The sequence below is a fragment of the Cryptomeria japonica genome, chromosome 11, assembly GCF_030272615.1.
Source record: "Cryptomeria japonica chromosome 11, Sugi_1.0, whole genome shotgun sequence".
NCBI lineage: Eukaryota > Viridiplantae > Streptophyta > Pinopsida > Cupressales > Cupressaceae > Cryptomeria > Cryptomeria japonica.
In genome coordinates this window covers 238,654,754-238,726,842 of record NC_081415.1, presented here as the reverse complement: position 1 = coordinate 238,726,842, position 72,089 = coordinate 238,654,754, and the positions used below count along the sequence as shown (strand labels likewise).

At 37.1% G+C, this 72,089-nt stretch overlaps 1 protein-coding gene across 3 annotated transcripts; it reads left to right on the top strand.

Annotated features, from left to right (window-relative positions):
• Positions 1-13,515: 13,515 nt before the first annotated feature.
• Positions 13,516-49,828, top strand: LOC131064012 (probable protein phosphatase 2C 59). 3 transcript variants are annotated; one of them, XM_057998025.2, is made up of 10 exons: positions 13,579-13,786; positions 41,270-41,396; positions 41,990-42,349; positions 42,674-42,801; positions 45,564-45,662; positions 45,760-45,918; positions 47,990-48,076; positions 48,208-48,299; positions 49,151-49,225; positions 49,337-49,828. In XM_057998025.2, exons 3-10 carry the CDS (start codon positions 42,273-42,275, stop codon positions 49,463-49,465), a joined length of 846 nt encoding a protein of 281 aa, XP_057854008.1. In that variant the 5' UTR covers positions 13,579-13,786; positions 41,270-41,396; positions 41,990-42,272; the 3' UTR covers positions 49,466-49,828. The 3 variants fall into 3 exon arrangements, with proteins under 3 accessions (XP_057854006.1, XP_057854008.1, XP_057854007.1); XM_057998023.2 differs by lacking the exon at positions 41,270-41,396 and having other exon boundaries at positions 13,516-13,786; XM_057998024.2 differs by lacking the exons at positions 13,579-13,786; positions 41,270-41,396 and adding an exon at positions 13,997-14,048.
• Positions 49,829-72,089: the final 22,261 nt, after the last annotated feature.

Sequence of the window (72,089 nt, the reverse complement as noted above, 5' to 3'; positions counted from 1 at the left end):
TCAAACAGACTCGATGTGGGGCTTTGTTTTTCGGATGCGCTGCTTTGTTTTTATTCCGTGTCGAGACCTACAGGAAAAGATTAGTAAAGATGATGCGCTAATCTAAGGACTGCACGCGCTAGGGTATAAACCCTACACGCTAAACAATGCACAGGATGTGCTATAATGTTAGCAAGATGCACTAAGGTATGTTCCCCACGTGTCGATTCTTGTTTCCCGCGTACCTGCAAAAGTGGTTATTTTTGAAAACCGATTTGATTAATGGGGTTGAGCCCCACAGTGGGTGCTAGAAATGTATGCTGGAAAAGCGGGTCAATTGAACTTAAAATGCTAAAAGTGAAGCCCAAAGAGACTTGTCCACACACCCGCAGGACTTCTTGGTGCATGCTATGGAGTCATGAAGGATGACTCAGCTTCCCAAGGTTGGTTCCATGGTTCTCTATCTCACAAGGTCCCTCAAACCAATGCCTCTGCTCTTAGATCATTGAGCAAAGTGGTTTAGGGATGACAAATGCAAGAACGAGGGATGCTTTTGATTGATTTTAACATGATAATGCAACCTATCTATGCATGATCCTACAAATACAATGAACTAGATTGTAAGATGACAAGATTAGTAGTGATACTATCTTAACATGATATACTAGTTATATGATTAAGCTATTGATGAAAGAAGTAGTCTAAAATGATTATTAGATTAATTCTTATTGCAAAGAGAGACTAGATGTGCTAAAAATTGAGCATAAGTGTAATACTAAGAGATTGCATATATGAAAATGGGGGGAATGAGAGCTCTATTTATAGCAAAAATAGGGCAATGGATGGCTAGGATTGAAAGAGCCAATCAAGGGTTGAGTTTGAAAGTTGCTCAATCCATGTTTACAATTTTCACCAATGAAATGGTGACAATTGGCTGTTGGGAAAAATGGTGTCTCAACCTTGCATTTATGCGAGGTTACTATTTATAGTAAGTTTTCATTTGAGCACGAAATGGTGTGAAACTCTCCTTGAAGCTTCTGGTTGGCTAGATAAGCATTCCGGTAAAGTTGCGTCACAAGGTCACAGCTAGTTTTGAGGATATTAATGTTTTTGTCTTGGAGGGGTGCAATAAAATATTTAAACTTAATTTTGGGGACTTTAGAGGCTCCGAAACGCCCTGAAAAGTGGCCGTAACCGGCGAAGCCGGTTACAAGGTGATAGAGCACTTCGCGAGCTTTCCGACGCTTCAAACGGTTCGTCAATCGGACACCCGGTTCTCAAGTTATGGCCTCCGGAAGTTTGTACTCTTGAAATAGGAAAAATAATTTGTATCGAATACATAAATGAGCTGTAAAAAGGGAGCGACACGTGTTGATGTGTGCTTTAACATGTCATAGGGCATCTAGAAAGAAGATAAGGTCGGCTACACCTTATTGGGTGGTTTTAGCCCATGGTTTTGTAATACCGTTTGACGGTTTCTTATATTGTATCTCCTATTTATGAGGTGTGTGAGATAGAGGTTGTGTGTAAGAGTCTTATGGCTATTGAGTTGCCTCAGAATCTCTGATTTGTGGTACTCCTGCGAAGAGCTTGCTCTGCAAGTATGTTGTAAGCTGTTTTTTATTGCTGAATAAAATATTGAGCTGCTTTTGGAGGGTGGGGTTTTTCTCCCGAAAGGGTTTTCCCCACGTAAATCACTGTGTTGTGGTATGAATGCTATTATATCTATTTCTATTTTCTGTAACTGTTGTAACGATCTGAAAAAGTTTTGCATTACCCTCCTCTCAAGGTTAGTGTAGGAAGTTGTTTCCGCTACTTTACTTCCTTACAAGTGGTATCAGAGCTTGATCACCTTTGGTTTCAATTGTGGGCAGTTGGGTTTTTTTGAACTAATCCAGATTTGAGTGGGAGCTTGTGCAGAAGACACTTTTTGATCTTGTTGCAGGAATATTCAGATGGCGAGTTCGTCAGGGAGAATAGAGGTGGAGAAATTTAATGGAAGTAATTTTGAGATGTGGAAGCTGAAGATGGAAGATCTGCTAATAGATCGAGATCTTTGGGATGCTGTTGATGTGAATGTCCAAAGGCCTTCAGATCCTACTGCGGCAGCTCAGTATGATGTTATGGACCGAAAAGCCAAGGGTCTAATCAGACTGTGCCTGGCAGACTCTGTTCTAATCAATGTCCATGAAGAGAACTCTGCAAAGAAGCTATGGACTAAGCTTGGTGAGATGTATCAAGTGAAATCTTTATTAAATCAAATTTTCTTAAGAAATAAATTGTATTCCTTGAAGATGGAAGAGGGTGGATGAATTGCAGACCACCTGGAAGCATTCAATATGTTGGTGGCTCAATTAGTATCCGTCGGTGTTAAGATGGACGAGGAGGAGAAATGTCAGATCTTGCTTTGTTCTTTGCCTGATTCGTGGGATTCTCTTGTTATGGCTATCGGTAGTACTTCTGTTGTTTTGAAATCTGAAGATGTGGTGGGTGCCCTACTCGGTGAAGAGATGCGAAGGAAGGTATCCATCAGTTCAAAGGAAGCCCTAACCATTCGTGGAAGACCTAAGGAGAAAGGCAAGAAGAATGAGAAGTGTGACAAGTCCAAATCCAAAGGGAGATCGAAATCTCCTGGAAAGTCCAAAGTCATTTGCTGGAACTGCGGTAAACCGGGTCACATCCGTAAGGACTGCAAAGAAGAAAAGAAGAAGAAGAAAAAGAAAAGGTTCGATTCTGATTCTGAGTCCGACAAGGAAGATGGCGATGCATTTATTGCGGCTTTGGCGACTCGTACAGGTAATGATGCCTGGCTAATTGACTCAGGTGCATCTTTTCATATGACTTCCAATAGAGATTAGTTTTCTGAATATGAAGGATTTAATGGAGGTAAGGTGTACTTGGGTGATGATTCACCTCTAGACATTGTTGGTCGAGGTAAAGTTAGAATCAGGTTTTCTGATGGTAGAATAAAAGGGATTAATGGTGTGCTGCATATCCCTGGATTAAAACGAAACCTGTTATCTGTGAGCAAACTGATAGATGCAGGTGTGCAGGTAGTCTTTTCTGAAGCAGGATGTAAGATGATTAAGGGTGCTATGGTAGTTGCTAGAGGTGTCAAGTTTGGCACTTTGTATAAGCTTGAAGCATACACTGTTGAGTGTAATAGCACTTCTATAAAAATTAAATCTGCGGATACTTCACTAGAAGATTTGAAGGTTTCACCTTCAGCAGATGGAAATGGTTTTTGGGTACCTAAGGGTGCTCTTTCGTCTGAAGCAAAGTTACCTGCAGAGAAGACTATGTTATGGCACCAGAGACTTGGTCACATTGGAGAAAATCGTCTAAGGACCTTGAAAAATAAAAACCTTGTTGAAGGTTTGAATGACTGTAATCTTGACTTTGATTTCTGTGAGCATTGCATTTATGGAAAACAAAACCGCGTTCAGTTTTACTCGAGTTCTCATAAAACTTGTGGTGTTTTGGATCTTATCCATTCTGATGTGTTTGGTCCAGTAGATGTCTCTTCGATTGGAAAATCCACATATTATGTTTCATTTATTGATGATTTTAGTAGAAGGACATGGGTATATTTTCTAAAGAGTAAATCTGAAGTTTTTTGTCATTTTAAATAATTTAAAGCAATGGTTGAGTTGCAGACTGGAAAGAAAATAAAATGTTTGAGAACTGATAATGGCGGTGAGTTTTGCTCTAATGATTTTGATAGATTCTGTAAAGACTGTGGAATTAACAGGCAGAAGACAACTCCGTATTCTCCACAGCAGAATGGAGTTGTAGAAAGAATGAATAGGACACTGATGGAGAAGGCTAGGAGTATGTTGAGTGGTGCTGGTCTCGAACAAAAGTTTTGGGCTGAAGCTGTTGCCACTGCTTGCTACCTGATTAACAGGTCTCCTACATCATCTCTTGTTGATAAAATGCCTATGGAAGCATGGTCAGGTCACAAGCCTTCATTGAGACATCTTAGAGTTTTTGGTTGCGAGGCATATGCACATGTGCCAAAGGAGAAGCGAACAAAGTTGGAGAACAAGGCTGTGAAATGTATCTTCATCGGGTATAGTTATGGTGTGAAAGGATACAAGCTTTGGGACCCTGTTGCACAAAAGGTAATTCACAGTAGAAGTGTTATTTTTAGAGAAATTAAATCTCCTTCTGTTACATTGCAGCCAGAACAGACTAAAAAAGAAGATGTGATTCAACTTCCTTCTACACCTGAAAGAGTTGAATCGAGACCCCTAGATAGGCAAGAAGTTGAGGAGAGCTCATCTAGCTCTGAATCTTTAGAAGAGGAGGAAGAACCTCCAACTCAGCTTGTTCGAAGGTCTACAAGACATAGACAACCACCTGAAAGGTATTCACCTGATGATTGGAGATGTATTTTTGCTCTGAATACTAGTGTGGATGAACCAAAATCTGTAGAAGAGGCATTAGGTATGAATGATGCAGAATCCTGGAAGATTGCTATGGAGGAAGAAATGGCAGCTTTGAAAAAGAATGATACATGGGATCTTGTACCATTGCCTGAAGGACGAAAACCTGTTGGTTGTAAATGGGTGTTCAAGAAAAAGATTGGTTAAGATGGAAGCATTGAAAAGTATAAAGCAAGGTTAGTTGCAAAAGGTTACTCTCAGGTTGAGGGTGTTGATTACGGTGAGATATTTTCTCCTGTTGCAAAAAGGACGTCCATTAGATTTTTGCTTTCTATTGCTACTGCTTATGATTTAGAGGTTGAGCAAATGGATGTGAAAACTACTTTCCTTCATGATGATTTGGAGGAAGATATTTATATGACACAGCCAGAGCACTATGTGGTGAAAGGCAAAAGTAATTTGGTCTGTAAATTGAAGAAATCTTTGTATGGCCTCAAACAAAGTCCTAGGATGTGGTACCAGAAATTTGATACATATGTGTTGAGTTTGGGATTTGAACGTTCTAAATCAGATCACTGTGTTTATTATAAATTTTATGGTGATCATTTCTTATTCATTGCATTGTATGTTGATGATATGTTATTCATTGGCAAAGGGAAAGGTATGATTTCAGAACTGAAGTCTCAGCTCGCTGCTAAATTTGAAATGAAAGATCTTGGTGTAGCAAAGCACATTCTTGGGATGGAAATTAGAAGAGATAGGATGAACAGAAAGCCATGGCTAGGCCAGAGTAAGTATGTGAATTCAGTGTTACAGAGGTTCAACATGCAGAATTGTAGACCATTGAGTGTTCCTTTTATAGTTGGAATGAAACTATCTATTTCAAATTGTCCTACATCCCCATTGGAGATGGAAGACATGAGCAGAGTGCCTTACCAGAGTGCAGTTGGAAGCTTGATGTATGCTATGGTCTGTACTAGACCAGACATTGCCCAAGCAGTGGGAGTACTTTCTAGATATATGTCTAATCCTGGTAGAGTTCATTGGGATGCAGTCAAAAGAGTCTTCAGATATTTGAAGGGTACTTCAGAGTATTCTTTGTGTTATCATGGTAATTCAGTTGGAGACATGACTTCCCTTGATATCCATGGTTATGTGGATTCAGATTGGGCAGGTGATATTGATAGCAGAAGATCCACCAGTGCTTATGTGTTTACTTTGTTTGGTGGTGCAATTAGTTGGATGAGTAAGCGACAGGCTGTGGTTGCTTTATCCACTACTGAAGCAGAGTATATGGCAGCTACTCATGCTTGTAAAGAGGCCATTTGGCTTAAGATACTGTGTTCGGATATTGGAATAAAACAAGGTACAGTGACAGTTTACTGTGATAGTCAGAGTGCAATTAGCCTAGCTAAGAACCCGACATTTCATGCCCGGACCAAACATATTGATGTTCAGTATCATTTTGTTAGAGATATGGTCGAAGATGGTAGGGTGAAGCTGGTTAAGGTGGAAACTTTGATGAATGTTGCAGATGCTTTAACTAAGGCTGTGAGCACAGAGAAGTTCAGATGGTGTTCAGAGTCTATGGGCCTTATGGCCCCTAGCAATTGATTCATTGTGTTGACATTCCCTTCCGCTCATGCAAGGTGTTCGACAAGTGGGAGATTTGTTGGGAAAAATGGTGTCTCGACCTTGCATTTATGCGAGGTTACTATTTATAGTAAGTTTTCATTTGAGCATGAAATGGTGCGAAACTCTCCCTGAAGCTTCTGGTTGGCTAGATAAGCATTCTGGTAAAGTTGCGTCGCAAGGTCACATCTAGTTTTGAGGATATTAATGTTTTCATCTTGGAGGGGTGCAATAAAATATTTAAACTTAATTTTGGGGACTTTAGAGGCTCCAAAATGCCCTGAAAAGTGGCCGTAACCGGCAAAGCCGGTTACAAGGTGATAGAGCACTTCGCGAGCTTTCCGACGCTTCAAACGGTTCGTCAATCGGACACCCGGTTCTCAAGTTATGGCCTCCGGAAGTTTGTACTCTTGAAATAGGAAAAATAATTTGTATCGAATACATAAATGAGCTGTAAAAAGGGAGCGACACGTGTTGATGTGTGCTTTAACATGTCATAGGGCATCTAGAAAGAAGATAAGGTCGGCTACACCTTATTGGGTGGTTTTAGCCCATGGTTTTATAATACCGTTTGACGGTTTCTTATATTGTATCTCTTATTTATGAGGTGTGTGAGATAGAGGTTGTGTGTAAGAGTCTTATGGCTATTGAGTTGCCTCGGAATCTCTGATTAGTGGTACTCCTGCGAAGAGCTTGCTCTGCAAGTATGTTGTAAGCTGTTTTTGATTGCTGAATAAAATATTGAGCTGCTTTTGGAGGGTGGGGTTTTTCTCCTGAAAGGGTTTTCCCCACGTAAATCACTGTGTTGTGGTATGAATGCTATTATATCTATTTCTATTTTCTGTAACTGTTGTAACGATCTGAAAAAGTTTTGTATTACCCTCCTCTCAAGGTTAGTGTAGGAAGTTGTTTCCGCTACTTTACTTCCTTACATTGGCAATATAAGGTTGGTTGAGAGGAGATATAAGAAGCATTAAATGCTTGAGAAGACCCCATGGTTACCTTAGGGGGTAAGGGTTAAGGTTAGGTTAAGGTTATCCATTGGATAAAGCTTTTACCCAAAGGATAAACTCTTGTGCAAAGATTAAAGGGATAACCATGGTCAAAGCAATAAATGTTTGATGAGACCCTTGGGTTAGGAGGTTAAGTTAGGCAAAAAGTCTCTAATCATGTCACTAAGGGTTAGTTAACCATTAATGGTTTGAAGACTTTGGGGACAAATTTGTAAGAGTCCTTCCAAATTTGGGGGCATTCTAAACGTTTTAATGCATTTGGAAGACTTTCCTCCAAAATTGAGAAGTGACCTCCTCAATTTTAGGAAAAAGGGATAATGGATGGGTTTAGGTTGATTGATTAGGTTTAGAAGAATCTAGAAGAATTTAGGAAGGGGATTAGGATGCAAGTGGGAGATGTAGGAAAATGCAAGTGGGTGAGGAATAATAGGATTTAATTAAAATAAAGTTAATTTATTTCAATTTGGTTGTAAAATAGGAAATTGAATAAAATAGATTTATTCAATTTGGGGGGACACTATTTAATTAAATGTAAATTTAATTAAATGGGCTAGAAGGGGAATTTTAATTAAATGTAAATTTAATTAAATGGCTTAGATAGAAGAAGGGTATATTAATTAAATCTTAATTTAATTAATTAGAAGAATTTAAGAGTAATTAAAATTAATAAAAACTCACTTAATTTATTATGCAACTTTTTGGTGTCTACGAGTAGTACCTTTATAAAATACCAACTTCATCAAATACTTGTCTAATCTAGCATACCAAGCTTTAGGGGCTTGCTTCAGTTCATACAGTGCTTTCTTCAATCTGCATACCATGTCTCCTTCATCTAATAATGAAAATCCTTCTGGTTTCTCAATGTATACTTCGTTCTCAAGATCACCATTCAAAAAGGTTGACTTGACATCCATCTGATAAACCTTGAAAATCTTGTAAGCAACATATACAAGCAGTAATCTAATAGCTTCAATTCTAGCTATTGGAGCAAAAGTCTCCTCATAATCAATACCTTCCATTTGAGAGCATATTTTACATACTAATCTTACTTTCTTTCTTACCACTTCATCGACTTCATTCAGTTTATTCCAGATCACCCATTTTGTACCAATCAATTCTTGTCTTTAGGTCTCAGAACAAGCTCCCATGTGTTATTCTTCTTAATCTGATTCAACTCTTCCTCCACAACTTTATCCAATTTTCATCCTTACATGCTTCAACAACATCTTTAGGTTCAATCTTGGAAATCAGTCATACCTCTTCAACAACAATCCTCCTAGTCATCACACCTTTATTTTTTCCACCAATAATTTGATTCTCTGAATGATTCAATTTCACATACCTCAGAGTCTTCTGACTATTTTGATTCTTTGGTTCTTGAGCTTCTTCACCGTCAATAATAATATCTGGAGCAATTGTCTCTACCGGAGCATTCTGCTTCAGGACCTCAGTTTGTGCAGGCTTAGAAATAATATCTTGATCATCAATCTCATATCTGCATGCTTTGATCAGCTTCCCATGACATTCATCAATCTTCACATTTGCACTTTCCACAATCTTCTTCAACCTCTTATTGTAACACTGATAGGCCTTGCTCTTAGTAGAATATTTTTACTAAGCCTTTTCCTGTAGATACATTTGTCTATTTGAGAGACAAGTTAGGGGTCTTCACCCCTCCTAGTGAGAACTAGGTGCATTGAGATGCATCAATCCAGTGGACTTCATAGTCTTATCTTCTTATCCTAGTTGATGAGTTGGTGTTGCTACTCAGCTGGGGTAGTCAATGTGCTGTTTAATGTATGAGTTTATCCCAAGGGGGAGAGATTGTCCTTATTAGAGGGAGAGTTGAATGATTTATATTTTGTCTTTGGTATTGTTATCAAAGGGGGAGAGAAGCGTATGAAAAACTGCCTTATTTTTGGAGCTTTGTGTGCATGATCTTAGGGGGAGATTGTTGGAGTTTGCTGGTGTTGATTTATTCTTTTATATTGATTGTTTTTAACATTCATATGTTACCATCAATGCCAAAGGGGGGGATTGTTGGATATTGCTACTACTAGGATATGTTGTTGTCATTGATGTCAACATATTCTTGTGTTTTGATAGTGCAAAGAGCTGTTTGGTGATCTAGTGATTGCAGTGAGTTGGTCTGGTTGGTTTATCTATTTGCTATGCCGAATCAATTAGATATACTTCATTCTTTATTTATTTTATGATGCTATGTGATGACTTGATCGAGTTGAGGATTCCGGTATGGAGATTAGCTTTCAGTGTTCAATGTTGCAGTATTTTGATGTTTGATCCGTTGTGCTCTGATATGATTACATCTTGTGTTGCAGATTTGGGAGATTGTTTGGGATGTTTGTGTGTATCTTTATTTCAGATGGTTCATGATTTGATGCTCCACAAGTTATCTTTCTTGTCCAAGTTATTGTCGTTTAATGTTCCTGAGTGTTAGTGTGTTGATTGATGAAGATTTGATTAAGTGGTGTTGGTGCAACTATTGTAGGTAGTTCTAACATTCTTGTTGGTGTTTCCTAATCATGTCCTATTTGTTTTGGTGGTCTGCATTGGTCATTGTGTGTGTTCTTGAAGATCTTATGGGTTCGATGATATTCTTCGTGTTATGTAGTATTTTTGGTGGTGTAATGTGTTGTGGTTGATCTTGGCAAGATTTTTGGTGGTGGTGCGTGTTCGAGGAGTTGTTTTGGGTCCATGCTATGTTGTCTTTGGCATTGTATTGGTCCGATGGTTGATTTATGTATCGTGTGGTGTAATTTTGTAATTAGGTGTTGAGGGTTTGACCGACCTTGTAGTCAAGGTTGATGACGTATAAATAGGTATTATATTCATGTAATTTGGGTGTTGGTGTTGAGTTTGTTTTATTAGAGTGTGGTGTAAGTGCGAATAAGTGAATTCATCTTTTGATGTGGTGTATTGAGTAGAGAGTGTTGCAGGGCAGACAAATGAGCTTAACTGGAACTGTCATCAAGCATTAGTAGATGCTATTCTTTGCAGTTCATCTTAACCAGATTGTAGTTTGGATATATTTGTAAGGTAGTGAACCTTCCCTGAGGGTTATAGCCTTCCGGGTCATTGTATTTTTAGTAGTGAGCTCTAGGCAATATGCTTGAATGCATGTGCATTCCCCAATATAATATTTACACATACTAATGCAGAGTATTATTTCATTGTGGGTAGGTTGCCACTGAGGTTTTTTCCTTGATCGGGTTTTCCACGTCAAAAATCTTGGTGCTATGTGTGTTGTTGTTATTGTTTTTATCTTTATTCTTGTTGTAGTTTATTAGATCTGAGATTGTTCTTAAAGTGTTTTGATTTCATTGAAGATGGAAAGATTAAAGGTTCAAATAATTCCTGCCTTAATGATAATGACATATTTCCATCATATTTTGAAAGTAAGGAGTATCTCATAGAAGATAAAATATGTAAATCATGTAGTATAAAGAAGAATAGTACCATGAGATTCAAGAACAAGAAATCATTAAGCCTATATAAGTACACGAGAGTTCGACAACGTGGGAATTAAGATATGTACCATGCAAGGACCAATCCAATAATGTAAGTGATACTTTTGTAATTATTAAGAAGGCTTCTTTCATTATTGAAATCACTAATTTAGAAAGTCCATTCATAACCCTATGATATTGTTTTTAAATTTTTTATATTAAAGAATTATTTTATTTATTTTATAGGTAGTGCTTCAAGAAATAATACATAAGAAAATTTTGGACTCTTTTGTAAATAAATAATTTCATGTTGCTTTTGTATTGTAACTCACACAAGTTTGAGCATAAACAACACTTGTCATTTCTTCAACAACAAACTTATATAGACAATCTTTAGCTCCAAAAAATGCTAGTAAATGCCCTTTTTATTACTCACAACAATGATATATACAAACATAAAAACAATATTTCCTCAAATTCGTTATTTCAAATTTTAATCCATAAATCATGTTGCTTTGAGATCTTATTGTCAACCATGCATACTATTTCTCCTCCCAATAGTTAAAATGAATAGTCCATGACAAATATATTCCAAATTCAAACACATCATTAAGTCTCCTTTATGTCTTTTCATGTTAAAGTAGAGAGCAACCTCTTAAAAAGTTATAGATATGAAAAGAGCTATGCGATAATGAAATGTATGTCATGTTTTCATATACTTCCCCCACCTTTTTTTAAATCATGCAATATAAAGTAAAATACCAGGAGATTCGTGAACAAAAAATCATTAAGCCCATATAGGTACATGAGAATTTTTAAACATGAGGACCTTGCGATATGTACCATATGAGGACCAACCCAATAATGCAAGTGATGCTTTTTCAATTATTAAGGAGTCTTATTTCATTATTGAAATCACTAAAACAAAGTCCATTCATAAGACTAAGAATATTTAATACATATTTTTATATTAAATAATTATTTTATTTATGTTATATGTGGCGCTTCAAGAAAAATACATAATAAAATTGTAAGCACCTTTGTAAACAAATTATTTTATGTTACACTTATGCTATTACTTACACAATTTCAAGCATAGAGAATACTTATAATTTCTTCTACAACTAACTCATATGAACAATCTTTAGCTCCAAACAATGCTATTAATTATCTGTTTTTATTACTCATAACAATGATATACACAAACATCAAATAAAATCTTTTCACATATTCTTTATATCAAATCACGATACATAAATCATGCTGATTTGAGATCATATCATCAATCATGCATACTATTGCTCTTCCTAATAGTAAAAATGAATAGCCCATAACAAATATATTCCAAATCCAAACACAACGTTAAGTCTCCTTTATGTATTTTCATATTAAAGTAGAGAGCAACATCTTAAGAAGGTTATATATATGACGACCCATGAGATAATGAAATATATGACATGTTTTTATATACTTCCCCTTTTTAAAAAATCATGTAGTATAACTAAAAATACCACGTGATTCAATAATAAGGAATCATTGAGCCTATATAAGTACAAGTGAATTTTGCGATATGGGTATTTAGATATGTACCATATGAGGACAAATCCAATGCCATCATGACACTTTTGCATTTATTAAGGATGCCTCTTCCATTATTAAAGTCACCAAAACAAAATCCATTCATAACTTTATCAAATACCATTTTAAATTATTTTATACTAAATAATTATTTTATTTATGTTATATGTGGCGCTTCAAGAAATAATACAAAAACAAATGATTTCATGTTACCTTTGTACTATAACTCTCATAAGTTTGTTTGAGCATTAGGTAACAAATTCATAAGAACAATATTTAGCTCCAAACAATACTACTAATTGCACTTTTTATTACTCACAACAATGACAAACACAGATATCAAAGGAAATCTTTTCGCATAATCTTTATATCAAATCATAATTCATAAATCTTACTCATTTGAGATCCTATTGTCAATCATGCATACTATTGCTCCTCACAATAGACAAAATGTTTAGTCCATAACAAAGATATTCTAAATCCAAACACAAAATTAAGTCTCCTTTTTGTCTTTTCATATTAAAGTGGAGAACAACCTATTAAGAAGGTTATAGATATGACATCTTGGCTTATAAGATAATGAAATATATGATGTGTTTTCATATACTTCCTCCCTTTTGTAGTAGTTTACGATACTATACCATAACTATAATATTGAAATAAAATCTTGTGGATGAATGCTATACAATTCATTATAAGATTTAATGTTTTTATTTATTATTAATTACTATTATCCAATAAAATGTTACATACAAAATTTAAAAATTTTCAATAAAAATATATATATTACAAAATCTAGTCAATCTAAACTAATTCCACTCTCTCCTTGATTCATTTATTGCCAAGTAAATAAAACTATATCATTTTAGTGAATAGAGTCAAAGAAATCCATTGACTCCACTTTTAATTGTGTCATAGTCAAAATAAATAGAAAAATGATTTGTCAATTGTAAATAGTTGACTAGTAAAAATGTTTATAACTATTGTTCAATAGTCAAGATATTTTCTTTCACTAATTCATTTATTACCAATTAAACAAAGTAATATCATTTCAATAAATAGTATCAAATAGTGAAACAATTCAATTAATTCAAGATATAATCAGAATAGATATTTTTTTAACTGATCCATATATTAATACTTATCTCACCTTAAAAATAAATATACTTAAAAAAAACAAATATAAATAATTTTCTAACAATTTAAATTAGAAACATCACATCAATCAAAATCACACTCTTGAGCACTTTAAAAAAGAAAACCATAGGGAAGACATAAAAGATAAAATAGTAAGGCAATTTGCCGTACTATTTCGAATCATTTCACGTTAAGTGAAAAAAGGTTAATAGTAAATAGCCAAAGGCCGGAACAAATGACTTTCAATCAGCTACGTGGCTTGTTCTGAATAGCTAGGAACACAATACAACAAAAGACTTAATCGTAGCCGTCAATTAGTCGGACGGTGAGGATGCATTGCGGCGCCTGGCGATGTGTGGGTCACAGCGAAGACTGATTCCTCTTTCCCTTTCCTTTACTTTTTCCTCACTCGAATCAGATGGGATAGAGTTTTGCCGGCATATGACGGCTACCCTGACGTAACTAAGCTTTTTTCTGTCATCTAACATGTCTAGATTCGTTGTTTCAGGAGATTTTCACCTTTCAATTTCATTACCACTTACAATGTTTTAGTATCACCGGTCAAATTGATCCAGATTTTCTTCTTTTAACGGTACGTCTTAGAATTTCAAGAAAGATATTGTAAATTTTGAAGGTTTTGAGTTTCAATTCTGAAGTTTCCTTTTAAATTTTAAGTGCGGTTAAAGATTCTGCAGGGTTGATTTGTGCTGTGCTCTTCATTTGTAAATTTTTCGTTAATAATTTAAAAAAATCCGTTTAATATACGAGTTAAGTACTCTAATATTTGGTTATCAGCTAGGAATTATATTTTCTGTTACTGGATGGAGGACCTGTTATAATATCTCGGCCTTAAGGTCACATCGCACTTTCATTCCCTTAAAATTTAAAGAATCTTTACAAAGATTTCAATCTTCTGTTTTATCATGTTGAGTTTTATGACACCTCTAGCTTGATTATATCGCTGGCATATTTTAAAAAGAATCTTGTTCTCTATATGTTTTATAATTCCCTGAGCAGGTACACTAAGCAACCATAAAATATTGCAACAAATAAACAGGGGTATGAACTGAAATTTCTTTCGAGGCTTCACATTTTTGTTTCGGAAGACGTTAAGAAGCCTTACTTTGACTAGCTGAATCGCTCATTGGGGGTCCTTTGAACAAAATCAACAGGTGGATCAAACTTAAGGAAAAGCAGTTGCAGAGACTTTAACTGAGACCTCGCGTGCACATCTTCTCCTGCTTATTTAGGAATGCTTTAAATTCCTGAGGCCCCATAAACTGACTCCCCAATCTCCTCTATGAATAGTTTCCTACGTAATTGCAACGCTCTAAATTCTTGAGGTATCATAGACTCTTTTGGTCCATGGGGTTTTATTAAAAGCTCTCCATCTATCCAGTTCGACGTCACTGTGAATAAATGGTGCATCAAATTAAATTTTGTGTTTATGTCCACTATCTGGTCTTGTGGATGTTATTAAAATCATTTCATTTCATTTTGTCATTTTTCATGTGTTACTAATGATTCAAACGTAGGGCCTTACCACAACTATGCTCATCATGGAGGGGTGTTCTACCACTTGAGCTACCGATCCTTTACAGTCTGAAGAGTGAATATTTCTCCTAACACACTGCCTCAAGTTATGCTTCTGTGCTTTGGGCTTCTAGCCTGGATCTGATACCATATAATTTTCCATGGACTAGTTAGGACTCAAAACTAAGACCCTTCTATGGCTATGCTTGGCATGCTAGATGCTCTACCATGGCCCTTTACTTTCTGGAGTGTAGATTTTTGTTCAAATATATTTCAGTGCTGAGTAACTAGGGGTAGATATGGTTTGCTGTTTTTTTTTTTTTGGCTGAAAGGAAAAGCAAAAGGAATGTTTCTCCTTAGAACTATCGCATCATAAACTGCTTTTTAAATTTCAGTAATAACTTATTGTGTACTCATTGAACACGTTAGTGTGCAAGCAAGCCACGATGTCAGCCTTGATGGTCATTGAGTTTGTTGTTTAAGGTAGTTTTTAAAATATATGTGAGATGACGGTGAAAACCCTTGAGAGATGCATGGCAAACAAGCCATAGGCGGTGAGCCTTAAGATGATATGATAAGGTAAATGCTGTACCATTAGGTGAAATTTCTAATTTCTCACCTCAAATACACACTAGTCCAGGAGGAGTTCCCGCCAGTTGATTGTATTACTGTTCTAAGTCAGTGTAAACGGTGAACCCAGACTCAATAATGAGAATCTCAATCAATTTTACGTGTTCCTAATGTACTTTGAGTCTATTGGTTTTGTTTTCATCGTTTTCTTTATGTCGAGTATTTTTAAGCTCTGCTAAGACATTCATTGGGGTTTTCTTCCCAAGATGCTTAAGTTCTTATCCTTTACATGAGGAACACCTCAATTGTGCTGCCATACATCTGATAAAGCGGTAGTTTTCCTCTTTTTACATTATCTCAATGGTCCTCTTGTTGAAATGCTCACACTCATACTTGACATGAGAGGCCACAACTATAACAAGCACTAAACTATACAGAAAATAGTGAACTATCTAAAATTGTTTATTTTAGAGTTTTCAAATAAACTTAACTATTTCAGCTGAAAATGAAAATTAACCAATTAACTAACTAACTGCTTCCATCAAGTTAAGAAACTAACTAATTCAACTGAAAAGTAGTTAAACTTTTATTAGCAGTAAAAAGAAACAAACTTCGTTTGCTATTATATGAGAGAGAGAGTTCAATATGATATTTTTTTTTTCAAGGAAAAGATAAAAGTTCAGAGATTACAATCATTAAGCTTTCCATTTTATTTCCTTTGTATCAAGCCTCGACATAGTCTAGAAGAGGGAGAACATCATCAAGGGCTTTTCCACACAACCACAAACGTGGCAGTCTCCCATACAACTTCCAACTGGAAGTGACCCTACCCTTCGTGAGGGTGTAGACTAAGGATTAGACCTAGATGCCATCTTGCCATCTGAACTTGATGTTTAGAACCTACATTAATCTAGTCGGTCACACTCTATAGGTACCCCCTAACTAGTATGACCATCTGACTAGTAAGTGTATTTGGTTCTTGTGAACTGACGGTCGCTTACTTGAAGTAGCGCCACTTTAGCCAAGGTTTCATTAAACATGCACGACAATGTCCTGTCAAAATTTTACCATCCTTACTCAACTTGTACATAGTGGAGTTCAATCCAACTCATCGATTTCTCAACATTAGGTACTATTGACCCTTTGGATTACTGACAAATATTTACCCTTTAGATTCTTGTCAACTGACATTAACGGTCTCTAATGACCTTCATGGGAAAGTGACACATACAGTTCAGTCAACTGCTGTAATACTGAATCATATTGACCCAACTATCTACTAAGGTTTCATTAATTACATCTTCAATATTTAGAGCAGTGGATTCGGTTTCCTACTGATTTATAACAGAGACAGTTCAAACTACTTTAAAAATTAAACGACTTTCATATTTATACATTTCGGGTCTGTATCAACATAATGACGAGAATCCTTTATCAGGTCTTACGACCTTATTCTGAGGTTGAATAGCTACCTATTAGCTAAGCTTTACATATTGATCTATTTTGTTTTATAACAGTACTTAACGTATTGATATTAATGCAAACAAGTTGAACCGCGAAGCGATTTTTTTGCTCACTCTTGATTAAGTTCTTATAAAAAAGGAAACTTCAAATATACTACTTTGATATACCATGGATAGGGTGTGTAGGCAGCTAGTATTTCTATACTTAGATCTTTTTAAGATAAAGACAAATTTTCTCTAAGTAATGCGATATTTACGCATAAGCTTGCTTGAAATTCAAAGCATACATTTAATTAAGCTAAACAGTATCGACTTCATGATAACCATTCAATTCAAGAAGGAAAACATGCCTGGAATTACGACGATGCTGATAAAGAATTGCCCCCTCTTAATGGACAGTCCACCACTACACTTTACGTATCACCACAGTGAACAATGCAGAGTTCTTCAAGACTATATTGTGATATTAATAATATCGTGCTCAAGAACAGATAGACTAGGATTATATGTTGCAGAGAAAGTCGATGATCAAGAGCAGATTGACTACGAATATATTTGCAGAGAATGCCGATGTATCTAGCTTATGCTTACGATGCAAAGATAGGCCAGAATGAATAATGGGAGACCAAGAGCTCTTTTCTCCCAAATGAATTGCCTTTAAAGATCCTAAAGAACAAAGAAAACCGCCCACGAAGAAACGTCAACCATCTTGTTTGGTGGTTTCATGCATGGAAGCTCCAAGCGGTGGCAAGGGAGAAGTAACGTCTCCACCCCACCACTAATACAATAAATTAGAAAAGCTTCCGCTTACTAGCTAATAACATAATTCCTATAATGCTTAAGGTGTTATATATATATATATGTGGGTTATATCTCATACATACATTTATATATATATATATATACGTACATCGTTTATACTATTATGAATGTATGTATACATATATATGCTTAGAAATAATTAATGAGGTTATCCGATTAAGATAAATTATGGTTCAATTATTTCTTTATTAAAAATTATTAAGCTAAGGAAACAACACACACACAACTCCAAAAGACGATTAAGGAAAAGACCAACCGCCTATTGATTGATGTAATGCCCCCTTCTCTCCAGTGATTAGTTTTGTTGGCCGTTAGCCTAGTTTGGAGGCCTGTAGGCTAGTCGGGGGTAGAAATTAGGGTTTCCTATTTTCTAGGAGGATTCTTTGGTGTTTTCAGGGGGTATATGTGGGAGTTTGACAGTTTGGATTGTGGATTCCTTTTGGGTTTTCAGAGAGCTTCGACATGCATCTACATCGAGTGACTTTTTCTAGACTTACTATTTTTAGTAAGTGCGACGACTGCTCAGAATGTGGTTAAAATCACTTTGTAAACACTTACTATTTTTAGCAGTATGCTATTTTTAGCAGTTCTATTTTTAGTAGGACGTCAGCAGGCCTGTTCAGATGGCTATTTCTGGCAAGTTAGTTTGAGCAGTTGGTCTTCCAGCATTTTTTTGGTGCTATTCTTGGCAAGGATTTTGCAACACAGCTCAGTGGCTATTTCTGGCAGTATTATTTTGGCAAGATCCTGTATCCACTCAGATGACTATTTTTAGCAGTTTAGTTCAGAGCCCCAACTCAGTTCAGTTTTGGTGATTTCCAGCACTTCAGTCTCCGACTCAATTTGGCAATAATCAATATTTGAGGAGAAAACATTTTTAATATATTAATACCTTAGGCATGAGGTATTAATATTTGATTATTTTATGGATGGACGACTTAGGAAGGGAGAAAATATTAATTTTATCCTAAGTCTATTTGGGTGAAATTTGCATATGACTTCAAGGGGGTTGTCATGGTGTTAATAATTAAATTATAACTCAAGGCAAATGGGGCGATTTTCTAAGTATATTGCCTTAGTAATATTTTTTATTTGGAAGTCATAGTTGGGCGTCCACTTTACACTTTATTATATGACATTTATATTTATTAAAAAAGGCGATTTTGGGTGAATGTGAATTGGGAGAACTTGTGCAAGGAAATGAAATGAAATGCAATGCCAAATGTGGATGAAATGGAATGGCATTTGGTTTGGTCGTATTTGGATTGCATTTGAATTTGAATTTGGTTGGCAAAAAGTTATAAATAAGTGACTTGGGCTTTCATTTTGGTATCTCAGACAATTTACACCATTATGCTATCGGATTGACCCCAGACAATCTTCGAGGGTAAATACCTCCTAGGGCTCTTGACAGACTTCGAGTTTGAGACATCACTCCTAGCTGTGATTGGATCTTTTGAATGTGTGGTTTGATTTTAGTGTGCATTTTCAGTGTGGTGTGGATTTCAGTGTTGCTGGTTTTTGGTGTGGCTGTAGCACGTTTTAGTTCATAACTCTCTGTTTATGTGTCAGATCATTCTGGGTAGTGGCTCGTTCTCTTCCTATGCCACAGGCAATCAAGTTTGTAAGTTTGTAAAACTTAATGTTGAGTATTTAATTTTTAAATGCAAATCGTACTTCTTTCCTAGCTGTAGTATGTTGGGTTGCCTGGGAATGTGTGCATAAATTCATTTGAGGGTTTTGGGTGCAGTTTGTTGGTTGTAATCTCATCACCTGTCTTGTATCTCTCATTTGCGTCCGTTTGGGGGTCATTTCGTTGAGTGTGAGTAGAGTTACGAGCATATTTGTGAGTTTCTAGGCTGCTGGTTTGTGTGTTTCCAGCGCATGGGTTGCATATCAAAATCTGAAAAATTGTTAGTTTGGAGTGTTTCCTTGAGTGTGTGGGTTCTTTGGAGTGTGTTAAGAGATAATTGAGTGTGTGGGGAGTGATTTAGAAGTGTTTGTGAGGATTTTAATGTTGTTGGTCTGTATTTCCAGCTTGTTGTTCATTCAAATCAGATTTAGTTTTTTGGGTTGAAGTTGGTTTTTAGGTGTGTGAGTCTATGGGTGTGGTGTGAAGAGTCTTGGTAATAAGTTGTAGCTGTTAATTTGGGTTTTGGCATTTGAATATCCACGATGAATCATATTGTAATGCTTGTTAGTAGTACTAACAACAATTTATTTGAACTCTCTTAGTCCCATTGCATAAGTGGAAGAGGCTGGCCTTGCCGCCTAGTTTGGACAATGATTCTAGTAATTTTGTAATCCATGTTTGCATTGTAAAGCTGATTAGTAGTACTAACAGCTATATACTTGGATTGTTGTTCTTTGGCCCACTGCATAAGTGGAAGAGGCTGGCTTGCCGCCTTCTTATCTATTGTAATTCTGTCCTCCTGCTGAATAAGCAGTTGAGTTGATTGTAATCTCATTTTCAGTCCTCGCACTGAATAAGTGGTGTAGTTCATTGCTATTCCATTTCTAGTCCTCGCGTTGCATAAGCGGTAGAGTGATTGTTCTTCAGTTTCTTGCATCATCCTTGGCTGGACTACCGCTAAGTGATTTTTAATATTCTCCATATCCTGCTGAAAAGTGGAAGGGGCTGGCTTGCCGCCCAAGCATTGTATTGTTTCCAGTTATTTGAAGCTAATGATCCCCTCAACACCGTATGCTCTCACCTTCCCATATTGGTCACTTGGTGATCAGAAAGTGGAAGGGTTACAATTTCAGCATTATTGTAACTGGAAATAAATTGAAAAAATTGTGGGGATATTACAATTGACAAGACGAGACGACCACCCCAACAGCCAAGGTGGCAACCAATTTCTAAGCAACTTATTTCAAGACTTAGGGCTTGATGGCAAGTTTGATCTCTTCCAAAGTCTGCAATCTTCTCCTTGATGATACTTTCCCTCCCTCCTAAGGGCGTTGCTTATCCTGCATCCACTTGGTTACATGAAAATGGTTAGACTAATCTTATCTTCTTATTATCCAAATATATGAAATAAACATTGTCAAAATAATCATTCATGTCCATATACTAGTTTATTAAAGATTACCCATCCACATATGGAAGTAATAAAATGTCAATGATTAACCAAACACAATTGCATTATTCAATATAAAACCATTGTTGAAAAGAGGGATGTAACAACAACTTCTTAGATTGGGTTTTCCTCTACCAAGGTGATCAAGACTTCATACAGGCCTATATTGCTGTCATACAAGATGAATAGGTTGTTGATCTTTACATATCCAGTTTGCTTCCCTGCAAGCTTGGGCATCTTTGTGTTTTTGTAGGTGCACCTTGCCAATGGCTCGTTTGGGAGGTGTATTATTCCAAGAGAGCAAGACACTTTGGGGTAAGCAAGACCTCATTTGCACACCAACACCATTTATTTTGGCCTTGTGTCCACAACAACATAGAGCATCATATCAAGTCATGTATTTGGTTTTGCATCACCAAGCTAACCAACAAGAAACTTGGAGGGTATACACCATTGTCCTCTCTAACTAGATCTAGGAAGCTATTAGCATTGATTTCCTATCGTGTCTATTAATGACAAAGCACTAGAATGACACCTTGTTTGTCATTGTGGATCAATTCTTGGAGATGACCATCATGATTATGTGTAAGAAAAGTAATAGTGTGTCTTGTCTTGGACCATGTGTAGATATTGTTGTCACAAAAGTTTGCACCCTTGCTAAGTTGTTAGCCCAACAACTTCATGAAACGTGGAAACAACTCCGAAGTGTGGGACCTTGCGCAAGGGGGGACCAACCCAACACTTTCAAATTCTACTTCTAAACCTACTCTAATAGCTTGTAGGAGAAAAGGGAAGAAGGAAATGTAGAAAATGAAAGGAGGTGATGCACCAAGATAAGAGATGTCTCTCTCCCTCTCTCGAAATGATAGAAGGAATCAATCAAATTACCATGGAGATGCATGTATGGAGGTTAGGGTTTGCTGAATGCCAAAAGGGAAGAAGATTTCCCACAAATCACACTAAAAAACAAGTTAACACAACATATGTGTGAGAGAAAGCCACAAAATACACACCTAACATGAAGGTAAAAAGACATACACAACATGCACATTCGAAGAGAGGCAAGAATGATGACTTCAATTCATTCATTGGCCAACGACCAAACTTACAATTGTAGAATTGTAGAATAATATACAAATCCTCAAGAGAAGTGAAAGAGTAGAAAACAACTCAAGCTAGCAAGGAGAGAACCCTTTACAATGAGGCTTAACAACCTATTTCAAATTGGTCGCAGAGAAGAAACCAACGGTCAAGAAGGGGAAACCTTGACTCTAGTGTGTACAGGGGAATGTTAGTCTGAGAAGATAGGGAAGTGGCCGGATTTGACATGAGTGTGCATGCAAGAAACTTGACCATACCTTGACAAGGCAATCCCAAGAAGGAAAGTACTTCTAGAAGGTGGATTGTGTAACAATCCAATGTCAAAGCACGTAGACCTGACATGAAGGCCATCAAGCAACCATAAATAGGCATGGCCTTGGACTCTACTTTGATGGCAACATGCAAAATACATTAAATGTGCTCTTGTAGCTCCATGAATGAAAATAGGCAAGTTGCAGGAGTTGGTGTAGCATTAAGAGCCCTAAGTGTTGATCATGCCATCTGGAAGTGTTGTTAGTTATCGAAGATTGGGCATCGGGATTTCAAGAAATTGTCACTAATAATGAGGAGTTGGGAACCCTAGAGTCTGAAAGACCAAAGGGACGAGACGAAGGCGAGAGAGGGATTTCAGGTTTTGGGGTTCGGGGAAACAATTTGACACTTACCAAAGAGTAAGGGTTAGACCAGTTCCCTAAAATCCGAAATGCAACAAAGGAAGGGTTTTAGTATTTTGTGGTTCGAGGAATCAGTCTAACGCTTACCAAAAGAGTAAGGGTTAGAGTAGTTCCTTGAAATCCAAAATCTAACAAAGGAAGGGTTTTTTCGTATTTTAGAGTTTAGGGAAATGGTTTAACACTTACCAAGAGTAAGGTTAGACCAGTTCCTTGAAATCTGAAATCTGACAAAGGGTTTTCATATTTTGGGGTTTGGGGAAATGATCTAATGCTTACCAAAAGAGTAATGGTTAGACTAGTTCCTCGAAATCTGAAATTTGATGGAGGGTTTTCGTATTTCGGGGTTTAGGGAAACGATCTAATGCTTGCCAAAAGAGTAAGGGTTAGACTAGTTCCCTGAAATCGAAATCTGACAAAGGAAGGGTTTTCATATTTAGGGGTTTGGGGAAACGATCTAATACTTACCAAAAGAGTAAGGGCTAGACTTATTCCCCGAAATCCAAAATCCAACAAAGAAAGGGTTTTCGTATTTCGAGGTTCAGGGAAATGGTCTAACGCTTGCCAAAAGAGTAAGGGTTAGACCAGTTCCCCGAAATTCAAAATCCGAAATCCGACAAAGGAAGGGTTTTTGTATTTCAGGTTTTAGGGAAACGGTCTAATGCTTATCAAAAGAGTAAGGGCTAGACTAGTTCCCCGAATTTCAAAATCCAACAAAGGAATGGTTTCTGTATTTTAGGGTTTGGGGAAATGATCTAATGCTTACTAAAAGAGTAAGGGTTAGACTAGTTCCCTGAAATTCGAAATTCGACAAAGGAAGGGTTTTTGTATTTCAAGGTTCGTGGAAATGGTTTGACACTTACCAAAAGAGCAAGGGTTAGACTAGTTCCCCGAAATCTGAAATCTGACAAAGGGTTTATGTATTTTAGGGTTTGGGGAAATGATCTAACGCTTGCCAAAAGAGTAAGGGTTAGACTAGTTCCTCGTATTCCGAAACTCGACAAAGGAAGGGTTTTTGTATTTCGGGGTTCAAGGAAACGGTCTAACGCTTACCAAAAGAGTATTTCGTATTTTGGGGTTCAGGGAAACAGTCTAATGCTTACCAAAAGAGTAAGGGTTAGACCAGTTCCCCGAAATCCAAAATCTGAAATTCTTTGGGAAAAGGGAGGGAGAGTGGGTCAGTGGACTCCGAGGTATTTGTTGATGGTGTTTTTATGCACAATCAAACACAGAATAAAGTATTGAATATTCTATCCTCTCTTGAACAAAAACTTCTCAAATGTTGAAGATTAGCAAAAAGGATCACTTGAGACGACTCCAAGGTTCTCGATGTCAAGTCTTAACATGTTGGATAGCTTCAATGGTGTTATGTGTTTGCTGTACTTGCGAGGGGACACGTAATTGTTCTTTTCTTGATTCAAGCTCAATGGAGTGACATTTTTCGAATGATGTTGCAATATCGCTCTTTCTTACTACTACTGATCTTTGATAAAAAAATGGAAAAAGGAGCAAGGTTGAGGAATGCTATACTAATACTAGGAATGCAAGACAATGGACAATTTCAAGTGAGCTCAATTAAGCTTTGCTTCAACATGTCGTTAACATCTCCACAAGGCTAGTGCAATCTTCTAAGGATAGTTTGATGATTTTCAAATTACTATTATAAACATAGATATCTTCAAGGTGAATAATATCAATGATGGAATAGCAATTGAAGTTAAGCATTGGCTAAATTGAGTTCAGTTGACTACGCGGGATACTTCACCATCGATGGAGTACTAGTAGTATGAATGACAAGCTTCACTATCAATCATGCACATGCATCTTTCATTCATCTAAAATACTTAAAGCAAATTCTATTCTAATTTTTTTTTGTCTTCTCAATATTAACTTCTCTCATAAAAAGAATGAAGAAACAAGCAAATGCTTCAAAATTCAATAAGTCACCAACACTTATGATTTTATTAATTTTTGCATCAATGAGCAACAATTCTTTAAAACTCTTCTAATCGATCTTTTACAAATGAAATGAGTTGAGCTTATATAGGGCTCTCAATTACAATGAATGGCCAAGATTAAATCAAAATCAAGGGCCTAAATTTTGCCACGTAAACCCTAATTAGGGTTTGTTACAACAAAAATACCTAATTATTGCAAATTATTAAATATCAGCCAATGGGAATGTGACATCCATTTGGCACAAAAGACGAGGAAAAATCCTCCAATAGGAAAAATGACGTCACATGGGGATCATAACAAATTATCTTCTAGAATCTTGTTGCTCTTATCCTTTTCCCTTTTTGCAAATTCAACGAATTTGGATGTCATGAATTCAATCTCAGTTATTGGAACTGCTGGCAAATTCTTTAATTGTTCTTCCAAGTAACTGACTTCATCCAAGCTTGAGTGAAAAGTTGTCTCCCATCCTGGTCCAAAATCTCTAGTCTTGCTAGCAAGTACTGTGAATGAGTGTATATTGTCCAACTGCTTCTCGGAAGGCGATCCATCTGTTCCACAGAATATGATCTTCACTTGCTTAGCTAGCTGATCAGTATCAATATAGATTCCTTCATTCATCTATTTCTTAAGAATGATCTCAACTACCTCTATGATTTTGTCATGTATCAAATTTATTGTTTGATCAACTTGGGTGCATCCACGGTTGATATCCTCGAATATGACCTTTCTCATGTGAGCTGATTGCACCACTGCTTGAAATCAGGTGATTGCTAATCTTTCAACACTCCTTTGTTCACCAAAGTTTGCTTTGGCATCTTCTTCATTACATGCAATATGGGTATGGTGAAGTCTTTGGTGTAAACGAAAGTATCATATGTTGCCATGAGAACCTGAGTTCTTTCAAGAATACTTATAGCACTATCAAATATTTTCACTAGTTCCTTTATGAATGCATTCGCCCTTTTAAAGTCTTATTAATCTAAGTGTCCAGCAGTTGTGTTGAAGCCTTCATCTTTTCAAAATCGTCAATTGAGTTTGGAGGAAGCAATGGTGGTGGCGTAGCCAAAGGACCATGCTACCTCAATGGTTGCCTGAATTGCTGGAGGTGACCTCTCAATACACTAATTTCTCTTTCCAACTTCTTATTCTTCTCTATTTCCAACTTCAGCATGTCATGGATTGTCTTCACTGTGTCATTCATGTCTTCCAATGCTTGGTCAGTGGTGGGAGGACCTAAATCAATACTTGCCAAGTTGTACTCTTCTACTGTGATCTTGCCTTTGGGCTTATCTACTCTTGGAGTGGCAATCTATATTATTTGAGATCCTTCACCTTCTCTTGTCATCTTTGACATATTGGTTACTTTCTTTTTCTCAATCTCCTAAGTTCTATCGAGGAAACTATCTAAATCAATAGGATCTTCTTCTTCCACTATCACTTCCTTCGCTAAAATCTCCCTAAGCCATGCAGGGATAGCTGATTTCTCTTCTCCCACTTGTACTTCATTTAGTTGCTGATCTTCTCTGGGTGGAGATGTTACTTCTTGATCATCATCTTCAATATTCACATGTACGTTGTTGCCTACCTTATCATTGATTGGCTTAAGTGAGACTGACTTGCTTTGATCCAATGGTTGCTTGCCTTGGTTTGTCCTTGCTGTTTTGAATTGTGGATTCCACGGATTCATTCACTCCATGATCATTGCTCTCACTAGTTGGGTGATCTTCTTGGGCAGCTGCTTGATTCATTTCCATCTCATGCATGAAAGAGGCACTTGTAGATGGGTGTCTCGAACTTGACTTATGTTTCTTCTTTGGGGCTCTTCTTTGTTGGTTTCTTTCCTCTTTGATCCTTTGGAAAGAGCCGACTGGGTGGCTTTTCGACTCCGGCTTTCGCTTTCTATATCTTTATCGGAAGATTCTACCTCTCCCATCAATTCAAATGTCAGTTGGGTGTCTTGACTCTTCAATTTATGGATTTGGGCGTCTACCCAACGTCTTGTATATGTTAAGACTGGCTTTATTAAATCCTTTAAATTGGTGGTCTCCACCTCAATCCAATTGACTTTCTCTTCTTTGTCTTTCTCTTGCTCATATATTGGTAGGAGGCATCTTCCACTGTCTTGTGCTTGATCGGGAATGTTGAAGACCTTTCATGCCTTGACGATGTCAATAGGTAGCCTTGAGCACATTCTTCTTCTTCTTATGTCTAGATCATCTTGAGCATTCATGAAATGATCTTCCAATTGTAACTTATGCTTGTGTCTTCTTCCACTAGATCTTTTGATGCTGTTGTAGGGATCAAAGCTGTCTCTGGAAAAATATGGAATAAGGAGAGACTTCAATTCCTCATCCACCCTCTCCGCCGCTTGCAAGGATGGGCACACCTCCAACGATTGTCTAACTGAAATGGGAAATGGAGTTCTTGTCTTATGTTTATTCTTTTGTACTTTGTTGTATGCCATAGACTATCTCACCAACTCAAGCAATACTAGCTTGTCAGTAGAATATCTTGGTAGCATGTAGGGCGGGCAAGAGCATCCTTGTATCCTTATGTAGGTGAACTTGGGAAATTGGATAAACCAAGCACCAAACTTTTCTATTAGCTCTTTGGCTTGTGGGGATAGTCTTTGATGAATACCACCTTGCAAAGTTCTTGTGATGTGCATGGTGAAGGCATCATTTACTCTTTTGTAATGTGTCTTGCTAGGGTAGTATAGCTGTGTATGTGATTCGCATGCTCTCAATTCTCCATCTCTAGTACCAACTGGACCTCTATAGATTAACCTTGCATATTCATGAACTTTGGCAAGTGAATATATAATGTATGACTCATGTAGAATGTCTTGGTTTGCACAAGTCTCTTGAGTTGTATATCAATGTTACTGCTATAATCCTTGCCTAGTTGATCTTCTCCTTTCCAGTTGATATGATCTCCATGAAGTAAAACATCCAATTCTTGAACTGAGAGGCTTGAGGGGCTCCTACAATTCGTTTGAGCATTGTGATCAGGTCACTATATTATTTCTTGAAGTCAATCCTGTGGAGCTTGGTGGGTATCTTGGATAAGCCAGGCTCGCTCTTCAATAACCAATACTTGTTGATTATGCCGAGGAATTTGTTGGGATCATCATCATTAGAATGCTTGTGTTGTTTCCTTGCACTTGTAGATCATGTTGCTGAATTCAGGTATATGGAAGGCTTCACTGATAGCTCTCTCAAAAAGGTAGGCAAGTTCTCTACCATCAAGTGCCACTATCATCCTTCTGCTCCCATCATAGTGCTTAGCACACTCAACAATCAACTCATTGCAATGCACAGCTAGAGGGAAGCCTGCCGCTTTCACTATTCCGCTCTCGATCATCATCTTTGAATATTTAGAAGGCTTGGTGGTGTACAAAGGTCCTTGAAACTTCTTCATGTTGATTTGGCCAAGGTTAGTGTCCCCTACATTGCCCCAGAATGATGCAATCGTGGACTCCATCGCCTCTCTCGTTGAGTCCTCCTTGATGAGAGTTTGTTAGGCTCCTACCATGTTCTACTTGTGAGGGTTGTCCAAGTTAGTTTTATGATATGGTATTAATGCTGGCAAGTAGAAAGTAATCCCTTAAGTTAACAATTTCTGCTCTAAAGCCGATAATTCATCAAAATCCTTAATATTGCTAAAACCCTAGGTGCCTATGTTAAAACCCTAGCTTGCAAATCTCAACCTTACTTGAACATGATCATCTAAGCTAATGAGTAACGCATTGAGGTATACTTGGATGATTAGAATGCAATGAATAAAAAAAAATCATGATAAAAATCAATAAGCAGTAAGCTGTACCAGCACTGAATGAGGTCTTTTTTGTTACAAAATAATAATATAAACTTGCTTCAGACTTGTAAATTGATTGAGAATTGGGCTGGTAACTTTGAATAAATGGATCTTTTGGCAAAATTTCCCTCCCTTGTTGATGCCAAATGGTTGGAATTTGAAGAAGTTGAGAAATACAACTTCAGAGATCAACAGAACACCTATTAGCAAAATACCTGTCACAAGAGAAGATTGGAGGCAAAAACACAATAATGGCTCTGAAGAAGAAGATCATCATTCAGAGAGGGAATCTGAATAAAAAGTACAATGCAATCCTTATAAAAGGAGAATATGCAACCCTAAAGGTGTGCAACCCTAAAGAAACCCTAAAGGGATAAAGTGTATTTAATAATTAGAATAATGATTAAATACCTACCATATTATTAAATGCCTAGGTTTATCTTAAGCGTAGAGTATAATAGACTAATAATTAAATAAATAATTATTAGCTAATACAAGATAACTCTAACAGAATTTGTCGAATTACAGATGTAAGATCGCTGATCTCTTTCCAAATTTGCTATTGATCAAGGATAGGTTTGCTGAAGTTCAATTCACTGATGTTCAACAGTCATAATGTCGCTGTCCTTAATGATAAAAATTTCACTGTGGATGATGATTAAATTTGATGCCTTCAATGTCTTCGCCTTAGTCTCGATGAAAATCGCTGTCAACAAGGAATGAATTCGCCCTCTTAGCAATGGTAAACTTGACATTATGAAATGTCTGATATGTTTGTTTGGAATTGCTGGTTTCATAAGAGAACTTGCAATATCGATTTTTTGTTGATCAAATGGAATGATCAACACAACTTTATAGATGTTTGAAAGGGTGTGATACCTCATCACAAGGCCGACTTGTGATCACCATTAAATGATTTGCAATTAAACACAAAAGGCCGACTTGTGAATTCAAATTCAAATTTAAATAAAATGTTTTTCCTTTAATATCATGGGCCCATTCAAGGTGGTGCGAATTCAATGTTTCCTCTTTACAAAACGATATTTCCTTGAGTCGTACATTTTGGGGGTCAAAGGAAATCGCTCATCCTTAAGTCGCACATTTGGCATAGCAAAGGAAGTGATCAATCTCTGAAGTTGCACTTTCAAGGGGTAAATGGAAATCACATCATCCTTAAGTTGCACTTTTAGGGGGGCAAAGGAAATCTCTTGAAATGCTAAAGTTGCTCTTTTGAGGGGGCAATGGAAATCACTCATCTCTTAAGTCGCACATTTGAACCCTCAAAGGAAATGAAATCCAAAATGTCCAAGTCGCCCATTGGAAGCTTGATTGGAAGTAGGATTGCTTAGTTCGCTGTTTCAAATCATTAAAGGAAATGAGACATCTAAGATCACTGATTGGAGGAGGCAAAGGAAATGATCAAAAACCTTAAGTCGCTGATCTAGGCAATGAGCAATCAAAGGAAATCATCAAAATCTGAAGTTGCTGATCTAGGCAATTAAAGGAAATCATCAATCCTTCCACACTTGATATTGCTTGAACTTCCTAGCAACATACTTGACAAACAATGATCTCAATCAAAGCAATGCAATGCAAGACCTTGGTTTACTTATTCAAAGGGTCAAAGGAATGCTTGAAATGCTTAAGTCGCACATTTGAGGGGTCAATGGAAGTCCTCTAAAATGCCACCTTTCGCTGTCTTGATCTGATTCGCTTCCAGCCTCTCATGATAATTTCAACTTCAGCTCCTTTTCCCTAAGAATGTTGACCTCTAAAACCCAACTTGCCTTGGCCAAATTTACATTTCATTTCCATTAAAGCAAGCAAAAAATGTAAATCATTGTTATCTAAAAATGCCGAATGTGAGATCAACTCAAACTTCTTCATTCAAAGGATCACTCTCAGCAATGAAAACCTAAAACTGAAAGCAAAAGAGTTGGGTCCCCATTTGTGATGGGGTGATGTGTGAAATGGTCACAATGGGTATTGAAGGCAAGATGCAAGGGGAGAAGGCCCAAAGTCCAACCCATGACAAAAAAACACTTAAGCATTTTCCTGATTCCTCGACTTGACGCTTGATCAATTGGGGCAGAACTGGTCCATTTAACATATCTTTGATCGGTTCTCACTGATGGACCAAGGGTGTCATAAAATGACAACAGATGCATTTTAAACTTTAAACATTCTTTATGCTTGATTGTGACCCAAGGTGTTTGTAAGTTATTTTTGACAAGATACATGGGAGATGTTAGATACACAATGGGTCCAATCTACAACATTTTATCCCTAGAAAGGTAGGCAATAGAGTTCGTCAATCCTTCCATTGCCCATTTGTTGCGTGTGTACATTAGTGCTCACCCATGCATTTGGGACAACAATCATCCACTCATGCAATATGCCTACAACATAACTTCAAACAATTTTATGAGGTGTAATCTATTATAGACATATCTTTGTTTCTATCCCGATAATGCCACTTAACATATCCTATTTCATAGCACCTAATTCTGCAACAATAGAAGGAATTGGACAAGGCAGGGAAGTTTCTACAACATACCTAGCATGTTCGCTAGTAGATTCAACATATCTTCTTGCACTAATAGTAAAACTACAAATAGTGCCACTATAGTCATTGCACACCTCACAAGTTCAAGGTAGGTGAAAAAGTCTTGTTGCATGTCATCCCCCTGCCATGGAGACTTAGACAAACCAATTGCATCTTTAATAAATAGAATTTAAGCAATAAAACAAATATGATAGGGTTGACTCAGGCGTTAGTAAGTAATAATGTTGTGCGTTTAAAGTGATAGGGCCAACTCAAAATAAATGAAATTGCATTTAATAAAATTGCATTTAATTTAAGTGGGCCGACCCCTTGATGCTGGCTGACTTGGAAGGAATAAAATAAAACAAAATTAAATTAAATCTATTAATAAGCAAGGCCAACCTTTTGTGAAAGATTGCCTCCCTTAAAGAAGAGGTGTAATGAGATATTAAAGGAAGGTAAGACAAGGAAGTGGGGGGGAATTAAGAAAATAAATATCATGTAGATTTAGAGCAGACTTAAGGAGAAGAGCTTAAGAACTGAAAATAGCAGATTTTATGAGTTCTTTGTACATAACATGATGGATTTTATCTACTCATTGTTGATTAATAATATGCTGTAGCTTGTGACTGTTAAATATGTGACATAATATAGGATGTTCTATTCATATTCTATTTTTCAACCATGGTAGAGGTAATGAGGGATTACAAGGAGGGGAACAATGATGTTGTACTCTTCTATGTACACTACCTCATGGTAGTGACCGAATGGTCCTAGAGGCTGAGGGGGTACAATGGGTACTGCCTTTGGGCTTAGAAGGTATGGACTTCTGAGGCACCCTATTGTGAATATTCATCCCCTTGTCATGGTGAATTAATATACCAAGAAGTCCAATCATAGGAAGTGGGAAATGGATGGCAAGATGAGGGGGAACGGGTATAGGACACCTCACTAGGTACACCACCTCATACGAAGAGGGATGGTATATCCACTCTTGGGCCTAGGGTAGGGAATTTCTAGGACACTCTATTGAGTCACCTTATCCTAGCTCTCCTATGGTTGAGCTTCCTCAAACATATTTGAGATATTTTATGATTAAGTTGATATTTTTGCTATATGCTTCAATGATTTCTAATGAAAAAGATCTGCTTTATGAATTATTTTTGTAGATGGGTTCCTAACATGTTTTGCAGGGCCTCAACCAGGTGAAAGATATCTCTAACCTTGCTCTTGGTCATTTGGGAATTGTTATTTAGGGCTAAATTAGGGCTTTCACAAAAAGGGGACATTACAATGCATCTTTTGAAGGAGCAATTTATGGGTCCGCATCTAAAAATCAAGCCTCTACATCATGGTTCTTATGTCATTATACATGTAGTTAGAGATAATGGCATTGTTCTTGATCTACCACCATATTGGGCTCTTCTAATATTCAATGTGGAATTTGGTAAGCTATATTTTCCACATCTACTCAAGTTGTTAGTAATTCAACATCGTTTTGGATTTGGATTCTAAACATTTTATCCAATCTAGAGGACCAAATCATTCAAAATATGATGACACATACCCACAATGGTATACATTAGATGTTTTGAATAGTTAAGGTGAGACAATACCAATCGGGATAAATGGTATAACCTTCAATTGCCTTGTACTTAGTTTCCCTTGCTAATTGTAGATGCAATGGGAAACATTGCCTCCAAAGGATGGACAAATGAATTCCGCCAAGTCTTCTTAGGTCAAGTTCTCACCCTCACAATGCTAGACCTAGTGGATAACTCATTGCCATCCTACATTGCATAAACATAGATGTTGTGTCATCACAAGAATTCACTATCTTCACATTTCCATGCTAGAAGATTGGTGCTATCTAGTTCGATGTAGCTACATTGGACCATATAACACCTTTTGCATGGTTCACACACCATGTTAGACCTTTGTGCCATGACATATTGCATCCACTACTTACACTACATCAATACTCTTTGTCATGTAACCTCTCTGTGGGAGAACGATTGCCACATGTACAAGAAGGCAACCTAACATCCATTATTTGAACCTCAACTGTTATGTAACCATACATACATATCTATAACTGTACATCTTTCTTGAGAGTATGTCATATACAAAACACGTGAACTCATGCAATTTTTTTTTTCAATTCTATATTTTTTGCCCATCTCTCTATGATTAGTTTTGACACATTGTCAATATTGCTTAAGCTTATAACACATCTAGATTTTCATAGTTTGGGGTGTTGTTCCCACAGTCTTCTTGTGATCCAGTTCACCCTTATCATTAAGAAGAGTAGAATTGCCATATCTCTTTTTCCTTCTTGTTTCCATTCTCTTCCTGGACTCCAATCTCTAATTCTTATATTTTGCATTGATTTTCATGAAATGCAAAATTATCTTCCTATTTGATCTCATCTCCATCACAAAATGAAAGAATCCTAACTCTTGTTTTCTTTAAATGCTTTCGGTAATTCCATATTTAAGGATGATTTCCATGATTACATGTAAACCACCATAATTTGTCATGAATGCTACAGTCACTCCTATAATTCCCTCACTTCAAATTGAGGTCATGATTGGTGACTCTGCAACCTCTTTTGACAAGTGAGATATTGATTATGCCCACTTGAGCAATGATGTTCAAATCATTATCTAAGCCATGTCCTATTAACTTGCGTCACCAGATTCTTCTGAACCCATTCATGTTCTTGTATTGAAATGGCTTGGGTCTGGGAGCGGCAACGAAAGCATCCCAGGAGTGTTCTTGCCACTCTGGGTTTGCCCCACAATGAACTCATGGTGGCAAGGTTCTCCTTACTCACTCGCAAGCGCTCCTAAATGCTCCAACGCGCGAAAAATAATTAAAATGCCTAAAAAACCATTAAAAAATGAGTTCTATTAACACTAAAAAAATAAAAAAAACCTTTAGAATTACCCTAAACCCTAAATACATCCTTATGTTTGCTCTTCGACAAACACAATTCTATTTCACACAAACTCATTCTTCCTATGCCATTTTTGCATTTTGAAATGTAGCTGGTTTTTTTAAGCAGAATAATTGCAAACAACTTAATTTTGCCGCCATTAAGTGATAAAACTGTGAAAATGGTGTGTGCCATGAAGGTTTAAAAGGCCTTACTTTGGGCTTGTTGGTGGGGGCTTTCCCTCGACCCTATTGTGAGCATTTCGCCTAGAACCCAATGACCAGGGCCATTACCCTCGGATCCTTAGGAGGCGTGTTTCCCTTCAACTTCTTTAGGGTCTCCACTCCTAGCCACCACTTCTTGTTGGGATCATTTGTCACATAAGAAACTTGATTACAATAAGTGGGTTTGGGAGTGGAAACCAAAATTGACAACTTAGACAATTATCTTTATAACAATCATAATATCATTGATCAATGAAGAATTATCATACTATCAAAGATTCAAATGTCATTACTATTATAAGATATTAGTGCTCCTCAGGACACGCCCTCTGCCTCAATAACCTTGTCCCTGAAACATTTTGGGGACTCGAGGACTTGGGGACTTGGGGTTCCATTGCTTGAGACGACCCTTATACTAGTAGTGACTTAAACTTGAGCTTTGATTTTGTTACAGACCTACCAATAGCATCTGCTGATTAGGAACAACCATATATTTTCTATGTTTTTGTCATTCTATAGTTGAAACTTGGAGCCTTTGGACATTTTGTTATAATTCTTGTAAAATATGTATGCACATTGACATTGAAAGTATTTGAATTTTGTTAATTTGTGTCAATTCTCATGTGAAATCTCAATTAAGTCTAATGTTATGTATTAAGCTTCTACAACATCTATGATTATTACTTTATCAATGTTATGATATGAATATTTGAAATTTCTCCATGTTTTTAAAGTTTTCCCTATTTTTAATAGCTATCCCCTGGCGTCCCCTAAAAAATGCCCCAAAAGTACCCCTTTACTAGAAACATGGCCCACTGCCCCTAGTCATCTCTGTCTCCAAATTCAATGCTTTGTACTTATTTTCCCTTGCTAATTTTAGATGCTTCCAAAGAATGGGCAAATGAACTCTGCCAAGTCTTGTTAGGTCAAGTGCCTACCCTCGCAATGCTAGACTTGGTGGATAGCTCGTTGCCATACTACATTGCATAAACATAGATGTTGTGTCATCACAAGAATGCTCTAGCTTCACACTCCCATGCTAGAAGATTGGTGCTATCTAGTTTGATGTAGCTACACAAGACCATACAAGTTGGTGCATAACACTAACACCTTCTTCATGGTTCAGACACCATGTTAGACCTTTGTGCCATGCCTATTGTATCCACAACTTACACTACATCAGTAGTCTTTATCTTATGACCTCTATTTGGGAGAATGATTGCCACATGTACAAGAAGGCAACCTAACATCCATTATTTGAACCTCAATTGTTATGTCAACACACACGCACACACGCACTCGCACACGCACACACACACGCACACGCACACGCACATGCACACACACGCACATGCACATGCACATCCACACACACACGTGCACCCTCGCGCACACACACAATTTGAACCTCAATAGTTATCTAACCACACACACAAACAATTTGAACCTCAATAGTTATGTAACCCCACACACACACTATTTGAACCTCAATATTTATGTAACCACACACAATTTGAACCTCAATAGTTATGTAACCACACACACACTATTTGAACCTCAATAGGTATGTAACCCCCCCATACACACACACAATTTGAACCTCAATGGTTATGTAACCAGACACACACTATATTTGAACCTCAACACACACTATTTGAACCTCAATAGTTATGTAACCACACACTCAACACACACACACACTATTTGAAGCTCAATAGTTATGTAACCATACACTCTACACACACACACACACACACTATTTGAACCTCAATAGTTATGTAACCACACACTCAAAACACACACACACACACACACACTATTTGAACCTCAATAGTTATGTAACCTCTCTCTCACACACACACACACACACACACACACACACACACACACACACACACTCTATTTGAAGCTCAATAGTTATGTATAACCGCCCACCCCCACACACATAGACACACATTAAACCACCATAACTTGTCATGATATGCCATAGTCACACTCGCAACTCCCTCACTTCAGATTCAGGTCATGCTCGATGAATCTGCAACCCCTTTTGACAAGGGAGATATTGAATATGCCCACTTCAGCAGTGAGGTTCAAATCATTATCTAAGCCATGCCCTATTAATCTGTGTTGGTAGGTTCTCCCGAACCCCATCTTGTTGCTCTTTGGGCGCTCTTTGCTTGCTCTCAGACACTCCTAAACGCCCCAATGGGCAAAAATTAATTAAAATGCCTTGAAAACTATTAAAAATGAATCCTTTTAACACTAAAAAATTAAAAAAAACCTTGAAAAGCACCCTAAACTCTAAATACACTCTTATGTTTGTTCTTTGACAAACACAACACTTTCACATAATTTCATTCTTTCTATGTCATTTTTGCATTTTGAAAGGTTGCTGGTTTTTTAAAGTAGAACAATTGCAAATTACTTAATTTCACCATTAAGTGATAAAATTGTGAAAATGGTGTGTGCCATGAAGGTTTGCATGGTTTCAAAAGCCTTACTTTGGGCTTGTTGGTGGGGCCTTTGCCTCAACTCTATTGCGAGCATCTCGCCCAGACCCTCATGTCCAGGGCCATTACCTCCATATCCCCAGGAGGCATGTTGCCCTTCAACTCTTTTAGGGTCTCCACCAGTAGCCCCCACTTGTTATTGGGATCTTTTGTAACATAAGAAACTTGATTACAATAAGGGGTTCTAAGAGTGGAAACCAAAACTGACAACTTAGGCAATTATCTTTAGAATGATCATAATATCTTCGATCAATGAAGAAGTATCATACTATCAAAGATGCAAGTGTCATTATTATTATAAAATATTAGTGCTCACCGGGGACATGTCCCCTGCCTCAATAACCTTGTCCTTGAAATGTTTCGGGGACTTGGGGACTTGGGGACTTGGGATTCCATTGCTTGAAAGTTGAGACAGCCACTTATACTAGCAATGACTCAAACTCGAGCTTTGATTTTGTTACAGACCTACTAGTAGCATCTTCTGATTAGGAACAGCCATATATTTTCTATGTTTTTGTCATTTTATAGTTGAAACTTGGATTCTTTGGGCATTTTGTTATAATTCTTGTATAATATGTATGCACATTGACAATCAAAGCATTTGAATTTTGTTAATTTGTGTCAATTCTCATGTGAAATCTCAATTGAAGTCTAATGTTTTGTATCAAGCTTCTACAATGTCTATGATGATTGATTTATCAATGTTATGATATGAATATTTGAAATTTCTTTATGTTTTTAAAAATTTCCCTATTTTTTAGTAGCCATCCCCTAAAAAATGGCCCAAAAGTACCTTTGTACTAGAAACATGTGCCTCTGCCCCTAGCCATCTCTGTTCCTGAAACTTGGGGGAGCATTGCACACACACACACACACATACATGCAACACACATTTTATACAACTGTACCCAAATGTAACCATTACCTGTACCTTACCTCATACCAGAACTGACAACTTAGTTATTAACTGATAGTCTGATTCAATTTAAAAATGAAAGGAATTTTATTTTTGGCAAAAAAATTTATTTTCTATATGTTTGTCCTTAGTTATGTTCTGCAATTCTTTATCTGTAGACATCTTGAGGTTGCTTTTTGAAACTTTATATTTATACACTGTTTCTGACAGTCCCTAGTCCCTAGCTCCTCTACAGGGTGATGTATAGGCTGATACTAGATCATTATGGATATCATTGTCTAGCTTCCTTTTAGTCTTCTCAGTGAAACTAGTCTATGGTGACTCCATCAAGGTGACATTCGAGTCAAGATAATGTCTTCAGGAACCTACTTCATGGTCTGTTGCTTAAAGGGAACATAATGCTCCTATTCTTCACAAATTTCTATTCTTCTTTTATTTTGTCTCTGTGATCATTGATCAATCTTTGCAGATAGAACATTATAAGTAATAATCTGTTCATCCTTTTGTTTGGTTTAGTAGTTTCCGTACTTTTTAAATTTTATTTCTACCTTACTCTTTTGTTGTTTTTTTCAATGATTTTCCTGTATGACCTTGTTCATGTACATAATTTTTGCTTTTGCATACTGAGTTATATTCTGTTGCATTGTATTCTCCTTTATTTTTTGTAATGTCGCCTTTGGGGATATTCTTATATTTTGCCCTAAAACCACAATTTTAATTAAAAACAAGAAATGCAATACATTTAAGAATATAACTTTACCAATTTAAATGCCCTTTATAAGAGAAAACCTGGTCTAGGTCTTGTACACGATATTAGTCACTGGAAATTGACATTAATCATAAGCTATAATATCATATATCATACTAATCATTAGTAAACACCATGGTATCCATAAACATCATTCATTTTGAAATCCAAATAAGTCACTGCCTTTTCAAACTAGGTTCCTATAATAGTCTCATTAGGAATTTGTCGAAACGTTTACAAACTACAGTCTCAAGGTTGGTCGCCCTTGTACTGTGAGAGAATGGAAGATGGGCCACCCTTCCATCCCTCAGTTCACCTTGGAGGCTGGCCATCCTCCTTGATCAAGCCTTGGAGCACTAATCAGCTTCCCAGCCCATGAGGCTTAACACCTGATGGTTGGCATGCTTGATAAGAATATGAAGACTACCTCCCTCCACCAAGCTCGGGAGCACACATACGTCTCTTGGCCCACGAGGCTTAACCCACTGGGTGACATACTTGATGGCAGGTATGTTGGGTCTTCACCTCTCATGAACTCGAACGGTGATTGGCCTTCCTGTTTTGCAACCTGTTTCTCTAAATTCGGAAGAGACTATCATACGAATCTTCCATTGCATGATTATATTAGAAAGAGCATTAAGATTACTCAATTATTTCTGCAAGTATCTCTATTGCATGAACACATAGACATAGATCTATATTTCTACTTATCTATCAGCTTTATCCCTTAATTAGCACTGCTGGTAATATCGGTCCAGTTCTGATTTCAATTCTGTTTCTGCTTATTTTCATTGATCATTCCATTTTGATCCTTCATCGATGATTGTCAATTGATTCTCATACACTGGCAGGGATATGACATTTTTGCATTGAAGACCTTGGTTCAATATCCTAATTGCAGATTTACTTGCCATGTTCCTTGGGCATCTTGCTTGACAAGCCAATTGTATTTATGTCCATCACTGTGGCCCTGTTTTTGACAAGTTATGCTATTTTACAAATAATTTCAATTGGGACATTTATGGTTTCTTAGTTTATGCCCTGAATGGTTATTATTCAGCTCCCAATTTATACTTAATCCTTCCTTTCCAATGGGTCTGGTTTCCTCTACTGAGACCCTCTGCTATCCTACAAGCTAAGTCACAGGATATGGTGATTTTCATGGATGAGGTTCGAATTTAATCGAATTTCAAACTTCTATAAAAAAAATCGAATTTAATCGAATTTCCTCTATAAAGCACTGCTATCCGCCTCTAAACACAACTCAGCTGGTCGTGGGTATTCTTTGTATATGTTTTGTATCTATTGGGTCATGGGTGTCTGCGACTGCTGGGTCGCCCTCGGATTTTCTCCAACAAGGGTCGCTATTCTGATAATTTATTAGAAGTATACATATATTTAAAAATAAACAAAATTATAGAAGGCGAATTTTATCCGAAATTTTCTTTTGAATTTTTTCCTTGTCGAATTTCATCCGAATTTCATGGCTGTCGAATTCGAATTCGAATTCAAACCTTGTGACTTAGCCTACAAGCAACAGTGTCATACATTTTTTTGTCCCCAGGGGAGCTTACTTGACTGTTCTGGATATCCATTCTATTTGTGAAATCCTTAATCTATTCTTTAAATCTTAAATTGCTTTTGTACTAGTCCTATTATGGCTTATGCAACCTACCTTTCTGGTGCAATGTCAAAGTTTTTCAGCCTTTTATTCACAACTCATGAAAGTTTTCCTTGACCTTGATTTTAGATCGTTATCAAGATATCTCACTGTTTCATTTGTTCTTGGATCTATCAAAATATATTTTCTGTTTTAAATATCATTAGAAGTAAAATCAGTAATTTGTTGCTTGTTCACAGTCAATTCTCCATTTAGTCAATCCTTAATTTAAATTTCTTAATCAATATGTTAATTCCTCTTTCACTGTGAATTTCAAGTGCATGACAGTCTGCTACATGTTAAAAATATTTCATCATTTTCTTAGTTTGCCACTTGTATAATCTCTCATCCATTTTGGGATCATTCAGAAATAGTTGATTAACATTTTGGCCAATGACATGATGAAAGAAAGGAATGCATACATTGCAGTCATGAAAAAGTAAAGCATTAGATGGTGCGAGCTTTAGTATATCTCCAGCTATTGACTTACTTTATCCACATTTGTATTAAGAAGAATTTGAATTTTTGACCTTGGAGTTGGGGCAGAAATTTATGACAAAAAGAATTTATATGAGCTGTTACTCTGCTATTGGGAAGAATGCCACTTTATTTGTGTTCATATTTGACGAAGGATAAATTTTGTATCTTCTGTCAGCAATATAAACTTTTATGGGCGTATCTGCTTGGATTGTTTCTCAAGTGACGAGGACTAATATATGCAAGCAGATTTATATTGGAATACAGCTTCAATAGTTTTTTGTTTTGAATAGAAATCCTAAAGAGGATCAGAAACAAGAAGGATTTCTTTGATATGTATTAACTATGAACCTTACTGCATGCACATGTAGTTGTGTACAGATATGGATCTGGCAATTTTTGGAATCCTTCAATATGATACGACTGTGACACTATATGTACAAAATCATATAAATTATTTATATGTTGAATTCAAAAATTTCAGAACATTCAGAAAATAAAAAATGTCATTCATCAATTCATAAATTTAACAGAAAAAGAAAGGAATTCCATTTGTATTGAGATGTAGAATAATAATTGAAGAAAGAATCTTAATGGTTGAAAAGATGATTTAGAAAGCCCCCTCATCATGACAACATAAAATACTTTAAAGTATGAGAGCTCAAAGATGAGTGGTGTTTTATAAGATAGGCATTTTTTCTTTTCTTAATAAGTGTATCTTTTTTTTTAAAAAAAATTTATTATTGTCATTTATGGCTTGAATATCGTACAGGTCCATCTTATTCAATCTGTATGCCTTCCTAAAGCTGTATTGAGATGGGAATACATGCACGGGGTTTATCAGAGGACTATTTAAACTCTATTGCTTACAAATATGCATTCCATTTGGAAAAACACTCTAGGAAAGGGAGAACTATACTGCAATATACGTATGAAACAATAAAAGATATTCATAGGATTTAGACTAAGCAAAAAGAGAAATATAACTAGAAGAAACACCCAGAAGGAAAGAAACTGAGAATTTTGTCATTTACAGGAAATAATCATAGGAACATTACATATAAGCTGGAAATTTGAAGGACATGGAATCTGGATGATGAAGTTTTTAGGAAGAAAGGATAACAAACATATATCTAGTACTAGCAACAATACGAGGATTATTTGTAAGTGGTTGCAAACCTATGCATGTGACAATGCATTTGCTTGAGCATATGTTGCTTAACATGGAATTGTGGAAGTTTAGATGCCTTTAAAAGCTAATGCAAATGTGGAAGGATTAATAAACTGCATCTCCCTCTTTACAATATCCATGTTAGGCAGACAGTTCATATTCCTTCAATTGGGGGTCCCGAGACCAAAAGTCCTCAAAACAGTATTCTTATCTGTTCTACTCGTTGCTACTTTGGAAGGCATAGTTTAAATTTTAAACCATAGAATTGAATCCTCAGGCTGTTGGCAAACTGATTTTAGTTGTGATGCTTACTTAATCTGAATCCAATTTTGTCGTCATTTTGTCTCAGAGTTGGCTCCTATTTATCTTGCTCTAACAACTCGATGTTGTTTGATAGCAATTTCCTAAAAATGCAATCTTTTTGTTTGTGTTGTACTCTAGCAAAAGTTGTTTCAAATAATTTGCTTCTAATTCACCCTTTGCATCTTACAAAAGCATAGTTTTGTTCATTGAATTTAAGCTGCAATCTGGCAGTGGTATAGACTACAGAGATCGATTCTAATTTACAATTTCAATTCAATGCAGGTAAAAGACATCATGCATAGACACTGCCAGCCAGCATTGTATCAAATTTCTGGAAGTTTTAGAAAACAACAAATTGCATTTGGACTTCAGTATCACCATTAGAATTTTTCTTTTCAAGGACTAACCTTGAAACAATATTGGGCTTCAAAATTCTGGATTTGAAATATTCATATATTGGTGTTTTGAGTTACAGTGACATTATAAAGAAACAAAAATTACTTTACTTCAGTACAGTTGGAATGGTCTACAACAGACAATAAAGCTGCCATCTCATAGAAAAATCATGAGTTATCTTAATTCTATATTTGCTTCAAGAGACACACAATATGGCAGTGTCCCTGTTAGTGGGGGAGGCCTCAGGTTTTCTTCGATCTTTGAAGTCTGTTTGTCTCTTGATGCATATAAACAGTTAGCATGCATTTTATCTTCTTCAAAATGATGTCCATTTTTATATCTTAATTTCAATAGTGATTTCCTCCCTTGCAGTAGGTTTATCTGTTATGTGAAAGACTTTCTGTGAAGTCTAACTATATAAATATGAGATGATATTAATCACAGCAAAGAAATTCTTGCAGACATGTTCTATTTCGGTATTTCGTCATTCATGTATGTCAAATGAGTATGTTAGTTTGTTGAACTGTTGTTATTTATGTATATTATTTAATCTTTAATGTCATTTGGCAGTCAAAATAGGAAGTTTAGCTATGGATATGCAAGCTCACCAGGGAAAAGATCTTCAATGGAAGACTTCTACGAGACACAGATTTGCGATGTTGATGGTCAAATAGTAGGCCTCTTTGGTGTCTTTGATGGTATGTTCTTATTTGCAAATAAGATATTCTATACATACAAAAGGGCCATTTTTAGCCAGGAGAGAGATTTGGGTGGCAGTTCTCTTTTCTTTCAAATAGAGAGTTTTCATATCATCATCAGATAAAACTACTATCACTGTCAGTCTTTTAATCATTGACTATCACTGTGCATATCACTCATGTTATATGTTTTTTCTACCGTAAATTCAAGTTTACCAATTATCTGGAGAGGCATCCATTGAGTCAAAACTAGTAAAACTTGCACTGACAATATATTTGCAACATAGACATCTTTGCAAAAGATAATCTGGACACATGGCAGTGCCAATTTTTTAGACTTATGCAACTTGTTTGCTCTAGGTAAAGAGAGAATCATCCTTATAGATGCACTGCATTATTTCTATCTGGTAAATTCCCTTTGAAGTTGTCGGTTTCATATTTACCAAATGCAGTTTCTGCTCAAATAAAATCTACTGTATTCATAATCTTAGTCTCTTGATAATATTGCTACCCACCTGAACTACCACTCGAGCCTTTGGTTATTCCTTAATATGTTGGCCAACAAATCACATGGATAAAGGTTTTGGCCTTTATGCTGGCAGCATTCAATTATTTTGACAAGTAAGCTAAAGGTGGTAGATGATCAAGGAGAGGAAGACTAATCAAGTCATTTGGGTTTTCCCTATCTAGGGCACTGTTTGGGATCTTACCTTGGCTGTTTGAATATTGGACCATCGTGAAGTATAACTTTATTTGTGAAGAACTGTTCTTCTCTTCAACTTTATTACTTAAGAGTGATGCAGCTTTCACCATTAATTTATTATTAATTTATTACTGCTGTTACAAAGTTGTTGAGTTCAGATTCTGTAAGGTTCATACATTCAGTATTTAGACCAAGGGTGAGCCTCAGATTGGGGAAAGGATGAAATTTCTTGATTTCACAGAAATTTTATCAATAATTATTTTGGGTTGTATTGAGCATTTTTTGCTTCTGCACAAAGTTTTGATTCAGCCCCCTAAATATAAAATTTTGCTGACCTTGTTTTTTGGGCCAAAACTGTAAGTCTCTGGACCACTCCAAATCTTTACAGGAGCATTCTACTTTGATTCTTGATTGTTTTTGTCTTACGTGGCCAATCTCAATTTTTGTGCCAAAATTATTGAACCAAGTTTTTTTGTCCAGTTATACTATATATTGCAAGTCCCTGATTAATTTTGTCTTGTACACCAAAGGTCTATTTGGTATTTTTCTAGATGTATTGGGCCATCATCGCCTATGATATAATTCTTTTCAAGAAACGTGACGGAACTAGAATTTTTGAAAGAAATAAGCTGGATTGAAAAAGAGGAGGAAGAGGGAGCAAAACATAAGAAATTTTTTTTGAAGATCAAATTAGATTCATTCAATTTTTTTTTTATGAGCATCAAGAAGAAACTGAAAAAGTGAAAACCCGAGAAAAGGAATTTGGCAAAACACAGAGGAAATAAACAACTTGCAAAGCTTGAATGCCACCTAATCTTTAAACTTAAAACCAATACAAATTTTCTATGGATAGAGATGTACAGTCAAATGTAGTGGTTATCAATCATAATTTTGAGAAAAACCTATATTTGGTTTCATTACATGCTTCGGGACAAAGCATTTCAAAGGGAGGGAATAATGTTATGTACCAACTATGACGGTAAGGGTGTGAGCAGTATGCATAAGGTTAGGGTGAGTTATGTTTGATTATTCTGACAAGTGCGTCAAAGATAGCGGAGTGAATTGAAAATGAAAGGATCTATATTTATATGAGGACGAGGAGGTGAAAAATAATCACATCACTACAGTTCTTATCAAGGATCCCATTTGGGATGCTGCCTCGGACCATAGTTCGCAGACTTGGACTCGGAGAGTACTCAGCAAGCCCAAAATTTTTGACTCGGCAAAAATTTGGCAACTTAGAAAGTACTAAAAATTATAATTTCTTGAAGAAACATTTTTTTATGCAAAATTCAATTACAAAATTAATTAAATTAAAAACTGACATCTTGAAAGAGAAAATGCATGGTTTTATGGCAAAACGTGTAAAAAATGTATTTTAACTAGCGTTTTTCTTATGTCTATAAAAATGCAAGAGTTAAACTTGTAAAAACTTACCCAGCAAAAAAACAAAAGAGAGTACTCGGCAACTCGGAGAGTACTCGCAGCATTTGCAAACCATGCCTCAGAGTCTCAGACATTGGAGATTGGACTCTCTCAATATGGTATATTTGGGAAGTTGTGCATACCCTCGTTATTATTACGTGGAGCTGTGTTGCTTCAATATTTGTTATTGTTCTAAAGTTACTGAGTTCAGAACGAATATAGATTGTAATCACTTATTACTTGTTCTGAATCACTATTTAACTTGTTACTTAGCTGCACTCATTTTTGATTCCTTGCCAAATCCTAATTCTATAAATAACTATGTAATTTCTTTCTGATCTTTTTTAATGGTCTACTGAGTATGAATTTTACTAGATTCCGATTTTGTCAATTGTTATGTTTTTATTGGTGGGGTGTGAGATGGTTGAAGTAGTGTTTCTTTATGTTTTTATGCGACAAAAGTTTTAGTGAAGTTTTGAATCATATAGATCATCTGAATAATGAATTGGTTGCTCTGTTGGCTGTTGAAATTTATACACAAGCAAAATAATATAGTTGTGCAATTTCTTTCAATGTCACTCTTTGCTTTCTGATATTTTATCAAGTTATACTGATTACTGGACATTGAATTCAGGCCATGGTGGTGCTCGAGCTGCAGAATTTGTGAAGCAAAATCTCTTCACCAATTTAATAAGTCACCCAAAATTTATCAGTGATACGAAGCTGGCAATAGGTGCTTTGTATTACCTAATGAAATTTTTCTTTCCTCACGTTCCGAAGTTTTTTCTCCCTTTCTATAGATTATTAATTCTTTTTCTTCATCTGGGCAGCTGATTCTTACAAACAAACAGACAAAGAATTCCTTAATGCAGAAAACAATCAGCATAGAGATGCTGGCTCCACTGCATCAACAGCAGTTCTTGTTGGGGATAGATTACTAGTTGCCAATGTTGGAGATTCCCGAGCTGTAATATGCAGGGCTGGAAAAGGTGAATTGGACTTTCTATTTTATTTCTACGTTTGTTCCCATTAGTAAAGAGAAATCTAGAGTTAATTATATTTCCCTTTTTCATAGCCATTCTACAAGGGATTAATGTTGAGCAGAGTGATCTTTTTTCTTTGTGTGCCACTATCTTGTTTATGTAAAGAAAGGAATATCGTGCTCTAACTGTAGGACTTATTTTGTTACTAAAATTGATAGCTAACAAGCCTTTGAAAGTTTGAACTACTTCCGTATAGTGTTCTTTGCTTTTCCTAGATGCCAAATTTCTTATAGAAGAATATTAGAGCCAGGAAACTGGAAAACTAAAGAGGCTTCTGTGTTTAGAATAAACAATTTTGAAAATTGCTATTTCTGCAGTTCCAATGAAGCAGATCTTTTTTGTTCCTCTAGAGCAATTCAAACCATATGACATGTAATCTTAGGGACAGTTTAGTTACGCATTTTATCCAAACCAAGAATGGGTTTTGTACACCATATAAAAAATAATGCATTCTTTTTAGGAAAAGGGTGTCTTGAATATCTTTAATGAGTTGTTGCTTTGGGAAATTCATCTCTTTAGTATCCCTTTTAAAGTCTGTGTTAAAAGGGATATTTTCATTGTCTAGAGATTGCTTCCACATATAATCAAACAGTTTCAAATTCAAGGTAAGCTAGCAAGCCCTTTTGTGAAACAAGATCAATAAATATTTAGGCATGCCATGCATTCTTTTCCTTTGGTAACATATTGATATTAACAGCAATGTTGTTAAATATGTTCCCAATAAGTTATAGAGTTGGGATCCTTTCCCCCGTGGATTGTCCATACCTGCATGCATCATAGATGTAATGACATGTAGGCTGATGTGGTTTAGTTGGTTAGGTCAGCACAAACACTGAAATGTCAGAAAATTTGACGTAAGTTGGCTAGTGGAGAATGACTGAAGAATTTTAATATTATCTTTGACTGGCCTTAAGTTGCTGATGTCATCAAGACCACTTATTTAATTTTCAGAGCTATAAATGAAATTTTGTAGATTTTTACGCCAATTAATAATGTCATAATGTAGTAGGTCATGCCAACTCTCTTGGTGTTCAGACTTCGATGTCTTATCTGGTTTCTACCTTGACTTTGCATCTATCAAAAAATCCGTTGAGAATGCAGTAATGCCTTTGTCATGTATTGAGGTCTATTCCACCCTCAATTGTCTTATAATCTTATTTGTATCTTGCTTTTTCGAGAGCATCACAAGTTATCCTCTAGGGACATGAGTTGAGTGTATACCCCCTTGTAATTTTTAGTTCTTTAATATCAGTAAAGAATGATCTGATGTAATTATGCACTTCCATAAATTTACAAATTCATGCTCAAAGCTTAGTGTCAAAATATTCTTTGCAAGATGTTTTGATCAATTTCTGATGAAACTTATGCTCTCTTGTGTAGGGATGAATTCTTCTTAATTTATTCTTTTTTAATATGTTCCCAAATTTAAATTTTCATTATAAAAAAATTAGCTGGGTGATAAAATTTCATTTTTGTAGTAAATTGGCAGTTTTGCAAAAATTACCAGATGAAAATTACCAGAAAAATCTTAGGTTACCAAACGAAATATCAATGATTCCTCTTGTAGAATTTTCCACAATTGAACTTCTAGCACTTCTCACCAGAATATTTACAATAGCATCACCAGAGAACATGCGCTGTATGGAGTAGTAGAACTAGCACGTGCATTCTATAAATTACCTATAAACAAATTCTGGCAAGGTTTGATAATTTACTAAAGATTTGAAGATTCAACTCATTATCTGAAAACACTAATTATTGTGATAGAGAGATTTGAGATGCAGCCGAAGGGTCTATTCATAAAAATAACAGATGTACAGTCTCTACCTACCTATTTATCATCCAAGCCTTTTTCTTATTGTAATAATCAGTCAAATAATAAATTACAGATATAATAATAAGTGACTTTTATATATTCAAATGGCTTGCACCTCTAGTTTGTTGACTTTTTGTTTTTCATATGGTTATTATGATCTTGCGCATGTTATGAAACTTGGACTGTCTTTTATTGGACCAGCTGTTGCTCTTTCAAGGGACCATAAACCAAATCAAAGTGATGAACGGCAGCGTATTGAAGATGCTGGAGGCTTTGTTATGTGGGCTGGTAAGGAGACTATAAATCAGTGGTAGTGCAAATTCAAATATCATTCAAACAGATGATTTTTTCCCTTCTCAGTAGAGATTGGAACAAAAGCTAGTATTGCAGTAAAAAAATGAAATTTCATTTTGGTATAGGTACCTGGCGTGTGGGTGGGGTCCTCGCTGTTTCTCGTGCTTTTGGTGACAGGCTTCTGAAGCAGTATGTGGTAGCTGAGCCAGAGATTCAGGTATAGTCAATCCTTTCGTGGACTAAATACAAGAATGTTCAAAGCTAAAAGATATTACTCTGTCCTAGTAGCAAGATTTGTAAACTGACATAAAGCTACCATACTGCTCAAAACATTTCTACTAGAAAATGGCAGCCCACGCTTTCTGTACTAGAAACTGCTCAGTTACTGTACACATTTTGTGTTTTGTTTGAACATTTGTCCTTTCTTTTGATATGAATTAACTACCTTTACCAAGCAAGCATTATAATGAACAGTGTCGTTGTTGCAAAACTGTTGCTTTGATTACTCCTGATTTACATTTTATGCAGTCATCTATAGCAGCATGCTTGTTTATTGCAGTACACTACTTTTCATGTTTGGTTCTCCAATATTGATGGTGAGAATTATTGTGGACTTCCAAACTGCAAAATGCACATAATTGTGTTAGTTATGAAAGCCTGAAATTCACATTGAATGTAAGAAGCCAAAATCTCAATTTGCTTTATTTTTCCAAGCCAATGCTGAGGCTTACGGGTACCTTTGATCATCCAAAATTGATCCGCTTCTTGAAATATTTCCATGTTAGTATGTGAGAGTTGACAATCCATCTACCTGATAACATATTATGAATATAGTATTTTATGCATTGGTGATTTCCATTCATGTAACAGTTTTTTAAATTTCTGCGATACCCGTGTCTTTTGATATGAATGCAGTATTCTAGATGATCTTTATTTCCTTTTCTACAATGACATGATACTTTCTAGACATGATATACGCAAGCATTGACACAAAAATTTTCAATGTTTTTGGGTTCTCTCAGAACCCTGTTGCTCAACTATACTATTTTTTTTGATTTGGGTTTACAGGAAGAGATTGTTGATGACAATGTGGAGTTTCTCATTCTCGCAAGTGATGGATTGTGGGATGTTGTTTCTAACCAGGTTTATATTTATATTTAATTGATTTCTGAAGAAATTATTTTGAAGTAATCAATCACTTTGTACCCCATTCTCTCCTCGGTCATATTTGATTATTAGTGGTTATCTTTACAGGATGCAGTTGCTATGATCCAGTCTACTGAGGATCCCGAATTAGCTGCTAAAAGGCTTACAGAGGAGGCCTATCGAAAAGGCAGTGCAGATAATATTACTTGTGTTGTGGTTCGATTCCATTGTTGTTAGGTTAGTAGAAGTATCCAGAACTGACTCAGCGCAAAAGTTGAAATTTACACTGTAAAAGCATTGTATGCAACAGTCTCTTTGTTGCTTAAGTCTGATGAGGGTGGCCTTTTCTCTCACATTTGATGACATTGCATGCACCTTGTGTGCTAAATCTACCATAGAAAATTAGATTGCAGATGAAACAGGTGAAGGTACATAGAATCCTCACTGCAGGATATATGAAAAAGAGCATGCTTCTCGTAGTATGTGAATTTTTTTCACTTAATAAACTATTTGTTCACCACGTTGAGTTGTTCTACGATGCGGAGAAACAACTGATGGATTCAATCTCTTGAAGTGAATACATGTGTTAAATTGACTATATATGCACCATTTGAACTAGTTTGTCCGCTTGTTATGTTGCAAACCAAGATTGCCTGAGAACTTTTTGAAGACCTACTCTAGATTCTTTTGTGGATTCTAAGGGTCCTTAATGTTTTTTTTTGGCTTGGTTAATCTTGGTTGAGGTTATGTGCTTTGTTCAATATGGTGTGAAATAAATGCTAAGGTTACTTAAGATTTACACATGATTCCTGTTCAAATGAATCCCTTTAAACCTGTGTTATATTTGTCACAACCCAATCTGTGTTGAGAAGTAGTAGAACCTTTCTCTCTCTCTCTCTCTCTCTTATACAAGAACCCTCCCATTACCTCCGTACCGTACCGTAACCCACACTCAATGGGTGAAGGGAGTTAATTTCACTGCATTCTTTTAATGCTCATTAAGCAGTCTTTTAAACCTCATCACTGATTTTTCAAAAGATCTATCTCTAAAATAAGGTAAAAACTTTGTTTCAGGAGATAGATGACAATATATAGCTTCCCAGGAAATGATCAGTAAGGACTGCAGCACAAGCAGTGCAGAAATCGATATTTGGTGTATAAATATTAGTTTCTAGTTGCTGAATACTCTTTTAGTTTCATATTTCGTACAAGGATATAAAGGATTTATTTGTATCAAATTAGTGTATTATCCTATGTTATGCTTTGTTTTTATTCTTTAATGCACTAGTTGACTCTCTAATATTGCTGTCAGATGAATTCAATTGTTGGTTTTTTATTGACAGACATTAGCTTTTAAAAAAAGCGAGGAAAGTTTGGCATTTTGATCATCAGGCTGATATCTATCATGATAAGATATTTTGGTAAAACAGAAGTGGCAGGTACATTATTTTTTATAATTTTATTGTGTTGCACAGGCCAGTAGAATATTTTTATCATCTTACATTATTTTTTCACCTGAAAGCAACATCTTTGCCAATGCCTATGCCATAACAATGCGATTAAAATATGCTTTGACAATCTTATTTTCAAAATTGAGGGTATATTCGTTGTGGGATGACGCTCTTTTGGTTGGAAATTTAGTTAAAAGGGCACTCCTTGTTGATTGTAGGAAGACGCAGTTTTTTGTATGCATCTTTTGATAAAGTCTCATAGTATTATACAATAACCCTGTCTGGATATTAATTAAAAAATAAAAACTAGTTTATTTTTTATATTTAATTATAACTAATATATTTGTTACTCATACTAGTTTATTTTTTATATTTAATTATAACTAATATATTTGTTACTCATGCTAGTTTATTTTTTATATTTAATTATAACTAATATATTTGTTACTCATATTAATTAGCTAAACAAGTTTGTTCATTCATACTATTCTATGAGTTAAACACATAATAAGAACATGCAAACTATTTTTATTCCATCAACTAATAAAGAATGATACAAGTAATTTACTTAAATAGTAAATAAATTAAAGATCATTGTATATTACAATCTCATTATGTTTAGAAATTTTAGAAGGATGCATATATTAATCTAAACAAACATGATTATGGGTCAATTGAGGTGTTTAGAAGAGAACAAGGAACTCCAAAGCATTCTTTTGCACAAGCTTTTGGAATATCAATATAATCTATGAAGTAAACAATTAGAATATTGAACATGTACAGTAAGGGTTGAGTTTAATTGGCTAAATCATTGGGTTCTAAGGGTGGAAATCTATGTTCAAATCCCCAAAGTGACATTTAATATGGAATTTTAAGTTCGACCCTTGGTCTTACATTGCTCACTTGTGTGGATGTAAGATCTAAAGTTGTGATTCTTGGTCTTTCATTGCTGGTTTCTAGTGTTTATATCCAAGTTGCGACTCATCTATGTTGCCATCTAATGTTAATTGTTGTCGGGAGCTAAGTATTGGTCTCATTAGTGTTCATAATGAGCTAAATAAATATTAGTCTCATTAATGCTGCAGGAGTCGAGTATTGTTTTCATTTGCAATTTTTTGCTCATGTGGATCATATTTGTAAATTTTTTGAAATATATAAAAAGAACATGTATAGTATATTTCAATGCCAACAATTTAAACAAGGGCTATTTTATTCTTGGTTGACCATAGAGATTGAACAAGTGTTTCACAAGTTCATATCAATTCTTGTTTCAAGTGCAAGATGCAAGGTACAAGATGATTCCAAACAAGAGGACAAGGATTTCTTACCTATCCCAACTAAGTGGGCTTTATTGGATTGTAAGGGTGAGGGTTCATAATGCAAATATCTCAACATTCCAAATTAAACATAGACTTAGCAACGATTAGGTTCATCATGTTAGCATCCATTTATAGGTTACAAACACATATAATGACCAATTGATAGTAGTAAATGGACATGATTTTACTACATAAATTTTTTATCATCTAATTCACTATCATTAAAGCCTTTAATGGAGATGTGATACTTAGGTGAGCGTATTTGCATCTCTTGTTACATAATTTACTACCAATTGTGATGATGAGAGAATCATCCAATATTATTTGTGCTCATCATTAACAAGTGCAAATTGAAATGATATAGAACCCATCATGAAGCTATAGACATCAAGGATATGATGAACAGGCATGTTGATATGATGATAATGTATGTTGTCATTGATGTCAATAAGTGTAAGTGAACCGGTATGCAGATTAAAAGAAGTTGGTGAACCGGTATGAAGAGGTATGAAGAGATGTAGTGAACTGATGTCGGGGTTTCACTAAGTGTAACTATCAGTTGGTAGTCTCAGCTCTAGGGACATCTTGTGATGAGTTAGCTAAGAGATGAAGATGAGATCGAGGTGCCATGTCAGTTTTATGTGCGTGAAGGATTTCCTTGAGGATCTTGCATGTGAAGATCGATTGCATTAAATGTCTACCTCGGGAATGATAATTCTTCTTAGCGGTATGAGAAGAAAGCGTGACGAGTTATTGATTCCCATGTGCAGTGAAGAATGGACGATGTAGATTGTCTTGTGATATGTTTGAGATTGTATTGCTCTATGCAAAGTGTTTGGACGGTCAGGATTGGACCGCTTGTATTGTAAACCTAAATGCTTAGGGTTTATGCTACCGACCTAATTGTTGTCTATAAGGTCGATGATGTTTGTTGTTGTTCGTGTTGACAAATGTTGTGTGTGTGTATCCGAGTGATGAGATACTTGCTAGACCAGTAAGAGGAAAACTGCAAAGTGTGATTGCAGAGTAGAGGAAATGAAAAGGATCTGCCTTGGCATGTAGTGCTGTTATCAGATCAGATTTTTTACTTGTTGTTTTCTAACCATTTCAACAGTTGGAAAATCCCTTTACCAGGTAGCTTTAATAGGCTTATTGTAAATCCTTTAACCGGGTGACTCAAGATCATTGAGTTCTTCAAATCCTCTAGCAGGGTAACCTTTAACAGGGTTTCAACCTTTAACAGGGTATATAGCCATCCCTTAACCGGGTGTTCTTTAACAGGATCAATTCCTAATAGAATTTTATTGTAAATTCTTTAACCAGACTAGGCTCCTAACAGAGCGAGCTTCAAAAGAGTTCAAAACAAGCTTGTGGGTATTCATCCCCATCGTGGTTTTTCCCATTTGGGTTTCCATGTGAAAAATCTGTGTCATGAGTTGTGCATTTTTCATGTGATGATTAAGTATTCTTTGTTTGAGTGATTATGCATGGAGAGCTAATAGGTTATGGTATTATTGGTATACCACATGCATATGTCTATGGGTGAAGTTATTATCAAGTATTAAATGTATTTGAAGTGTTCAAACTTATCGGTTTATGTTGTCTGAAGTCTTACTGTGTTTAACTGGTATTGCCATGGTTAAGTTCACTGATGAAGACAACCAGTTGGTATTGTTTTAACTGGATAAGTTGTTGAGAAAGTTTTTGTCTGTACTGATTCACCCCCCCCGCCCCTCCCCCCCCCTTCTCAGTACCAGTTAGGGTATCTGCTGTTCATCATTATTCATCAGCCTTGCACAAGGGAATGTTTGGACGAGCTTGCATGAACATGAGAAATGATAGTGATCAAATGTGAATGAAAAATGTGATATACAATGTAAGCACATTGTACATATATAGGCAAGGTATGAAGATGTAGAGATAACTTTCCTTGATACTAACATTAATTGCCAATGCATCATAATAAAGGCCTAAAACAAATATTAAATGACCCATTATGTAAAAATAAATAAAGAGACATGACCTTATTATAAGATAACTTATAGAATACCACCTAGAATAACTAATATGATCACATGAACATTATTTAATAATAAGTTACATAAAGTAACTTTATGACAACTAACTTAAATGCAAGCTAACTTAAGTAAATGCGTTGTTAGAGTTATCTTATATTAGCTAATAATTATTTACTTAATTATTAGTTTATTATACTCTACACTTAAGCTAAACTTAGGCATTTAATAATATTGTAGGTATTTAATTATTAAATACTCTTTACCCTTTTAGGGTTTCTTTAAGGTGGCACATCTTTAGGCTTTCATATTCTCCTTTCATAAGGATTGTATTGTAATTTTTTTTAAATTTTCCCTCTGAATGATAATCTTTTTCTTCAGAGCCTTGATTGTGTTTCTGTCTCCAATCTTCTCTTGTGACAAGTATTTTGCTTGCAGGTGATCTTGGGATCTCAAAAGTTGTACTTTCTCAACTTCTTCATGGTATCAGAGCCTACATCTGCTGCTTCTTGTTCCTGTTTTTTTTCAAAAGATTTTATCTGGAGGAAAGGACTCAGGTAACAAGGAAGAGAGTTCTGCCTCAATCTATAATGCTCTGAACTCATTGATAGTACCAAAGAGAGTCTCAAATTTGGACCACATAGCTCGAGGAGTGAGCAAACCATCAAGGTGAAAAAACAAGTTGTCTGAAACATGTAAGGAGATGATACCCATAGCTTCATCCATCTTATTTCGGTGCTAAAGAATCTCAAAAGGATGTTGCAACAAAGGCTAATCCGCATCCAAACAAGTCCACAACCCTCGTGATCTGAGAAGCCTTGTCATACGAGCTTTCCAGAGGTGATAGTTCTGGGATGTAAGAAGCTCAACTAAAGAATCTGCCATGTGTACTTGTACTTGAACCTAAACCTGCTCTTGATTTTTTTAATTAAGTGATCTTTCAGACTAGACAAAAGATGCAAAAGGGTTTTTTTTTTCTTTTTTCGAGTTTAGGTGTTCTGATTTTCTAAAGTAAATTGCAGAAAATAGTAAAACATAACACCCCCCACAATATGTAAAACAAAACACCAGTATGAGAACTAAAAAATTAAAAACAAAAAAAATTTATTTTTCGATAGTTTAACGGCTTGCCTAGGCCGAGTTGTCACGTGACGGTTTGTGGAGCCGTAGGCAGTCTCCAAGACCACCACAACAGGCGGTCTCCCACCGCTCGTTGGCCATCACCCTCCCGGCAGTCGTTGCGGTCAGTAAACGACAGCCGCAGCGGCCACCTGTCGCCTGGCCACCCGTCGCCCGATCGCCCGCCGCCCATCGCTCGTCGCCGCCCGACATCCGCCACCGCCCGAACACTACTTGGAGCTTTGTCGCCGCCTAGCTAGCGAACCACCTTTTCTCCTCGAATGCTTTTTGATAGGGGTAGGTTTTTTTGTCATAATTTGAGCAAACGAAGTCGGATTTTCGAAAACGAATAGGCGTCGGAAATCTCTTTTCAAGCTCTATTCAGATTTAGAGGTGAGATTTGCTGATTTTTTCATCTAGTATCTATTTTTTGTCATCCAAGTCAACGCTTTTTTCTTCACTCCAGGAGCCATAACTTGGGGAAACAGACTTTGTTTTCGGAAAACGAATAGGTGTCGAAAAGGTCTTGGAGAGCCCTACTCAGCTTTGAAGTTATTTTTTCTAGAAAAATCACCAGGTACACAAGATAGTGTCTGACACATTTTTTTAGCTCGTCTTCTTTTTTGGCTCTCAGATTGTACTAGTTTTTTGTGTTACATATTGTGGGGGGTGTTATTTTTTACTATTTTCTGTAATTTACTTCAGAAAATCAGAACACCTAATGGTGCAGGAGCACCTAGCTTCATTCTCAGCTTCATTTTCATCTCAGGTTTGATTTTTATTGTTTTAATTTGGAAAGGTGTTTAGGATGTTTTTGAAGTTGTTCTAGGTTGTTTTGATGAGTTTTGAACTCATTATGGGGTTTTGGTTTCTTGTTTTCATCTTTTTGCTCAAAGTTGCCAGTTTGGTGTTGCCTGGCAAAATGATGGAAAAATGAGTTTTTTTTGTGGTTTTTGTTTTGAAAAGGTTTTAGACATGTTTTATGATTGGGTTTAAGGTATGAGAAGTATTTTTAGGTGATGGTTAGTTTTGGAGGTCAATCTTGCATTTTCTAGGCACCAAAAGTTGTCATTTAGGCATCAAAATGTCAAAATTAAGTGCCCTTGGACATGTACCTGTCCGTACAGGAGGTTAACCAACTTGGAGAGGTATTTAATCTCCTGTTTTAACTATTGTAAGGGTTGATCATTCGAAGTAAAGAAGCATTTTGCAAATTTACACTAGTTTTGTTTGGTTTTTCTCTAGTTTTTGGTTCCATGTGAACAACAGTCCATACACCAGCTATACTTGGCCGTACTGTTCTTGCATTTTTTGATTCTAATATGTTTTCCTAAACTTTTCCCTTTGGTGACATTTGATTTTATGAAGTTTTGAGTTTGTGGCAAAATTAGTTTGATTTGACAGTTTCACTGCCTTGTCTAGGAATTGGCAAGGATGCTTGACCAACTTGGCTTCTTGGAGTCCTAAAATGCTCATGGCTTCCCAAGAACCAGTTGGTCAACTTGTAGACTATGTAAATACATGTTTTGTTTTCAAGAATGCAGGTGTAAGGAGTTTTTGTGGCCATTAAGCCCTAGGCAAGTGTGCCATTTGGCTAGGGTCTTGAAGGAATTTAATGCTTTGCTCTACTATAGCAAGTGCATTTTAAAGTTGAATAGACTTGCCTTGATGAAAAAGTTTGTATGCCAAGGCAAAGAGGCTTTCTAAGCCATGAGGAGAATGTTTTCATGTTTAGTTTTGGAAAATATTGTAAAAAATAGTGAGTCACTGTTTTAGAGGCAATTTCCTTTCATTAGCCTACTCTCCATCATGCATTGGAGCTTGTAAGGTTGTTGTACCTCCTTCTAATGACTTGCAAACAAGCACAAGGAGTGTTCTTTATGTCATCTATGAGTTTGAAGTTGCCAAGATCAATCAATGATCTTTGAGGCAAGATTTTGGAATGCCCATTTGCTGTCCCAGTCAACTAGGACTGAGTTTTACATTTTCTTGAAGTTATATTTGTAATCTCCTTCTTCTAAATGACAGGTATGAAGGACAAAGAGCCATTGAAGACTGAGCCTTATTAAGGAACACAAAAATAGACTTTTTGTGAAGAGTTCTAACAGTGAAAGTGCAGGTCACAGTGAACTACAAAAAAAAAACAATGAAAGACAAAGGGGCAGCAATAGTCAGCTTGACAGTGAAATAAACCATTTTTTGTAATTGCTTAATGCTTGTATGCAGGGCTAACAAGATTCCCTTTGTTTCTAAATGATAGGCATGCTTACATGTTGAATGTAATTGGTTTTGTTTGCAAATGAAGTGTTTGTAAGAGGCAAAATTGGAAAAGTTGTAAAATGTTGCATTTTCCTCATAAGCAACTTTTTGAAAAAAACTTGTTCTTCAAACTTTGAAGTGTAAATCTTCTTATTTGTGGCTTAAATAGTCAGTACTATGATGGCACTAAGGTCTCTTGTCCATATTGGAGGTTTATAGGTTGAATCTTGGTTTTTCACCATCAAAACCCTTCAAAGCCCTCCTTTTTCACCCATTTTTGGGATAGTCATGGAGAAGCCCTGAGAGACCCTGAAACTTTATGAATCTTCAATTATTCCCAAAAGGGTATCCAAAAATGTAAATCTTTTGTTCTGGAAGTCCATCGGTTGAACAGGGTGAGCACAAAACCCCTAATGGAGGGCTAATTGCCTAGTAGCCCGTTTTAGGCCTAAAACCAAGTTTTTGTCAAATCGGGTAAGCAAGTGAAGGTTACAAAATATGAAATCCAACAAAACAAGTTGAAACAGGTCAATCTAACATGAATTCAACCTATTTGGTGAGTTTGGCTTCATAAGATGGTTTTGGAGCCCTTGGAAGGATGTCATCAAACTAGGGAGTTGGAGCTTTTGAGTAGCCAAGAAGAGTTTGACATAGGGAGGTGGAGCAAGGTGAGTTGTTAGACTGCCTTTGATCTATTTGCACTCTGACCTTGGTGTTTAAACCTTGAAAACGGTAAGGAACTTTTGCCAAGCAAACATACTAGCCGCTTAACAACCACCCAGCACTATCCTCCCTATCACCTAAACTAAAACAAAAAACAAAAAAACCCCTTCTGCATCTTCTGTTTAGTTTGAAAGATCACTTAATTAAAAAAATCAAGAGCAGGTTCAGGTTAAGGTACAGGTACACATGGCAGATTTTTCAGTTGAGCTTCTTACATCCCAGAACTATCACCTTTGGAAAGCTCGTATGACGAGCCTTCTCAGATCATGAGGTTTGTGGTCCTGTTTGGATGCAGATCAATATTTGTTGCAGCATCCTTTTGAGATTCTTCAACACCGGAATAAGATGGATGAAGCTGTGGGTGTCATCTCTTTACATGTTTCAGACAACTTGCTTTTTCACCTTGATGCTTTGCTCACTCCTCGGGCTATGTGGTCCAAATTTGAAACTCTCTTTGGTACTATCAATGAGTTCAGAGCATTACAGATTGAGGCAGAGCTCTCTTCCTTATACCTGAGTCCTTTCCTCACATTGAGGACTTTCTGAACAAGTTTAAAACCACCAGATCTATCCTACACAGTTGTGGTAAAAATATGATAGACACAGAGTGTATCTACCTGATTCTCTTTAAGCTTCGAGGCCCCTATCAGATATTTGCTTCCACATTTTATTCTACTATGGATGCTATAATGTCCCCTTTTTAGCGCAACATGATATGGGGCGTCGTTAGCCTATTTTGACACGGTCTTGAAGGCTAACAAGGACATTGGTGGGATCCTGAGGTGTTTTAGCCTAGGTGTTTTCAGTTTCAGGCCAATCGGTACTGCTCTGACAGGGTTTCTAGACACTTACTATTTATAGTAAGTTAGTCTCCAAGCAGTGACTTGAAATTTTTAGTGTTTCCCTGGTTGGCATAATTATCAGTAAAAAATATTTGAAGGCGACAATGATTTAAAGGGATTATCAACAATATTTTAATATGTAACGATAAAGTGTAAAGTTAAATTAAATATTTAACTTTATCGTTATATTATAAGGTTGGGAATAGAAAGTAATGTTTAAAATATTAAAAGTTCCCTTTAATGTGTACATTGTGGGAAATAATATTTTATTCTAAAATGTATTATCCCACATTGAGGAAATGAAGTGTTTGCATCCAGGAAGAAGATATAAATTGAGGTTGCAAGCTCTCTTTTGGGGTATGCTAGGATGAGATTAATGTTATGCTGTTGGATTTCGTAGAGATCTGATTATTGGGCTTGGAGGACGGAATCCCTCTTTGCTAGCATTCTCTTCGCTGTTGAAAGACACAGTCAGGAGGATTAATGGTGTTTTCATTCAAGAAACACATTGGGCTTCATCTGGTACTCTCGCATGAAGTTTTTACAGGGGTTTGAAAGTGCAGATTTGAAGATAGTGATTTTGCTACAGTACCACGTGAATAGTGTTTTTGCTACAGTACCGCGTGAATAGTGTTTTTTCTACAGTACTGCGTGAATAGTGTTTTGCTATAGTGCCACGTGAATAGTGTTTTGCTATAGTGCCGCGTGAATAGTAAAAATGCTATAGTACCATGAATAGTGCTGCTATAGTGCATGAACAATGTTGGTATGGAGTTTACTTGTTTTTCCTGCTGATTAGAAGTTTGGAAGGCTACCATTACATCTGCAGACCACTACAACATTCAATTCTAGGTTTTTTCTATAATATTTTCATAACTAAGCATTGTAATTGTTGAATACAAACCAGAATCATTGTCGCAGCCCATAAGGCAGTTGAATGTGCACATTGATATTGCAAATCAGTATTTAACAACAAATAAGAAGTTTCAGGTTTGCATATATTGTTGTATGTTTGTCAAGTGTTTGATAAAATGCCATGTTGATTATTAAGCAATTTAATTGATATCACATAGTAGTTTGCAAGTCTCTTTCAAAATGAAAATAGGGGTGGTCTTTACAGTGGTATCAGAGCTATAAGTCCTACCATCCTGTGGAGGTCTTACAGAGACTTTGGAACAGCTGGATAGAGGGAAAAGTGTTTGACAAAATATCAAAACACTAAAATCAGAAATTAATGAATTAAAAAACATGCCAAGCATGTATGTTTAAGCATGCAACAGGGGCCTTATAACGTCCGCCATACCAAAGCAAGACAAAACAAAAATTTGAACTCACAGAGCGAGCAGTCTAGTTCATTCGTGCAGGTGGACATAGAATCCAGTCATACAGACATAGTGGAGATATTCTTTGATCAGGACAACAGTATGGGTGACCGAGATGATAGGAATACCGGTCCAGATCAGGGAGAGGTAATGTTCAGACAGTTACTGGGTACATTAGAGCAAGGGCAGCGTATGCAGTAGGAGCAGAATAGGCGAATGGACATGATGTTGCAGCTTATGGCTAGACAGATGGGTGTCAATATTAATCCAGGTGATGCCAACAATGGAAACAATAACAATGGGGGAAACGATAACAATAGGGGCGATGATAATAATGGAGGCCGAGGCAACAACAATGGCCCTGAGAATAACATTAATGGTAATAATGGACATGGCAACAATAGGAATGAGGCGGATAACTTTAGACATGTTGCACGCCTAGCTCGAACAGCGAGGTCGAGACCTCTTCTACCCACCTTCCCACCTAGGGATCCGGTTCAACCAATGAACGAACCGCAGATTACTGAGTTACAGGGTCAGTTCAGGAGGGACTGGGAGGCCAGTGGACCCGAGTTTCAGGCAGATATTTCCCTTAGAGATTATATGGACTTGAGGATGAGACATATGCCTAGAGCAGGAGGGAGGAATCAGAATTTTGAGCTGAGAAAGAAAGTTGGAAAACTTTCCTTGCCTTATTATGATGCTTCAGGGAAGATGACCGCACGAGCTTGGGTGCAGAAGGTAGATACATACTTGCAGCTAAATCCTATGCCTGAGGAGGAGGCTATCAAGTATGCGGCTATGCATTTGGACGGCGTTGCGCATGAATGGTGGCATCATGGCATGATGACTTTGGGGCATAATCAGATTACATCCTATGATGAATTCACAGAAAGATTGATTGAGAGATTTGACACTAGGGATCCTGAGTTACATTTCAAGGAGCTAGCACAATTAAAACAATTAGGTTCTGTGGATGCTTACATCGTCGAGTTTCAGCGTTTGTCTGTACTTGTTACTGATATCTCTCCTAGGAGATTGGTGGTGTTATTTTGTGATGGGCTTGCTGATCCATTACGTGGTTGGGTGAAGGGACATGATCCACTCACCTTAGCAGAAGCAACTAAAAAGGCACGAGATTTAGCCCCTTCGGTATACAAAGGAAAATACCATTCAACAGATTCTTCCTACCGCAAGGACAAAGACAAAAAACCATTTCAGAAAGAGTATAACAAACCCAAAGAAGGATCAAAAGGACTAGACAGTGAAACCTTGAATGAACTTAGAAAGAAGAAACTGTGCTTCCAGTGTAGAGAGCCTTGGGACTTATCTCATAAATGCCCTCTCAAGGCTAAGGTAAATCAAATGGAGTATTTTTCAGTAGAGGAGTCAGAGTCAGAGGGGGAGGATCAACACTCTGATTCAGATGAGGGTAACACGATAGAGGAGAGTAGCATTCCTAAGGATGATAGATCGTTGGCACGCTTGACAGGGGCCCAAAAGGCAATCACATTTAAGGTCAGGGGTACTATTCAGGGGCAGAAAGTGATATCTCTCATTGACACTGGGGCTACACATAACTTTATAGATACACAGTTGGTAGCCAGGAGAGGTTTACAAACAGAGGAGCATGATGGTTTCAGGGTCATGGTGGCTAATGGCCAAAAGCTATTATGTACTCAGAAGGTTTCAAATCTTCACATTAGATTTGGAGATGGCTATGAGTTGGAGGATGATTTCTATGTTGTGGACATGGGAGATTACGACGTCATCCTCGGTATGACATGGATGGCATCACTGGTTGAGTTCACTTTCAACCTAGCGAAGTTGGAAATGAGGTTTCAGCATGAGGGTAGGATTGTTGTTCTCAAGGGACTTTCAGATGGGAGTTGTAGGGTAGTCTCTTTGAGGAAAATGGAAGACTTTTTCGACATAATGACATAGAGTGGGTAACATAGTGCTTAGTTATGCCAACTTCACCGGAGCCTCGGGTGAAGAGTCATCCACCAGATATACAGGAGATTCTTGACAGACATGCCAAAGTATTCAGTGATATTCCTCATGGGGTTCCTCCTGACAGGGGTGCAGAGCATGTTATTGAGCTCGAGGAGGGAGCCAAACCAATGATGATCACTCCTTATCGTCATCCTAAGAAACACAAGGATGAGATAGAGAAGGCAATTAAGGAGTTGTTGGAGATGGGGCACATTAGGCCTAGCAAAAGCCCATTTGCTTCAGCAGTAGTACTGATGAAGAAGAAGGATGGGACGATGCACATGTGCATCGATTACAGGGCACTGAATAAGAAAACAATTAAAAACAGGTATCCCATTCCTAGGATTGATGAGCTGATTGATGAGTTGCATGGGGCATGCTTCTTCACCAAAATCGATTTGCGATCCGGATACCATCAGATCAGGATGAGAGTAGAGGACATTGAGAAAACAGCCTTCCGATGTCACTATGGCCACTTTGAGTTTATGGTTATGCCATTTGGACTAACCAATGCACCCACTACATTTCAGAGTTGTATGAACCAGGTATTCAGGGAGCAGTTGAGGAGATTTGTCTTGATCTTCTTTGATGACATCTTGGTCTTCAGTAAGACTTGGGAGGAACATTCACAACATTTGGAGGAGGTATTATCTATCCTAGAGAGAGAGTCTTTGTATGCCAAGGAGTCTAAGTGTGAGTTTGGTATGACAGAATTACTATACCTTGGGCATATTATTAGTGCGGATGGAGTTCAAGTAGACCCTGAAAAGATTAGAGCTATAGTTGATTGGCCTACTCCTACGAACCTCACACAACTTAAGGGATTCTTTGGTCTTTGCAGATTTTATAGAAGGTTTGTTAAGGGTTTTTCACAGACGGCAGCGCCTTTGACAAATCTCACCAAGAAGGGGGCCTTCGTGTGGATAGGGGCAACACAGAGGTGTTTTGAGCATTTCAAGCAAGTAATGTCTTCATGTCCAGTTCTAGCTCTACCAGATTTCACGAAGCCTTTTGAGCTTCATTGTGATGCATCGGGTGATGGGATTGGAGCAGTATTGATGCAGGAGAAGCATCCCATTGCATTCGAGAGTAGGAAGCTCCGGGGAGTTGAGAGGAGTTATTCTGTCTATGACTGGGAGATGTTGGCCATAATGCATGCATTGGCCAAATTTCGATCATACTTAGTAGGTGGACAGTTTGTGATCAAAACTGATCACAATAGCATAAAATATTTCATGAGCCAGCGTGATCTTAATGATAGGCAGCAAAAATAGATCACTCAATTGCAGGCTTATGATTTTGACATAGAGTTTGTCAAAGGGAAGAAGAATGTGGTGGTCGATGCTTTATCCAGGAGACCGCATGTTTGCGCTCTAGTTGAGATTTCAGGGGATTGGAGAGATCGGATTATAGCAAAGTATGCAGGGGATACTTGGGCTTCTGGGATAGTTGTAGGTACCATACAGGATGATAGGTATATGATGTTGGATGGGTTGATCAGATTTTAGGATAGGATTTATTTGATTCCTACATAACTGTTCAAGGGGGAAATTTTAAGGGCATTCCATGATGCGCCTATAGCTGGACATCCTGGGATCTTCAAAACTTATAGGCAGATCCATGAAAGGTTTACTTGGAGGGGACTTAAGGATGACGTGCAGAGATATGTGAAGGAGTGTGCAGTATGTCAGCAGAATAAGGGAGAGCACACTTTCCTTGCAGGGTTGCTTCAGCTTTTGCCCATTCCAGATAGGAAGTGGGAAAGCATATCCATGGACTTCATCACCGGACTACCTAGAGTGCAAGGGCGAGATTGTATATATGTTGTGGTAGACCGCTTGACAAAGTTTGCCCATTTCTTCGCTATACCATCTACTTACATAGCAGCGCAGGTGGCAGACCTCTTTTACAAGGAGATATTCAGATTGCATGGGTTGCCCAGGTTTATAGTGAGTGATCGGGATAGCAGATTTTTGAGTGTTTTTTGGCAGGAGCTCTTTCGGTTGTGTGGTACGGAGCTCACACCCAGCACTAGCTATCATCCACAGACGGATGGTCAGACAGAGATTATGAATAAGTGGGTTGAGGGTTATCTGCGAAATTATGTGACTGCACAACAGAGGGCCTGGGTGAGATGGTTACACATGGGGGAATATTGTTACAACACAACATATCATATGTCTATCAGTTTGACACCCTTCATGGCACTTTATGACTACGAGGCGCCGAGCTTTGTTGACATAGTCTTGGGGGATAGCAGAGTACCCAAAGCCCAAGATTCATTGCAGGATAGTCAGGACATCTTGAGGGCGCTCAAGGAGAATATACAGCAGGCACAGAATCAGCAAAAGTTGTATGCTGATCAACACAGGGTGGAGCGCAGTTTTGAGGTTGGTGACATGGTGTATTTGAGGTTACAACCATATAGACACTCATCGCTCAAGAAGAGCGGAGCAAAGAAGTTGAGACCCCAGTTTTATGGCCGCTATAGAGTCATTCGCAGGGTAGGTGAGGTTGCCTACGAGATAGAGCTTCCAGAGGGTAGCCGTGTGCACAATGTGTTCCATGTGTCGAGGCTTAAGAAAGCCATTGGTGAGGGTGTGGTGCCTTCAGCAGATTTACCTCTGTTAGACGAGGAAGGGAGACTAGTGCTAATCCCTGCGGCTATTCTGGATGTCAGGGAAAGGACACTCAGGAACATAATCGTTAAGGAATACTTGGTGAAATGGAGAGACCTGCCAGATGAGGATGCTACATGGGAGAATGAGCAGGTATTGCAACATTCAGGACCGAATTTGCTTGAGGACAAGCAATTTCAAGGGGGGCGGACTGTAATGTCCCCTTTTTAGCGCAACATGATATGGGGTGTCGTTAGCCTATTCTGACACGGTCCCGAAGGCTAACAAGGACATTGGTGGGATCCTGAAGTGTTTTGGCCTAGGTGTTTTCAGTTTCAAGCCAATCGGTGTTGCTCTGACAGGGTTTCTAGACACTTACTATTTATAGTAAGTTAGTCTCCAAGCAGTGACTTGAAATTTTTAGTGTTTCCCTGGTTGGCATAATTATCAGTAAAAAATATTTGAAGGCGACAATGATTTAAAGGGATTATCAACAATATTTTTAATATTTAACGATAAAGTGTAAAGTTAAATTAAATATTTAACTTTATCGTTATATTATAAGGTTGGGAATAGAAAGTAATGTTTAAAATATTAAAAGTTCCCTTTAATGTGTACATTGTGGGAAATAATATTTTACTCTAAAATGTATTATCCCACATTGAGGAAATGAAGTGTTTGCATCCAGGAAGAAGATATAAATTGAGGTTGCGAGCTCTCTTTTGGGGTATGCTGGGATGAGATTAATGTTATGCTGTTGGATTTCGTAGAGATCTGATTATTGGGCTTGGAGGACGAAATCCCTCTTTGCTAGCATTCTCTTTGCTGTTGAAAGACATAGTCAGGAGGATTAATGGTGTTTTCATTCAGGAAACACATTGGGCTTCATCTAGTACTCTCGCATGAAGTTTTTACAGGGGTTTGAAAGTGCAGATTTGAAGATAGTGATTTTGCTACAGTACCGTGTGAATAGTGTTTTTGCTACAGTATCGCGTGAATAGTGTTTTTGTTACAGTACCGCGTGAATAGTGTTTTGCTACTGTGCCGCATGAATAGTGTTTTGCTACAGTGCCGTGTGAATAGTAAAATGCTATAGTACCATGAATAGTGCTGCTATAGTGCATGAACAATGTTGGTATGAAGTTTACTTGTTTTTCCTGCTGATTAGAAGTTTGGAAGGCTACCATTACATCTGCAGACCACTACAACATTCAATTCCAGGTTTTTTCTATCATATTTTCATAACTAAGCATTGTAATTGTTGAATACAAACCAGAATCATTGTCACAGCCCATAAGGCAGTTGAATGTGCACATTGATATTGCAAATCAGTATTTAACAACAAATAAGAAGTTTCAGGTTTGCATATATTGTTGTATGTTTGTCAAGTGTTTGATAAAATGCCATGTTGATTATTAAGCAATTTAATTGATATCACATAGTAGTTTGCAAGTCTCTTTCAAAATGAAAATAGGGGTGGTCTTTACAGATGCCTTGGGTACACGTTTCACCATGCTTACTTTTGATGTGTTCTGTGATCGCTTGACTCGTGAGCAGGCTCATCTATCTCAGTTGGACACTCTCACATGATCAAAGCCGAACGCATTGGTTGCTCAAACATCTAAAGAGAACAAGAAGCAAAAACCAAAGTCTAAGAAGGATTTTGTTGGTAGTGAGCGTCCCTCCAAACCACTACCTAAGTTTGATTATAAACCGAAGTTCTATCCCAAACAGGAGCACTCTTCTAAGTCTAGTGAGTCTTCCTCCAAGACTAAGAAGAAATCAGATGAACTTTACAGTTTCTATGGCAAAGAAGGTCATCCAGTTTCTTGTTGTTGGAAACGATTAGAGGCTTTGGAGGAAGCCATGCAACAACATCATATTTCTACTCCTTAACCCCCATCTTCCTCTTCTACTGGGAAAGAACATGCTCTTTCTGCATGAGCTATTCCTTCTGCATCCACTTGGATTATTGATTCCGAGGCTTCTCACCACATGACAGACTCACTGCAACTTGTTACCTCACTTGCTCACAGTAATACTTTATAGATTGCAGTTGGTGACTCAACACAACTTCTAGTTTTAGGTTCAGGTTTTGTTCCATTGACAAGTGGTTGTTTTCAGGATATTCTTTTGGTTCTTGACATTTCGACGAACCTCCTCTTTATTTATTAAATTTGTCATTCTGGCTCTAGTAAAACAGTTGAGTTCTCACCACATGGTGTGGTTATTAGAGAGCTCCATGATTTTGATTTGGTTGTGGCTACTGACAGTGTTGATCCCGATTCTCGGTTATACCGATTTGATGTCTTTGAGAGTCCAGATAGTTCAACTGTTTCTCTTGCAGCACATTCAGATTCAGTGAGCAGACTTTGGCATCAATGTTTTGGCCATGTCAATTACAGATACTTACAATAGATGAGCACACAGGCACTTGTTATTGGGCTCCCTCAGATATCTTGTATTGATGGTGTATGTTGCGGTTGTGCACTTGGCAAGCATCACCGTGATCCTTTTCCTACAGGAAGAGCCACACATGCCAAGCTACCCTTGGATTTGATACACAATGATCTTATGTCATTTCCGACTCCATCTTTTTCAGGGTCCAAGTATGTGCTCACTTTCATTCATGACTTCTCTAGACGTACATGAGTGTACTTTCTTAAGTACAACTCTGATGTGTTTGATTCATTTCGAGTCTTCAAGACATTTGTAGAGGAGCAGTCTAGTTTTTTTATAAAGAGGATACACACAAATAATGGGAGAGAATATGTGAATCAGGCTTTTATAGATTTATGCACAGAGCATGGTTTGCAACATCAGTTATTAGTTCCTCATACCCCTCAGCAGAATGGTGTTGTTGAGAGAAAGAACAAAACACTACGGGAGATGGCCAATTGTATGCTTTAGTCACGTTCTATGCAGCCTGTCTTTTGGGCTGATGCGGTTAATTGTGCCACTTATATTCAAAATCGGATGCCCCATAAGGCATTGCACCAGTTGACTTCTGAGGAGGCTTGGTCCCATGTCAAGCCTGATGTTTATTCATTCCGAGTTTTTGGTAGTGAGGCTTGGGCATTTATTCCAGATGCTTAGAGGAAAGCCATGGAGAGGAAGAGTCGACCACTCATTTTTGTTGGCTGCTGTGAGGATGTTAAGGTGTACAGGTTGTTTGATCCTGATTCCCGAGAGGTCCTATTTAGGCGGGATGTCCAGTTTGATGAGTGCCTTCCTCAGATGGATTCTCCATCATCAACTTCTCCCTCATTGCCTCCTCCTCCTTCATCTTTTGAGGATGATGCAGATGATGGTCCACCATCACCACCACCACCACCCGCAGCTCCATCTTTGCCCAAGTAGCTCGGTTTATAGTTGATGCTGCTAGTTCTATGGCAGGTGATCCTTCTGACACTCATCGTACTCGTGCACAAACATCTAGTTCTAGTCTTCTAAGTCATGCCATTTCAGATGATCCTAAAAAAAATTTAGAGACGACAAGCCACCCAGAGTGGGAGAGGGCCATGGATGAGGAGTATTCTTCTTTGATGAAGAATCATACTTGGGATCTTTGTACTCTTCCAAAAAGAAGAAAGTTGGTATGGTGCAAGTGGGTGTATCGTACCAAGTATGTTGCAGATGGTTCTATTAATAAGTATAAGGCTCGTCTTGTTGCGAAGGGGTTTTCTTAGGTGGAGGGTATTGATTACTCCGAGACCTTTGCTCCTATCGCCAAGATGAATTCTATTCGCTTTGTACTTTCTTTGGTAGCTTCACAGGGATGGATATTTTTTCAGATGGATGTGAAGAGTGCTTTCTTGCATGGAGACCTTCATGAGGAGATCTATATGGAGTAGCCTTAGGGATTTGTGTAGGATTCCTCTTTGGTTTGCAGACTTCGATGTTCATTATATGGTCTCAAACAGGCTCCTCGGGCCTGGTATGAGAAGATGGACTCCTTGCTCTCCACACTCTTTACACGTTGTCATTTTGATCCCACAGTATATATTCAACGTCAGGGGGATGATATAGTTATTTTTGTGCTCTATGTTGATGATCTTATCATTACAGGTAGCTCATCCTCCTTGATTCAGGATATTCAAAGAGCCTTGATGGAGCAGTTTGAGATGACAGATCTTGGCCTTTTGCACTATTTTTTGGGCCTATAGGTTATCTAGTCTTTCGATGGGATTTCCATACTTCAACAGAAGTATGCTCTTGATATGCTTCACATATTTGACATGCTTACTTGCAAGCCTGCACCCACACCATTTCAGTCAGGTGTTGTTTTGTCTACCACTTGTTTTACACCTTTAGTGGATCCTACCTTATATAGGTAGTTGGTTGGCAGTTTGTTGTACCTGACACATACGCGCCCAAATCTTTCTTTTGTGGTTGGTCTTGTCTCTCAGTTCTCCCATGATCCTCATGAGAGCCATTGACAAGCAACCAAACATATTTTGAGGTACATTCGGGGCACTACACGGTTTGGCATTCACTATACTTCAGGATCCCCTCACATTATTGGCTTCACTGACTCAAATTGGGCTGGTGATGCTCATGATCAGAAGTCTACTTCTGGCTTTGTTGTTTGCCTTGGTTTTGGTCTTATCACATGGTCTTGCAAGAAGCAGTCTGCTATTGCATTATCTACAAAGGTTGAGTACCGTGCAATGATGTTAGCTAGTCAGGAGGTTTTATGGCTTCGATAGTTGATGATTGAGTTTGGGCTCCCTTTTGATAGTCCCACTATTCTTTGGTGTGACAATGAGGGTGCCATTCACTGCAACGCAGTGGAGCACCAGAGGTCTAACGCATTTAGCTTCACATGCACTTCATCAGACAATTGATTCAGGATGGCTTTCTCATCTTGGAGTACATTCCTACAGAGGAACAGGTTGCTGACATCTTCACTAAACCTTTTGCATCTCCGCGCTACCTTCAGTTGCGCTCTATGCTTGGGGTGAAGGAAGTTGTCCTTGGGGGGTCTCATTGAGCACTTCCTTCCTTCATGTTTATTTTGCATGCTTTTCCCATCTCTTTTTGGAGTAGATTTTTTTCCCATGTGGTTTTCTCTATTTCTCCTTTTCATAGAGATTTGGTTGCGATTGGGTACCTTATCAGGCTTTGTTGTCGGGACCCAAATTTTGTCGCCTTCATGTAGTTGCATTTTTGCTTTCCTGCATTTAGTTTTTAGCTACTCACTAAGTTCATCTTAAGGAGGGGGGGGATTAGAGTTATCTTGTATTAGCTAATAATTATATACTTAATTATTAGTCTATTATACTCTACGCTTAAGCTAAACTTAGGCATTTAATAATATTGTAGGTATTTAATTATTAAATACTCTTTATCCCTTTAGGGTTGCATATTCTCCTTTCATAAGGATTGTATTGTAATTTTCTTTTAATTTTCCCTCTCTGAGTGATAATCTTTTTCTTCAGAGCCTTTATTGTGTTTCTGTTTCCAATCTTCTCTTGTGACAGGTATTTTGCTTGCAAGGGCTCTTGGGATCTTAGAAGTTGTACTTTCTCAACTTCATGTGTGAATAGGTTCCAACTAAGAACTAGTTAGGATATAACCATATTCACACTAACACCCCCCTTAAATGCAACTTAGGGAGAAAAATTATTATGCAAATGATTGAAGACTAATATGAAAATTCAGTATGGGTCTCAACAACTAGCCATGTACACATACGCAAATAATCTCTCCAAACAAAGAAAAGGAGAAAACCTTATGGGACAAAACTCCTCTCTAAAAAAGAGATAATGCATGCAAATCATGTACAATGATAAAATAAGTGATGGATGTAGGTCTCAACATCAATACCCTCCAAGAACTGCATCCATCACAAGAATATAATACAATCACCTCTCCAATGAAGGGAAAGATAGAGACAACATTGCTCAATGCCTCCTCCCCCGCCCATAATAAAGTATTATCAAGACCACTGAAGAATGTCTAGAGCCAAAAGAGAATCCAACAACGGTAAACAATGTCTCCCCTTGGGATGAAATAAATTCAGTGGTGCAAATAAAAAAATTTCCATCTCCATGAGTAAGTGATAAGGTAGAAGTCTCACAAATGAAAGCTTTGAAGAAGAGTCAAGTGCCTCCAACGATTTCTCATCAAGACTAGCAAGTGTTGGAAACTTGAGGTGTGTTGTCATTGATGTCAAACTTGTCTGGCTTGTCTAGTGTTATCATTGATGACACAATCTGTGTTGTCTGTCATTGTATGTTGAGGTAACGAATGTGAAGAGGAAGTTGTGTGGATTCAATATATGGTTTGGAAATGAGTGTTTAGATGTTTATTATGTTTTCTGGTAGTAGTGTTAAGTGAGTATGAGGTGTTTCCAAAAGGCTACAATAGTGGAAGTTACAATATGGAGGAAACAGTATCTAATGTCCTTATGGAAGAATGCTCTGCATTCCTTCGGTTCTTGATGATAATGGCTTGTGGTTCTGGATATAATGTCTACGTTCTATGGATTTTGCATTATCATGTATTCAGGTCCTCAGTTGTTGAGATGATGAAGTTGGTTGTGGTGGTTTGTTGACAATGAGGTTGTTTGTCAGGGCTATTCTAGAAAGTGCTTTGCATTGCTCTGCTATGTTGGTTCAAGTGTTGCAACTTGGAGGACATATTCGTATGGTTCGTGTATTGTTCCGGTTCAAATTTTTAGTGTTGGTATGATTGGTAAATGTGTTTGATGCTCTTAGTTGTGTTGGTCTCTGACCAACTCAATTTGTTTATCTTATCTGGATCATACTCTTTTGGTTCAGATATGCATTGGAGGTTGAGTTAGAATGTTGATATGGGTCTTACCATGGCGTGTGTAGATCCGCATTGAGTAATTTGCATTGGGTGATGTTTTTGGGGCGATTGGTTAGTGTGCTTCATTGTTTTTCTACATGTTACATTTGATAGCGACTTTGGAGGAAGTGTTAGTTTGTGCGGTTAGTTAGAACCGACTTAGGTAGATGTGTTGTGATGTATTTGGGTCCCCATTATCTCTTGGAGTGAACTACATTGTGTGTTTTTGGTTCGGGTGGCCGACTTTATGTAATTCATGTATATTCTGGCTATGGCCAACCTAGTTGAGGGTTTCAATGAATAACTTAGTATAAATGGAAGTGTGGATGTGTGAATTGGTGTGTGGGTGCTTATGAATTGTATGTGAATAATATGCAAGTGC

What these genes read in the sequence shown, in the direction of transcription:
- LOC131064012 (XM_057998023.2), top strand. Translation starts at nt 42,273, where the DNA reads ATGAGTTATCTTAATTCTATATTTGCTTCAAGAGACACACAATATGGC. An exon ending in CCTCTTTGGTGTCTTTGATG is followed by an intron (nt 42,802 to 45,563) that starts GTATGTTCTTAT and finishes CATTGAATTCAG; the next exon opens with GCCATGGTGGTGCTCGAGCT. An exon ending in TAGCTGAGCCAGAGATTCAG is followed by an intron (nt 48,300 to 49,150) that starts GTATAGTCAATC and finishes TTGGGTTTACAG; the next exon opens with GAAGAGATTGTTGATGACAA.